The sequence below is a fragment of the Biomphalaria glabrata genome, chromosome 4 (assembly GCF_947242115.1).
Source record: "Biomphalaria glabrata chromosome 4, xgBioGlab47.1, whole genome shotgun sequence".
Classification (NCBI taxonomy): Eukaryota; Metazoa; Mollusca; class Gastropoda; family Planorbidae; genus Biomphalaria; species Biomphalaria glabrata.
Genome location: NC_074714.1, coordinates 5,562,967 through 5,635,055, shown reverse-complemented (window position 1 = coordinate 5,635,055; position 72,089 = coordinate 5,562,967). Strand labels below are relative to the sequence as shown.

Here is a 72,089-nt window from a genome sequence, read left to right as displayed (position 1 = left end):
TGTGCATTTGAAGAATTATTCGTTTTGGTTTTGTACTTTTAAAAGGCTTCATCTTTTTAAATTAGTGTTATATTTTTTTGTCTGTATCAAATATGTCAATTGGACTTCACATTTATAGAAATACATTTGTAGATTATTGTAGAATGATCTAATAACACATCATTTTTAATATGAATGTTAATTTCATATTTAATTGCATTGATCATTACACATTATTGAAAGTGTTACTGCCTCAATGTCTGTGCCTTTACTTTTTCGTTTAGAATCTATGCTTTTATTCTGTTCCTCGTACCCTGGCTTCGGTTACCTTGAAATATCCGTTACTCCAGGGGTTCTCAACCTGTGGGTCGCGACCCCTTTGGGGGTCGATTGACGATTTGCCAGTGGTCGCCAAAGACCATCGACAAAATGAATTGTTATTGTCTATTCTTCTATTGCTGTATGTGTGAGCGGGGGGGGGGGGTCTCAGAAGAGTGGGGGATTGTATTAAGGGGTCGCCGAGCATAAAAGGTTGAGAACCGCTGCGTTACTCGGACATGAATAGTTTAGCGGATACAACAAAATTGTTTCGAGTCTATCTCGGCAATGGAGCAAAAGGTCACATCTTTGTTTAAAACAAAGCATAGGCTCCTACGGAACGAAACAGTATTTGTATTTATTTATTGTACATGATTACTTTAATTTCAAAATGAATAGGTGTGTTTCTTTTTCTTTCCAGTTTCAATACAAAGAAATCATGCAATAGATCAAATAACAAAAGAAACAGAACAAGATCAATCAACGCAAGTATATGTAGCTGTGACGCCAACCACTTGAAGTGTCGAATTAAGGAAAATACTATAAACAATAAAAGACAATGAAACTGAAAGTAGTTCAAAGCTCCAAGAAAACGTTAAGCTAACCAAACAAGACATAGATGACGTAAGTTCTCAATTTGATAATTCGCCAGCACAAAAGTCAAAGCTTTATGAAGAAATCTGTAGCTCCACATACTTTCGAATAAAACATCAAACAGATGTCTATCTAGTGACACAAAATGGAGACGATAGCATGCAAGCGAGATATTTATATAAAGAAGAAAACAGGCTGGGAACATTCGCCACATACCCAACATCAGCGGCCAAGTCGGCAGTGGTTCTGGCTCAGTCTGGGTTCGCCTACACTGGAACAGGCCGAGATGGGGACGATAGAGTCACCTGCGTATTTTGTCAGGCAGTGAGATCGTCCTGGAGACCAGAAGAAAATGTTGAGGAGGTTCACAGATCACTTTCACCGAATTGCTCCTTAGTGACTGGACAAAACTCTGGAAATGTCCCCATAGTGTACAGTTCTTCTCGATCATTCCAAGAATTACTTAATGCAGCAAGCTCTACACGTGGTAGGGAGTCCACACCAAATAGACGTGAAAACTGCCATACAGAACACAGAGAGAACGCGTTAGGAGCCACGAATTTGACAGAATCAGAGAATACCCAATCATCGTTACAGCAAGTAGAATCCTTATCACAAGGAAATCCAGAATTGCAGCATTCCATTGACAGTAGTCCCCAGTCTATTACAAATAACAATAGGACACATGAAGCAGGGCAAGCAGCTTCCTTAACTGGAGGTTCACAAGCTGATGTCAACATCACACCTTCCTCTAATGGAACATCTCAAAGAGAAGCATCACCAAGTGCAACCCGAAATACAACTACTAACAACAGCAGCACAGCCCAAAATACTAATAACAGCCATACAGCCCCAATTACAAGAAGTAATAACAGCACAAATGCACGTAATGATAACACTAGTGCCAACGGACCGACATACTCAGAGCTAGGCATTGTAACAGACAGACCAAAACGTCCTGAGTATGCTTTGAAATCGGAAAGATTAAAGACATTTACGAATTGGCCAAGGGATCATCGTCTACAGCCTTCAGAACTTGCTGATGCTGGGTTTTTCTATGCAGGTAATGTGTTTGTTTTAAAGAAATCCAAATTTTCAGTTCTCTATTCATAGCCATGCAAAGTCATTGATTATTTAGTTATTAAGTCTTTTTATAGAACATTGAAAGTCATGGGATTACATTTCCCAGAATATCTTTCACCTAATATTTAGCAAATTAAAGCCAAAAAGAAACTCGTAGAATGGAAAAATCTTAGCGTTGATCAGGATACAAAAATGTTTATGTGCATTTTATTTCACCAGGTTACGGAGACTGTGCCCGATGTTTTTACTGTGGTGGAGGTTTACGTAACTGGGACGATGAAGATGATGTCTGGGTGGAGCATGCCAGGTGGTTCTCTAAATGTTCTTTCATACGTCAACGTGTTGGACAAGTCTTTGTGGACACTGTCCAGGATCTGAACAAAACTTTAGACAAGGTACATGTTTCACTGGACTGTAGATGTTTGTTGTTGTTGTTCATGTCGTTGTTGATGATGTTATTGTTGATATTGTTGTTTATGATGTTATTGTTAATATTGTTGATGATGTTTTTGCTGTTGATGTTGTTAATGGAGTATATGATGATGTTTCTGATGATGTTATTGTTGACGTTGATCTTGTTGATTTTTTTGTTGTTGTTGATGTCGTCATTGATGTTGTTTATGTTGTCAATGTTGATGATTTTGTTATTGATGTTGCTGATGTTCTTGTTGCTGCTGTTGTTGTTGATGATGATGTTCTTGTCTTTCTAATATTTTGTATTTCTCAAATATGACAGATTCCCTATGAAGCAGTTGCTAACAAAATGGGAGTAGCTGCTCTATCAGCATATCAGCTTGGTGAGTTAATGTAACTCTATCTTATCTTATCTTATCTTATAGAATACAGACGTTAGTTCAAAAAAAGAAGATGATCTTCATACTAATAAATGTAAATATTAATTGGGTAACACTTGATTGTATGTAGATCTAGAAGCAACTCAAAATCACTTTAGAGTATTTCCGTTAAATAGGTGACAAGTATTTTGCTCATAATCGATTTAGGTGCTGTCTCGTAGTAAATGGTAATGAAACATTGAATGTTGTATATTTGCAAGAGTTATATTTAGCATTTCTACTTTTAGATATCAAAGAAGAAACATTGAGAAAGGACCCAGCAGTTAGAGCAGTCGCGGAACTTGGATTCCCTATGAATGCTGTCATAGAAATGGCTAAAATTGTTAAAGCCGAAGGTATGGGTCATCTTTTGTCTTATAGATGTATCTAGAATAAATAATTTAATAGAGGATATTTGGATATTTTAAAAATAATGTCTGGGTGAAGCTACCAGGTGGTTTTCTAATTTATTTAAAAATAAGGTAATTTGCTAGAAGCTACACTTAACTTTCAAAAGGCAGTACAAAATGAAAGCTTGAAATTTCAGTTCGTTTAGCCACAGAAGAGTAATCCAGAAAAATTGATGTGTTTCTTAAGTTGAAAATACCAAATACGTGTTATACAGAAGCACTTCAAATCTTGAAGTTTTTAAGTTTGGCTTTCTTTAGAATTGGAGGCACGGTGGCTGAGTTGGTAACTCGCTTGGCTTCCGAACCTCAGGTCCCTGACTGGGGTTTTGAATTTCGGCATGTTTTTGGCAACTTTGAGTACAACCAGCTCAAATGGATACGTGATATTAGTTGGGGGAAAAGTCAAGTCGGTTTGTCACTGTGATGGCCACATGACACCCTATTTAACCGTGGGGCATAGAAACAAATGAGCTTTACATCATCCGCCCTATAAATCACATTTATCTGAAAAGGGAACTTTTCTTTACTTCTTTATGATTTGTTTTCGTATGTGTCTAAGACTTGAAAATATCTTCTGTCACCAGACTCCAGCTTGTCTGCTGACAGACTTTTGGCTCGACTCAAAGAAGAAAGGGGGGACCAAGTTCCTGCTCCTAGACCTCAAGTGAATCACATCGCCTCTAATGGCGCCTCTAATGACTCCGGTAAGTTCTGATTTAACCGATGAGCAAGATTCTGAAAAAAAAAAATCGCTTGATTATCATTTAAGACAGACTATTGGTTTAGATTTTCTGTGATAGTTCATTTTGAGATTTTTTTTTTCAAAACCATGATTACAAATAGCGTATGTTTTTCCTAAGTGCAACAGTACTATTAACAGAAATTACTACATAAGTTTCTAGGTATAGTTTAAAAATAATATCACTGGAGGTAGATGAATATTAAAGCGCTTGGCTTCTAAACTGGGGTATCCAGGGTTCGAATACTGGTGAAGACTGGGCTATTAATTTCGGGATCTTTATGGCGCCTTGGAGTTCAGCTCTAATTGGTACTTACTTAGAATATCACTAGTTGAGTATTATTTTTACAAAGCTTCTATCAACTTAATCTGTCTGTTAGGTGAAATTTTTGTAAGCGTCTCTTCTCCCATTGCACCTTCTCGGACCCTGGCAAAATTTTGCACAATTATTTATTGTCGGTAACAAATCATGTATCAGTCAGAAAATAGGCAATTAAATAATTAATAAGCAGTATTTATTGATTATTTTGATATTGATTAAGGAAATGTATCTTACAGTATTGATAGATATCGCTATAAATTTACAGTTTTTTCCCTTTTATTATTATTATAGCTTTTATATAGCGCTACTTTTTCATGCTTATAGCATACTCAGAGCGCTTTGGTCCAATCTCATTTGTGGACCAGTTGGGGGGGGGGGGGGAAGGGGATATCTAGGAGTTGGTTTTCCTTGCTGCCCTTAGGCGCTCAGTAAACGCAACTCTGCCCAAGTCAGGTGTCTAACCTCGAGCCCCCTTCTAGGTAGCCGAGACAAGTTCAAGCGCACTTGGCCTCTCGACCACGCTTTTAGATTTACTTATGTTTTTAATAAAAGTATTTTTTTAAATGTTTGTTTGTTTGTGTATCACAGAGACCATGCGGAGACTGAAAGAAAACAACAACGTATTACGTCAGCAGACCACGTGTAAGATATGCATGGACAGAGAGGTGGACATTGTCTTCCTGCCTTGTGGTCACCTGGTGTCCTGCACTGAGTGTGCTGTGGCCATGAAGGACTGCCCAGTGTGTCGAGCACATGTTAAAGGGACAGTCCGAGCTTTCATGAGTTGAGCAAAACTGTGATATAGGTCTACGTGTAGAAGCTAGTGTGGTGCATATGTGTAAAGACTTTGAAAATGTATTACGAAACTGGCTTAGAATCAAAATATTTGTAACAAATGCCTGGTTGGGACATTTGTTAAGGTCAATTATGATTTCATTTTTTCTCATGTTAGTATATTTGATTTTGGCGCTTTTAATTCTAAATTAATGAACATCGTATGTTACAAATAGCTAAACATATCAGCTAAAAATTCTTTTGTTTCATATATACAATTCATTATGATATTTTATTAAAGAAAACGTATACAAGATACTGTACAAACTTTGAGGTTTAGTCGAGGCTTTAGAGCATTTGAAATATTTCTACCTGAAGTATCCTTTTCATGTAATACTCTAAAACTGTACTGATGTTTTTTTTTATCTTTATATGCACAAACATATTTACTTTATCATAGATGAACTCTGAAAGCTTTATAAAATTTTATACGAATGTTTAGCAACCTAACCTACATATACATAAATCTTTGTTTTCGATTTTTCAAAGTACTTTTGATGGCCCCTTTTGGTCATTGGCTTTTGTCTCAATAAATCCCTGCGCCCCCCTGGTTACTATGTCACTGGTTTTAACACCTTGGATACAAGAATAATCATTCGTCAAACTATTGTTGTACTGAACTATTTTAATATTATAATATATTCTTTCTTATCTTAAATGTATACAAATGATTTATGTTGATACTGATTTGTTTAGAGATCTTACAATACTCCTGAATGGTGATATACCAAACAATACCACATAAATGTTCAAATAGATTAGTATCTAAATATTAGTTATACAAATATGAAACAAATATCTTGGTATGATTTATTATACTGATAGGTAACTATATTTGATTTACATTTAGACAAGCACTTCGAGGCTTATTTGTTCATACAGTCTGTCATGCAATAAGTGGAACACTGTTAAATCTATAAAAGTGTAATCACTTCTCTCATCTATGTCCACTATAGCTGACACTATATACACGATGTAGGAACACTTCTCTCATCTATGTCCACTATAGCTGACACTATATACACGATGTAGGAACACTTCTCTCATCTATGTCCACTATAGCTGACACTATATACACAATGTAGGATCACTTCTCTCATCTATGTCCACTATAGCTGACACTATATACACAATGTAGGATCACTTCTCTCATCTATGTCCACTATAGCTGACACTATATACACAATGTAGGATCACTTCTCTCATCTATGTCCACTATAGCTGACACTATATACACGATGTAGGATCACTTCTCTCATCTATGTCCACTATAGCTGACACTATATACACGATGTAGGATCACTTCTCTCATCTATGTCCACTATAGCTGACACTATATACACGATGTAGGATCACTTCTCTCATCTATGTCCATTATAGCTGACACTATATACACGATGTAGGATCACTTCTCTCATCTATGTCCACTATAGCTGACACTATATACACAATGTAGGATCACTTCTCTCATCTATGTCCACTATAGCTGACACTATATACACAATGTAGGATCACTTCTCTCATCTATGTCCACTATAGCTGACACTATATACACGATGTAGGATCACCTCTCTCATCTATGTCCACTATAGCTGACACTATATACACGATGTAGGATCACCTCTCTCATCTATGTCCACTATAGCTGACACTATATACACGATGTAGGATCACTTCTCTCATCTATGTCCACTATAGCTGACACTATATACACGATGTAGGATCACTTCTCTCATCTATGTCCACTATAGCTGACACTATATACACAATGTAGGATCACTTCTCTAATCTATGTCCACTATAGCTGACACTATATACACGATGTAGGATCACTTCTCTCATCTATGTCCACTAAAGCTGACACTATATACACGATGTAGGATCACTTCTCTCATCTATGTCCACTATAGCTGACATTATATACACAATGTAGGATCACTTCTCTCATCTATGTCCACTATAGCTGACACTATATACACAATGTAGGATCACTTCTCTCATCTATGTCCACTAAAGCTGACACTATATACATGATGTAGGATCACTTCTCTCATCTATGTGCACTATAGCTGACACTATATTTACGATGTAGGATCACTTCGCTCATCTATGTCCACTATAGCTGACACTATATACACAATGTAGGATCACTTCTCTCATCTATGTCCACTATAGCTGACACTATATACACGATGTAGGATCACTTCTCTCATCTATGTCCACTATAGCTGACACTATATACACAATGTAGGATCACTTCTCTCATCTATGTCCACTATAGCTGACACTATATACACAATGTAGGATCACTTCTCTCATCTATGTCCACTATAGCTGACACTATATACACAATGTAGGATCACTTCTCTCATCTATGTCCACTATAGCTGACACTATATACACAATGTAGGATCACTTCTCTCATCTATGTCCACTATAGCTGACACTATATACACAATGTAGGATCACTTCTCTCATCTATGTCCACTATAGCTGACACTATATACACAATGTAGGATCACTTCTCTCATCTATGTCCACTATAGCTGACACTATATACACAATGTAGGATCACTTCTCTCATCTATGTCCACTATAGCTGACACTATATACACGATGTTGTTTTAAATAGTCTCGCCCATTCTCTTTTAATGTACACCTCTCTAGATCATTCAAACTGTGTCAAATGTGCATTATTTTATCTACTTTCCTGATGCTTGATGCATTCCAATACCTTTCAATGTTTAAAGAATACATCTAACATAGTTGGCTGTGATTTGTTTAACTCGATACTTACTTCTGTACACTTTTGTTGCCAATTTTGATTTTCTGTGATATTTGTCATTTTATTTTCAATAGCGTTTATCTTGTTAACATTTGTTTTTCTTATTCTATAATTTTATTTGCATATTTATTATAAAGCTTTGGTTCTAACCAAAATAAAATTCTTTACCAACGTAATTTTCTAATTGATTTAAAGCTCATGGCATTACTGAGTCATGAATTGATATCAAAGATACAAACTTTCGATTTTACACTATTAGCATTCATACTGAGCAATGGACTGGCAGAATTTGTGTTTATAGTTGGCATCGTATTACTTTTTTCTATATCTATTATATAAAGATCATATCTAGTTTTACACTCGCAATTACTGCAATACGCAAATTAATTTCCAAAAACTAAAATATCATCTCGCGTTTCTGTAAAGAATACTAATAAAATAATGTTTAAAATGTACTTGTTGAATCACAATGTTGCGTGATATAGCATTTACATGGATGATTCGGGTATCTAGTTTAAATCATTTTCCATAGATTATGATGTAACTTCCCATGTCAGATCATAGGTTAACTTACAAAACTGGAATTTGTGACATCATAGGTTAACTTACAAAACTGGAATTTGTGACATCATAGGTTAACTTACAAAAGTGGAATTTGTAGCCACTATGGACTACCTCACAACTCTATCTCTCCGTAATTATTTTCCACGTTCCGACGGAATTCTTCATTTCGCTCATTAGTATTTCACTACTCTGTTTTGATTACGCTTCCATTACTTTTTTATTTGTTATCAGAGAATGTTTTATTTGGTCTAGAGTTAAAGAGGAATGCGTACTCTTTTAATAGAAAAACCAAGTAAAGTTTATAAAATAAAACTTCTTCATTTAATGAGGTCAAATCAACGATGGTACCGCCAATTAAGAGAAAAAGTGGCCTACCAATTACCTGTTATTTACCATCTGGTCAATGTTAATATAATCTTTCAACGTTCTAAAAACCATGGCAATATTCCTTACTGCTATTCACGTGCAATCTGCATTAAAAAAATATTTTTTTTTTACAAACTAGATCTGGATCTATATTTCGTTACAAGCGTTTTGCAAAGAAACATTCCCAGATTTTGTTGTTTCTTTTTTTATGCTGGCCATAAAATGCAGATACAATTATTTGATTTTATAATCAAATGTCATTGTACATATTTTTACATTCATTTAGTTTATTGCCATACAATCTTTATAATTTAATTCTACTTATCTATTTTATTTAACTTACCTTCATACCAATGTGGTAATTAATTGAATGCATAGACTGACTGTTTTATTTTTTTATTATTATTTGTAACTCCCTCGTCTTTCAAAGAATTTGTTATTGTGAATCAACACATGATTTGTAACAAACATTATTATGCTCTTATATTTATACCTGTTTCTCAAATAAAATATTGTCACTTATAAACAAAGAGTTCATTACTAGCAATATCACCATAGGCATTAGGGTATATTTGCATAGTCTATGTTATTCATTATCTATAAACACGACATCAGGCATGTAAGATATAATAATAGCAGCACTTAAGTACTAGGTTTTTAAGAGAAAAAAATGAAGAAAGTATAGCGAAACATAGAGTCAACACATGATGAAGCCCGAAGTTTCTTGCAAAGACAAATACCGTAATTTTTTAAAAAACATTTCGCATCTATCTTTCTCTAGCAATGCAAGACGACACTTATACATATAACATAAACATAGCCTCCAAGTGGTAGTAATTATAGAAATATAATATGTGTTGACCCTAGATATAGAAATATTTGTGGGCACCATTATGTGGAGGAATATGTGCGGGCTTTGTGTGGTGGTGCGGGACCCAAATAACTCTTTTTAAAAGAGCGGGATGCCGGAAGTGGACGTTAGTTTAATCGAGACCAAATGTGATAGATGGCCTGAACGCTGACCTGCAGCGTCACAACCTGTGGGCCGTTTAGACCAATAGCTCGTTACCACGTCACAGGTTTGTGTTGAGGCCTTCTATAACAAGTGGTCTTGGTTTAATCCCATGGTCGCTGCTAGGCGATGGCGCCGTGTCGTGGTCATTGATTCGAGTCCTCGTCTAGACTTGTCTAAGTTTCGCCATATTTTCTTGACCTACTTCTCTTAATAACCTTGGTATCTTGTTTCTGTTATTATTATGTGTTACATGCCATGAAAATTACTAATTTGTTTCGTCTCTAAAACCTTCAAACTCCATGTTTATTCCTTGTCTATGGTACCTTTATACTGTATTGCACTGTGAGTAGATATTGTGGAAAACGACCGTGACAGTAATGATGATGTTGTCAGTGCAACTTTATTCCCCCCACCATAAATCCTTCACATTCCTATGAAATAAATATTGCATACAATAAAACAAAAGCTATACAATAAAAGAGCAGAGATCATACCAATTTCTAAAGCAATGTGTAAACAGCGTAACTTCCTATATGAACCAGATATATGGGATATTTTTAAAAAGGGCAATTTACATTCGGGTTGTTTGTAGAACGTTTTATATGTTTCGAAAGTTCCTTCAAAGCTGAAGAACATCTATATTCTAGTCCGAACCTCCCCGCAGTACGATTGGGGATTGGAGCGGACACGGTATGAACCCGGTACCACTCGACAAGAATGCTAGTTAATTAGCTTTAATCTTAAAAACTCTGCACCACAATAAGATCAGATGGAATTCCCTAAACAGTTATCCGAAACCGAAATACGTTGGTCATAGGCAAAGGAGTTTCTTTATCAAAATAGATTCTGAAATCGAAGATATAATTCCATTTTTGTTTAGGTTGCAACTTTACTAGAATATTATCAACTTGCTTATCTTATCTTATCTTATATAATACAGACGTTACTTCAAAAAAGAAGATGATTACGTCCTACGCGTCATGCATTTAGTCATGCATATTAACCGATGACTTAAGTTCTGCCAAGTCACTGGTTTTCCTGGCTACCTCAGGCAACCCATTCCATGCTCTAATAGCACTTGGGAAGAAGGAGTATTTGTACAAATTTGTCCTAGCATATGGGACGAGGAAATTCAGTGTTTGATGTATAATTGCTACTTTACTTTTGAGTCTTCTGTCCTGAAGGCTTTCTAAATTTAGTGATTTTACTTTACAGACGAGGTCAAGGGTCCTCACACACAATGACATAGAAAAGAAAAACTGCTTGATAAAGATACTTTACCGGAATGATTACAATGGCCTGTGGATAAATATTTGAGAACCAAAGGAGAAAGTTTTCTTAAAGTTAATGTGTCGCTGCTAAAACGAGGATCCTTTAATTGCCTTATTCTAGTTTGTTGTTTGTTTTACTTCGCGGATCACTTTCACAATCACTGAATGTAGGTCAACCTTTTTCGACACCCAAAAGTTTGACTTTAAACGAATAGGGTGTTTTCCCGTGTATTTAAAAATAGCGAGCCAATGAAATCCAACTGTGTTAACATATAAATGTAATACATCTACAAACGTTACGGCATACGTTGTCAATCTCTGTTTCCCTGTGTGAGCCTCGAGTAGGAGAAATGTTAGCCTTCATATTTAAAACTTTAATAATAAAACCTGTTTACATGTCAATTGGTTACCTATCAGAGAATAGTATTTTGAGGGAGATTAACATGATGATTTAAAGTCTAAGTGGAAAGTTTAGATAAGGCTAGCATAATAATGCTAAAGCCATATAAATAAGTTTGATATTAATATGTTGAGAACAATTAACCTGAAGCTAGTTTATATCAACAGTTTATTAAGAATCCATCACTTTTCTTTTTATCAGTGATTTATTTATTTTTTTTTTGAATAAAATATTATGTCCTTATCAGTATAAGTATACTGTACATTTTGAGTTAGCTAATTATCAGTGCAAATCGTTAGAAAGAATTACATATACCTAATCTACCAGTGGAGTAGCAAGGGTAGTGCGTTTTGGTGCGGGCCGTACCAAGCATGAGACTAAATGTAGTTATAAAGGTTATCAAATTCATTGATTTTTCTGTTATTTACAACCAATTTGATACTAATATAAATAACAAAGCTTCCTTAAAAAAAAATAAATAAATAAATAAATAAAACAAGAATATAAGGAAATAAAAGGAACAAGCACTCTGTAGTGTCAGCTTATTACTATATTCCTTTCAAGCATATCAGATTAAGAGCATACAAAAATTGTGCTAAATATTTGCCTGACATGCAGAATATTGTATTGTTTTATTTAGTATCAGGCTGTCTCTCTCTCTCTCTCTCTCTCTCTCTGATGTTGTTGTTATTCTGTTCAAAGATAAATACGCAGGAAAATTGCAGCATTGACTGTAGTATGCTCGCTGGCTGAGTGGTAAAACGCTTGGCTTCTGAACAGGGGGTCCTGGGGTTCGAATCCTTTTGAAGACTGGGATTTTTAATTTCAGGATCTGAGACCATCCAGCTCTAATGGGTACCTGACATTAGTTGGGTGATGGTCAAAGCTAAAAGCGTAGGTGGTTGGTCGTTGTGGTGGCCACCCTCGTTAAACCGTAGGCCACACTGAAACTGAAAACCTGTACATCATCTGCCTTGTAGATGGCAAAGTCTGACAGGAGACATTACTACTGTAGTATGCACTTTGATGTTTAGTCAAAAATGGTTTCAACATACTATAAGTATCATTGCATTTTCAAAAAACAGCATTTAAAAAAAAAGCAGGTGATGACTAAGACTGCGAACTACTCTAAGAAGTCTTCTTGGTAAAATGTTTAATAAAATCATGTTCCAATTACATCGATATTTGGCATCCAGTTAATGTATACCTACATCGGCTAATGTGATGTTGTTGTTTTTCACTAATCATAATACACCATTCTTATATAGATAAGTTGCTTTGAGTTATTTTTAGAACGGTTGTTATATTACGTGGCTTTATAAATAGACTGAGATGGAGTGATGAAGCATTTCATGGAAAGAGGGGAAAAAATACCCTGACTAGATCTAGTCATTAACAAACTTGAGTCATTTTTCGGTACTATCAATCGATGCCATTGCTTACATACGATTATAGAGAAGTATTGGCCAATGATAGAACATAGGTATAGAGCAACATACGAAGGTGAGATGAATATTAATGCATCAAAGATCTATTTTATTGTTTCGTTAGTTCAAATCTTCGTAAAGGAGAGGGGCTTTTAATATTTTTCGGCTCCCCACATTGTTGCTCACCAATCTCCGAAAATAAAAAAAAAACATTCCCATTTTTTTTTTCGCGTATAGTCCTATGCCACTTGGTTAGAAAGTTAATGTGGGGCAGTATATACAGAATCATTACAATGACACCACAATCTCACTTAGAAAACAATTTATTCTACTAGATCTATTTGACATATATAAAGATTTGTCTATTCGTAGCCTTATGTGTCGAGAAATCCAACTAATTCAGCTCAATAGTTAAAATCAATGCATTTAAAATGTTCCAGCATATTTTGTTCAATCTTTACTATTAGCTCTACAAATAGGCCAATACTAAACATACAATATATAGCCATTTTGGTTTGCGTTTCGTAACAGATAGCACACATTTTGATCAACATTTTATATGTGAAATCTGAATGACAAAGTACTCCGAGCTGTTAGTTTTGTTATGCAAGTTTGGAATGTTCCTTTCGAAATGAAGATTTACATCCTCACGCAGGGACTGCGGAGGAAATACAGTGGGCAGGATTCAAACCCGGGACCACCGAGACGACAGTCCAGGGCATATACCACACAATCTATAAGTAAAGACAGGTGGAGAAATTTGCTTTCACGAAATCCCCAATAGCTGGGTTAAAAATAGTGCTACATCATTTCGGTTTCCTTCATCTACTCTGGTTGTCATTGAGTGAATACCCATTGTCGTGTTGGAACTATGTTAATGAGAAAGATAACAACCAAGCCAGTTGTTGAACAGTTTCTTGAATAGTTACTCTATCATTATCATGGTTTGTGGATTAAAAACTGATGGAATACGGAATAAGTGTTAACTATTTAAGAAACACTCAAATAAACCATAGAATTTCAAGGCCAATAGGAAATTTCTTCAAAAAAAAGGAATATAGTTGGCGTGTACATTTTCTTGGCTTTTCCATGGACTAGTATTACATGTCTATAAATAAAACACAGGCCGTGTATAAAACCTGGCGATATAGGAAAATGTCATTTTATAAATACAAAAAGTTTAGCTTAAATAATATTGCAAACAGAAATGAAGATCGTTTAGAGAGTAAGTATTTATTGAAATGTGTATAACAAAAATGTCAAGGTAAAATGTTTTTTTTTATGTTCCATTGTATGCTGTGTATAGCTTTAGCCCTGCTAGATATAAATGTGAGGCTCATTCCTTAAACAGCTACAAGCAAAACAAATATAGTCTACTTAAATTTTTTTTTGTATTAAATATCACTGGCGGGTTGTGGTGGAAAGTGGCGTTGCTAGGGTGGGGGCAGGGGAGGGGGGGGTCTCAATTTGAAAATCCCCCTGGGTCCCCCACTTGAGGGGGGTGGGCCAAAATGAGTGCCCGAAATTTTTTTTTTTTTAAATTAAATTGTAAATATTGCACCATTATCTCATGTCATGAAGTCGAATGTCAAAATTCAGGGGCCCATATAGAGGTCAAGCTTAATTGTTTTTACCTCTTTCACAAATCACTGGCACAAGAGTTGGATCATTCTTCAGAATTTTATTTTATTTACAAAATCGTAAAACATTATTACCATTTTCTTTCAACAGCAATGAAAAGACACAACTTTGTTTTAATGAAAACAACCCAACTGTCTGCGTCGTTTGTTAAATGTGTCAACAAGTCTACACAAAGAGAGGAAATACAATAACTCTTTAATTAAAAACATAGACTCAAGAAAAGAATCTGAAATCTATCAAGAAATTTAGGTCAGCAAGTGGAAGAGGACTCAGTTCATCTTTTTTAAATTAATCAGAAGATTGCTGCCACACTAAAAATAGAAATAGGATCATACACAAATAATGTAGACAATAAATGCAGTCCTCTCCCTTTCACAAAGAAAAAAACAGACTTCGGACATTTGCAAACTATCCATATTCAGCGATCAAATCGGCTTTGGTTCTAGCCCAATCTGGTTTTGTTTATACCGGAAACGGTCAAGAGGTCACGTGTGTATTTTGTCAAGCTGTGAAAAAATCATGGCGGTGTGACGAAGATGTGGAAGAAGTTCACCGGACTCTATCCCCTAGTTGCCCTCTTGTGACTGGACAGCATTGTGGAAATATTCCCCTGACCCGAACGAGTTCTACAAGTTTTTCAGAAATTCTTAATGAGCAGCTTCGCTCATCCCAAGATCATCAAGTTTCAGCTAATACTAACTTATCACAGCAAATAGAGACCCATTCTGGAGCTGCAAGATTAGGAAATAGGGAATCAAGCACATCAACAGGCGTCCAGAATATACAAGAACCCAATGGGGGTTTTACTGCAAATCAAGATATCACTTCAAATTCAATCAATGTTGTAGACGAAACTTCCAATGGCACAGTACAAAACCAAGTAGGTCCTAACCAAGAAGTGTCTGCAGCTCCCACATTTAACGCTGTATCACAAAGCAACTCTGCAAGACAAACGGTAGAAGCTTCCCCTCATCAACATGATCGAAATCAACATACTAACTCAAACGCTAACGGACCGACATACTCTGAGCTCGGAATAATTACAGACAGACCGAAACGTGTTGAATACGCCCTGAAGTCTGAAAGATTAAAGACCTATTCTACCTGGCCAAGAGGACATCGTCTGCAACCTTCAGACCTTGCTGATGCTGGTTTCTATTTTGCAGGTAAATCAGCACGAGAGCTCAATCTAACTAAAACTATTGGAGGCGCTAGACTTCCAAACCGGGATTCAGGGTTAAAATCTTGGTAATGACTGTGATTTTTACTTTCGAGATTCTTTGGGCGCCTCTGAGTCCATCCAACTCTAATGGGTACTTGACATTAGTTGGGGAAAAGAAAAGGCGGTGGGTCGTTGTGCTGGGCACATGACGCCCTCGTTAACCGTGACCACAGAGATAGCTGACCTTTATAGCATCTGCCCCATAGAACACAAGGTCTGAGAGGGCAACTTTAATTGATCAAATATTGTTATATAATAATAATTATTATTAATATAATAATTATAGCAATAATCATAATAATAATAATTTATATTGCGATGTTAATAAATATAGAGTAAACCTAAGGCGCTTTGATAGTGTAACAATCACAGACTTTAGATTTAAATATGCAAAGAAATCTATAAAAGGTTTTTGAACAGTTAGGTTTTTAAGTTCTTCTTGAATGTAGTGAAACATGTGGTTTTTATAATCAAAATGGGGAGCGAGTTTCAAACCTTTGACCCATGCACTAAAAAAAGCCCGTAACTTTTGAGGAGGGGGGGGGATAGGGACACAACTAAAAGCGTTTAATTCTTTTTTTTTTTTTTTTTTAAATTATTGTCGTCAAACTTAGGTTTTACATTGTTCCACCAGGTTACGGAGACTGTGCCCGATGCTTCTACTGTGGTGGAGGTTTAAGGAACTGGGACGATGAAGATGATGTCTGGGTGGAGCATGCCAGGTGGTTCCCCAAGTGTTCTTTCATACGTCAGCGAATGGGACAAGTCTTTGTGGACACTGTCCAGGAAATGCATAAAACATTTGACAAGGTAGTGTTCTTAAATATAGGGCCTATTGATCTATACCAGCGGTTCTCAACTTTTTAAGCTCGGCGACCCCTTTTTACAATCTCCCACTCCTGCCCCCCCCCCCGCACACACACACAACAATAGAAATAGACAAAAACAATAAACTTTTTCGATGGTCTTTGGCGACCCCTATCAAATCGTCAATCGACCCACAGGTTGAGAACCCCTGATCTATACTAATAATACATGTGACCTTAGAATATTCTTTAATTCTATAAAGCAAGTTAGTTTAAAAATATATTTTACTATTGCCATTAGAACACGGAATGGGTTGCCTGAATCAGCCAGGAAAACCTAAATAGTTTAGGTCTCTAATTAACATGTATACGATAAGATTTTTTTTTTAAACCTAACGATTAATTATAGAAATGGGATGCTACGATAATCTAACGTCTGTTCGTTTTTTTTTACAGGTATCATTTGATGCAGTCACAAACAAGATGGGAATCGAAAGATTGGCAGCTTATCCATTAGGTAAGTGACGGACCTGATACATTAGGTAAGTGACGGACCTGATACATTAGGTAAGTGACGGACCTGATACATTAGGTAAGTGACGGACCTGATACATTAGGTAAGTGACGGACCTGATACATTAGGTAAGTGACGGACCTGATACATTAGGTACGTGACGGACCTGATACATTAGGTAAGTGACGGACCTGATACATTAGGTAAGTGACGGACCTGATACATTAGGTAAGTGACGGACCTGATACATTAGGTAAGTGACGGACCTGATACATTAGGTAAGTGACGGACCTGATACATTAGGTAAGTGACGCACCTGATACATTAGGTAAGTGACGGACCTGATACATTAGGTAAGTGACGCACCTTATCCATTAGGTAAGTGACGGACCTTATCCATTAGGTAAGTGACGGACCTGATACATTAGGTAAGTGACGGACCTGATACATTAGGTAAGTGACGGACCTGATACATTAGGTAAGTGACGGACCTGATACATTAGGTAAGTGACGGACCTGATACATTAGGTAAGTGACGGACCTGATACATTAGGTAAGTGACGGACCTGATACATTAGGTAAGTGACGGACCTGATACATTAGGTAAGTGACGGACCTGATACATTAGGTAAGTGACGGACCTGATACATTAGGTAAGTGACGGACCTGATACATTAGGTAAGTGACGGACCTGATACATTAGGTAAGTGACGGACCTGATACATTAGGTAAGTGACGGACCTGATACATTAGGTAAGTGACGGACCTGATACATTAGGTAAGTGACGGACCTGATACATTAGGTAAGTGACGGACCTGATACATTAGGTAAGTGACGGACCTGATACATTAGGTAAGTGACGGACCTGATACATTAGGTAAGTGACGCACCTGATACATTAGGTAAGTGACGGACCTGATACATTAGGTAAGTGACGCACCTTATCCATTAGGTAAGTGACGGACCTTATCCATTAGGTAAGTGACGGACCTGATACATTAGGTAAGTGACGGACCTGATACATTAGGTAAGTGACGGACCTGATACATTAGGTAAGTGACGGACCTGATACATTAGGTAAGTGACGGACCTGATACATTAGGTAAGTGACGGACCTGATACATTAGGTAAGTGACGGACCTGATACATTAGGTAAGTGACGGACCTGATACATTAGGTAAGTGACGGACCTGATACATTAGGTAAGTGACGGACCTGATACATTAGGTAAGTGACGGACCTGATACATTAGGTACGTGACGGACCTGATACATTAGGTAAGTGACGGACCTGATACATTAGGTAAGTGACGGACCTGATACATTAGGTAAGTGACGGACCTGATACATTAGGTAAGTGACGGACCTGATACATTAGGTAAGTGACGGACCTGATACATTAGGTAAGTGACGGACCTGATACATTAGGTAAGTGACGGACCTGATACATTAGGTAAGTGACGGACCTGATACATTAGGTAAGTGACGGACCTGATACATTAGGTACGTGACGGACCTGATACATTAGGTAAGTGACGGACCTGATACATTAGGTAAGTGACGGACCTGATACATTAGGTAAGTGACGGACCTGATACATTAGGTAAGTGACGGACCTGATACATTTCAGAATGATACTAATAACAATAATAATGACAATGTCTTCGATTTTGAAGATTAAAGGTATGTGCGGTGCATTGTTCCACGTGAATAGCAAACCAATTACCGACCTTGATATTTTTTCCCATCTGATGCAGACAAAGCTGTTGTAGGCCGTGGGAGGAATCTATTTAAGCTTCTTATAATTACAATTTTTTTTGGGGGGTAGCTTAAAATGTGTATTACGCTGCCTCTTTCAAAGGCCATCTGCTGCCAGCTACTTTATTATACGCCACTCAAGTAAAACAAAAGTACCAGAGTTTATCTTTATAGCGCTATAGGGCATGTCCGTCAGAAAGCTTATTTTCAACATAATAAATAGATATTTTAATAGCATTTTAATTGAAACATCAGTAGGTTACAGTTGAATGCATCTGTTTTCCACCTTTTATTCTAGATCGGGGAGAAGAGACGTTAAGACGAGACCCTGCAGTGAGAGCTGTCTCCGAGCTTGGAATTCCTCAAAACTTTGTCATTGAAATGGCCAAATGCATTAAAGCTGAAGGTATTTTCACACTCCCATAAAGACTGTTCAAAGCAATATGGAATTTTTTTTATGCGTGGATCTTGAGAATTGATTATTATGTTGTTCGTATCAATACATAAATAATAAGGGTCTAAAATGTACTGTAATGGCGTAACGGAAAGACGCGTAGAAGTTGGGTTACATTTTGAATTTCCCTAGTGACGCGACTGTCCTACATTAAAAAGTAAGAACGGAAAAAGATTAGGGCGAGACTAACGGACGAAGAGACAGCTTATCTTATCTTATCTTATATAATACAGTGAATTTGTAGTGTGCTTGTGATGAATTTGACGACGTGGGATGTGCCTTTCTTTATGTCATAAAGTTTTATAAGTTTATAAGGCCGAATTATCTTATTCTATACTATTCGTTCTGTTGTTTGGTTTGGACATTTAAGGACTCGCGGATATCATTTCAAGTAAACAGTTTGTTCAAGTTGTGACTCGACTAGATTAACTACCAACCAACAACAGTACCAACTTTCTTATTAGTGTTCTATATTTCAACAGATTCAAATTTATCTGCTGATAAAATTTTGGCAAAGATAAATGCAGAAAAAAAGGAAGTAGCTGAAAGCCCTGTTGAGAATAGACTTCAGAATGTGTCTCCTGCGTTTGCCAATGAAATAGGTAAAAATTATAACTCAAAAAATTTAAAGTAGGCTTTACAGGAAATATAACATCTTCCTACTAATATTTACTGACATCTGTATTCGAAGTATGTGTATTTAATATGACCTGTCAATGCAATTAATAATTATATGATAGCTACAAATATGAAAAGCCTACTCACAATAGGAGAATTTAATTAAACGAAATTGTATTTTAATGAGTATAATTTATAAATGTATTATGGCTTCTATATAGTGGAGAAGGCTATGTGAATATACATAGGAAGAGAATGCCAAGTTTTTATACCTAGCCCTTGGATTGTATTTTTATATCTTCAGAGATTATTAGGAGACTAAAAGAAAACAACAACATATTACGTCAGCAGACCACGTGTAAGATATGTATGGACAGAGAGGTGGACATCGTCTTCCTGCCTTGTGGTCATCTGGTGTCCTGCACTGAGTGTGCTGTGGCCATGAAGGACTGCCCAGTGTGTCGAGCACATGTTAAAGGGACAGTCCGAGCTTTCATGAGTTGAGCGACACAATGAATGGAATGAATAGAGCAATCAGGAGATGTGTCGAGTGTCTTCCTTTTACAGTAGAATGTTTCGTTTCAACTTTGTATCCAGCCAACATGTAGATACCATAACCTTGCGTCTTATTTATCTAAATACATCGCCTATTGTCATTTCAGCTCTTTAGTATGTAGAGTTAATCAATAAGAATAATATTCATCAGGCCGTTAAAAAAGGGGACTTTCAAAATATAAAAGTAGGGTCTAAAATTTGATGAAAACGATTTTTTGAAAGTCATTTTTGTTGTTGTTGTTGTTTTTTCTTTTGCTTCATTATAAAGAACTCCATTAAATAAAATGTTACAGTAAACCACTTTATATGGATGAATGTTGTATATGACTGTTTTTAAACCTACATTTTCGTTGATTATATATTTAATATTTTAACTTTTAATCAGATCTACACAATCTTGAATATAATCTTTGATGTGCAATCAAAAATGATTGTATTTATTGATGCTACCGAATTGTTCTGTAATACAATGTCATACATGAGTGCAACTTGAATGTCAATGGGGTGCAATAAATGTTGCAATTTGGTTGTTTGTTCAATTTTATTTTTACTTCAACTGCCAGTAATAGTTCAAACAATAATTACATCCCACTTGAATTGTTTTTTGTTACTCTAATGTAAAAATATATATATATTATTTTTTAATTTATTATTATTATTGATACTCTAATGTAAACAGGGTCTACCTTGTCTTTCAAAGTTACGTTGTAGATCTATTTGGTGGTTGAATTTGTTTTACACTTGATAGTCTAATAGCTGCATTTCTCACTTTGAAGATTTGTGTGAATAATTTGAAAAAATGAAAATTTTAATTTAAGTAATTTAACTTTAATTTCATTTTGAAATCGATTATATCTGTTCCCTAGTCATTTATTACTATAGTTGTTCTGTTTTGTATGTTGATTTTATTTATATTAAAGAAATACTTAATACATATTGTGTTATATCGTTTTAACTCTTTGCTAGTATGTTTGATTTTCTACATCTATTTAGACATAGATTAAATAGACTAATTAAAAAAGCATCGTATATCCCTCGAACACAGCTACCATCTCTTGAAGAGCTTTTTCACGAAAGATGCCTTACCAAAACACTCATGATTCATACAGATAACCTGCACCCATTGAACCACTGTTATATCAGATCTGAACGAAGCGGTCGTCTCCTTTCCATTAGGACCAAAACATAAAGATTTTTTAAAAACTTATTTATCCCACTTTCCCACTTTAGGTCAGAGTGTTACCAGGTCATCTGTCGTCATCGAGAAGTACATAGAAGTCTAATTCATAAAGCGCTGGTTGTGAGTGTGTATGTGTTTCGTGTGTGAATGTTGTTCGTATTTGCATCTATATTGTTATTGTACAGTAGTTACGCTGAGGTGGTCAATTGTAGTCAAACTGAATTTCCATTTTATTGGAGCAATAAAAATTATCTAATCTTATCTTATCTAGGTACTGAATCAGTTGGCAGGGTTAAACTTTTTGTATCTCCCCATATGAGGCCTATAGTACTACCCAGAGTCAACTGAAATAAAAAAACAGCAGAAAACATTTTTAAAATACATTTAAAAAAAAACAATACCTCTATTATACAACTTCAAGTAATCTAAAATATTAAATAAAAAAATTAAAAAAAATATTTGGTTCTAACCGGTTATCGAACCCGTGATTATAATACCGTCAGTTGCGTAAAGGTGTGCATTTATCAAATGAGCCACCGGGACTTCTAACATCAGCGATTATTTATTCATATATGGACATTAAAACCAGTGGCGTAACAAGATATCCGTGGGCCCAGGTTCAAGAATATCTTCGTGGGCCCCAATCCTCGAAATATTAGACAAATGTAGTGTGTGACTAAACAGTTGAGTATTCTGAATGTATGGGTACATTCACCAAAATTCATTCCACTACTTTCTGCTTGATGTGGAGCTCGCTGCTCACTTTCTAACACTGCAAAGACAACTCTACCTGCGCTTATAATTGTGTATTCGACAATAAGCAGAACTATATTATCGAATGTTTCCAATTTCCGTCTAAGTGCTGCAGGCTTCCAGACTTTTTTTTACTTAGAGGAACTGTGTTAACAGCTTTGGTACATCAAAGATTCAAAATATAAAAATCTCATTGCTGTTAGAGCATCATTCCTTGATGACCACCTTGTGGGCAAACGTATTTGAATGTACTATAAACTATGGTCTTCCTATTGGATCCAAGACGCACCCATCTTGAGATGCTGTGAGCAAAAAAACACATACCAAGTCCTAGATATGTGCAACGTCTTGAACACAGCTGACGGGATCATTTAAGCCCAAGTTTAAGTCGTGGTTAGCACAATGAACATAATGCGCAAGCGGCTTCTTTTGATGAAGCAATATCCGAAGACCATTGTAGGCCCTACTATCCACTTATATTAGACTTAACATTATAGCTTTAGCCTAGCAGTTTATTCAAAGATAAATGGGGATTATTCATTACCTGGAGCATTTGTTCCGCCATTTCTGCAGACTCCTGGTTTTCATAAATACGAAATCCTATAAATAACTCTCTAATTGCTATTTTTTCGGGTATTCCGTCATCGGAGCTCACAAAACAGTTTTTTAAACAGTAGTGCTAACTTTAAATATGACTAAAGTGCTCTCACTAATGAAAGAGAAAAATAGTGCGGATTGACCTCGGTATGTTTGCCAGAACTGCATTGCCCAATAGGTCTATTATCTCGTTGTGAATCTGTTGGACTCTTGTTTTCCTGTCAAATTTCAATATTCATAACAATTTTAAATAAATCTGGTTATAGTCTTTTGTATAAATATAATGGTGTTAACTTTCTTTAAGAACTATGAACCAGATACTAAGTGTTGGTCAGAGAAAGACACTATTCCATGATTAACTTGTACATCTCTCTATCTTCTAGATCAGTGGTTCCCAAACTTTTTTATCTCGTAGACCCCTTGCCATGTTTTTTGCTTTTCGGTAGACCCCCTGCCAGTGGCGTAGCAAGGTACCCCCTCCAGCCAATAAGACAAATGTGTGACAAAAATGAGTAATCTAAATGCAAAGACATTCTAATGTAAAGATCGTAACTTTTTAAAAAAAATAAGTTATTCGAATGGATGGTTTTAAGGTCATGAGTGGGCATTGCTTCATATTGGTTTCAAAATCAACCACCGCAAGAAAACAAAGAAACAAACAAACTTCGAATGGATGGTTTTGAGGTCATACGATGAGAATGTATGGGCATTGGCATCGTATTGGTTTCAAAATCAACCACCGCTGGAATCCGCTATCGGAATAATTTAAATAGGCACTTGCTGAACCTCCAAGAAAACTTTTCACATCTATATTTCATTTAGTATGGGGATCCAACCCAGGACTTGTGTAACAGGCTCAAGCTAAATGGGAGATGGCATAAACACGGCTTGGTGTTGGACCGAATTGATGTTGGAAATCAAGTGCCAGTGCTTCTTGTGACTGAATTAAAGACAGTATTATAAGTGCACATTCTTAAAAGCACGGGATAAAACGATATTATTCATTAATATCTATTCGTTTTAAGACACATTAGGAAGTAATATGTAAGCATGTAGTTTAAATATTGGACTATTAGTGTTAAGTTAAATTTTAATTTAGGTGATGGCCAGATGTATACGACGTAACCACTACCTGCTACACAAGTAAATATCACACCAGTACTGCGAGGCCTATAGGACGTAACCACTACCTGCTACACAAGTAAATATCACTCCAGTACTGCGAGAACTATAGGACATAACCACTGCCTGCTACACAAGTAAATATCACACCAGTACTGCGAGGCCTATAGGACGTTACCATTGCCTGCTACACAAGCAAATATCACACTAGTACTCAGGGTTCAAGAACATCTTGATGGGCTCCTCTCTAGCCAATAAGACAAATTTAGTGTGTGACAAAAAAATGAGTAAAACTAAATGTAACTAAATGTTACACTAAACTAAATGTAAAGACATTCCAATGTAAAGATCGTACCTTTTTCTTTAAAAAAAAGTAATTATGTCATAACGTTTGATTCAGTTAGGACTGCATATAAGTAATAGTGTCTTAAAAGTCAATGTTTTTACAACTTCTTAACAAAGTTAAACTACTTAAAAGTGTTTCAAATGAACAAACAAATGTTCTTCCTAAGTTCTAATGTGGGCTCCAACTGGCCATGAGCCATGGGCCCAAGAGTAATGAGCTCCTTCGCGCCATGGTTGCTACGCCACAGCTGTGGGCCCCTATTGCTTGTGGGCCCGGGTTCATTGAACCCCTTCGCGCCATGGATGCTACGCCACTGCCCCCTGCTTAACTTATATTGCATTTTTGCAAATTCATCAACTCCATTTTTTAAACTAATTTCTAACTGTAGTGGGTGTAAGAATGAAAAATAGAGATTTATCTTTTTTTATTCATAAAATTCAAATTTAAACCAATTAAAATAACAATTAATATTTTTGACTGGAATCACCAAAACACACTGGAAATGTTGTCTGTTTTTCACGTCTATTATCCGTTGCTATGGATATTATGTTTCATATAGGAATTTGTTGTTCTATGATGTAATCATCAAACATTAAAAATTAATTAATCAATTAATAAATTTGCCTTATGTATCATTGTAAACGTTTTCGCAAAGCGCAGTTTCTCGTGTATTTCTTGATCTTTCACGTGTGGCTCAAATATTGGATATACAGAACTGTTTTCACTAACAGGAGAAGGGGCGAAGGTGAGTTACTGGCAACTAAAACAGTAAGTTTGAGCAGGAAGGGCTCATTAGCCTTGACTTGCTGCCCACCTAGCAGAAGGAAAACTGAATTCAAACCTTTGCTTCGTGCAACTTTACCCAAACACTGGAAACGTTTCGTGGGTCAACCCTGTTAAAAATAAGGATCTGGCGACCCTTAACCAGTTTGAAGCATACAGCATTACATTCTGTCAGAGCCTGTGATACCGCTGATCCAAAACACTGAATGTATGTCGTTTACAAAGAATTACATAAGAAGCCTTTAATTTTATAACTCATACCACCAGTGTGCCATTGAACTGTATTGTTGCTTAAAGAAATTGTTTTAATAATATCAGATGTAGGTTTGTGTAAAACAGTTTTTACAACTACAACGGCTGGTAAAATCAATGTTTTACCTATAGTGTTTTCTGGTTTTTGGTATAAGTAAAGAGATATTGTAAGTCGCCTACAAACCATCATCTTCTCTATATGATGTCAAAGAGGGATTTTGTGGGTCTATTATGAACTTTATCTTTGAGTGTTCGAAAGTTTTTCAAACCTTTATCTATTTTGTCAGGGTGGCATCGTCTCAAACAATCCTCCTGCGTAATTGGTTTCATATCGTCATAAAACCGCTTATTTGACAAGGAAAGAATTAATCCCAATTTTAAATAATCAACGCTGTACAGTCTTTCTTTTTGTTTAACATTAGTTACATGTAGACAAATTAAGCTAGTGAAATAAGTATTGAAATTAAATGCTACAATGCTACAATTTTTCGTTTGAATAGCATGTTTAATGGATTACCTAAGGTACAAACTAAGTTACTAATCATAGATTGGTTTAGTAAATAATTACATTAGTGGGATGTGAAAATTAAAGTCGCAACATGATTAAATGAAATTTATTATCGTAGACCCCCGTAGACATCTCATAGACCCCCAATTTATTTTTTCACTTTCATAGACCCCTTGGGGTCTATATAGACCACTTTGGGAATCACTGTTCTAGATCTGCTCCCCAATTGGGTTTCGCCATTCATTGTAACAAAAAAAAACATATTCACCTTTAACAGTACATATCAAACATACTATCGTGTTTCGTTTGCTTGCTAAATAGTATCATTGGCTCGGATACACAAATTTAGACATCACAACAGTTGAGACAGTTTGTTACTCATCAAACACCGTAGATAGTCAGTTAAGAATGCAGACTCTTTTTTGGTGATGATTAGTTGTCCCCGGGTTACCTCGGGGTGTGTAAAGGGGGGGGGGGGGAATTATCGCCAGACCAGACCTGCTTGTATTCATAAACTACATATTTAAATTCCTCATGACCACACTGTAATGCTGCCTGGTTTCAATGTTTTGGTTTGATGACAAGTTAACTTCTGGAAGCCGGTGCAGTTCAGCCTACAAAGTGTTTCTCCGATGGTTACGAGGAGAAACTGTCAGACTAATAAAATACTTTGGACCTGTATACAATGGCGCCGAGCTCACGTCTTATCCGCAACGTGAGGATGACTGATTGATGTCCAGGAACGTTGTTGATCAGCCCAGCTTTAAGTTTATAGTGTGGGACATACAAACATAAAAAAAAAATAGGAATTCAAGCTGACCTGTCAGCTGTTAACGCACCAACAAAACCTTTACTATGAACAAATTTTGGGTCTTCGCTCTTTGTAATGAACATGAAAAACCTTTGACCACTCGCTAATGCTCCTAGATCTGGGACTTAGAATCTATAATTGATGAACTCCAGCGAGTATATTACCATGAACAGTGTATTTGATCATGACTTATAGTCAATTTCTCAAAAACCTTGACTGCTCAACAGTATTATATGGTCTTGACGTGGATTTGTTAACCTGTTTGTCTTGTGTGTTGGTGTCCATGAAATTATAATCTGAGCAAAGAAAGAACGTAGGCCTACTTTTTAAATGAAAACCAAAATAAAAGAAGATTGCAGAGTTAGTTTTGAGACTTTAAATCTCTTCAAATGAACTAGGTATAATTGTTAATAGAGTTTGACTAGACTATGTATAATAGTTAATAGGCCTACAGTTTGACTAGACTGGGTGTAATAGTTAATAGGTCTACAGTTTGACTAGACTAGGTATAATAGTTAATATAGTTTTACTAGACTATGAACTAGGTATAATAGTTAATACAATTTTACTAGACTATGTGTAATAGTTAATAGGCCTACAGTTTGACTAGACTATGTGTAATAGTTAATAGGCCCACAGTTTGACTAGACTATGTGTAATAGTTAATAGGCCCACAGTTTGACTAGACTAGGTGTAATAGTTAATAAGGGTTTACTAGAGTGTGCGTAATAGTTACAAATAGAGTAAAGTTCTTATTGCAGTAAGTGGTAATGGATATAAGGCATAAGGCACCCCATTACTTATTAAATGCATCCAATGGCATGTGTCTCAAGTAGCCTCTGACAACCAGTCCAACTCCTGGCTCAGGTATTGGATCCGGTGCAACTGTTATTACTGACAGGAGAAGCAACTGGTGCATAGGCAGTAAACTTTGGGCAGGAGGGGCTTGGTAGGCAAGGAGAAGGAAAAGTCCTATCTTAATTCAATTAATTAAATTACCACCTGAACAAAATAAACTCCACACAACTACCCCTTTGCAGACACTGCGCCCACCCCTTGGAAACTGTAAACCATATCCTCTTTGAATGCCCCTCCCTAATCCACCTTAGGCAGACCCTACTTCCACTACAGCCCAACATAACCAACACCCTGTACGGCAGTGCTGAACAACTGAAGAAAACAGCACACTTTTTTTACTTGGCACAGTCTGCTAAAGGGCTCACAGCTCAGCAGCAATAAAGCTGGCTTGGCTAGAAGAAGAAGAAGAAGAAGAATCTTAATTCAAACCTCTGTTGCCTTGAAGCTACAACCAAACATGTGAAATGCTTCGAGAGTCAACCCTGAGGATAAACCAGGAGCTGGTGATCCTTAAAAAAGTTAGCAGCACTCACTCTGGCAGAACTGCAACGTATCTGATCCTAAAAAAATTCATCTGCTATAGTCGTTTTATTTGAACACGTTAGCAGTGGGGAGATGTGGGGGTGAGGGTGGAACTGTGGCGTGGAAGATGAAGCTCCGACCATAGCTATCACCCAGGCTTTCATTTCTATGAGATGAACTGTAGTGCTTGCGACTGAAGGGATGGGGGGGGGGGTCCAGCGTGCAATAGCTAAAGACGTATTTCTACGTGTCACAGCTGATTACAAATGTTGCCACACAAAAAGAAATGTTTTGTTGAATTAGGTTACGTCAGTTTATTTCATCGGATGTAATACATCTCTGTGGCATTTTACGTCTCGTGAGACGATCTTTTCCCTTTGCAACTTCTTGTGTGACTAAAGAGGCCAATCCTTGATACACAGCTGCGATCACAGGTTGGGCATATAAAATCACCAGGCGCCATTGCATTTTCACCCTTCTTTCTGCTTCTGTTGTGTATGACATCTGCAATCTGTGACCCTTCCTTTATGCTCTCTCTCCATGTGGATCTGTCCAGTGCCACCTCTTCCCAGTTGCCAGTGTCGATTTTGAAGAGCTTCATGTCGCGTTTGCATACATCCGTATAACGTAAAAGTGGGCGACCAGCGGCTCTCCTGCCTTCAATTAGATCGCCATACAGGATGTCCTGTGGAAGTCGACCTACTGGCATTCTACGAACGTGGCCAAGCCAGCCAAGGCGTCTGCTGCTGATAACAGAGCGGATGTCCTGGCATCCTGCTCTATGTAGCACTTCCTCATTTGTTATCTTATCTTGCCACCTTATTTTAAAGATCCGCCTTAGGCATCGGAGGTGGAAGACATTCAGCTTTTTTTCCTGCCATGAGTAGGTTGACCATGTTTCACTTCCGTACAGCAAGGTGCTCAACACACAGGTCCGGTAGACTAGGGCTTTAGTACTGCTAGTCAGCAATATGTTGTCCCAGACTCTTTTCTGCAACCGTGACATGGTGGCCATTGCCTTGGCTATCCTGTTGTTTATGTCTTTATCCAGTAGAGTGTTGTTGGATATGATGGAGCCAAGGTAACAAAAGTGATCAACAATTTCTAGTGGTTGGCCATTAATGCTTACTTGAGGTGCAGTGTTTGTGTTTTGGACAATACATACATAAAGACAATAAAGTGATAAAATAAAGGAAAGGCACACACAAAAAAAATCATTTTCAAAAATACTTTCATTGTACATACAACATATAGAGCGGTTTTCAAACCGAATGTTACATTTAAATAAAAAATGCAAAATAAAAAATCCCCTTCCCATTTCGTACACAGAGAATCCTGGCTAAGTGAATGTGTAGATCTAAAAGATCTAAAATATTCCCATGTTAGGATTTAGATCTAGTCTTACAAGACAATGGAAACATTTTCCAGATTTTTTTTTATTAAACTCTTTAAGGAATGCGAAACTACCAGCAGTATAGTCTGCTCAATAGCAGTATAGTCTGCTCAATAGCAGTATAGTCTGCTCAACATCAGTATAGTCTGCTCAATAGCATTATAGTTTGCTCAATAGCAGTATAGTCTGCTCAATAGCAGTATAGTCTGCTCAATACCCTATTCTCTCGTTCTCAATCTAGCCAGATTATTTATTTATTTTTTTTATTAATTATGACTCAAACTTTTTCTAGTCTCTGGCCAACGAGTTAGTAATTTTTTTTTTCAGAACGATACACTTGCTGTCAAATTTTTATGAAAATCGTTAGAGCCGTGCTTGAGATCCGTGTCCAGGTTCCATGAAGTTATGAGTTGAATAGAGGTATTGTAAACAAAAAAAGGTTTTATAGTGTCAAACAAAGTGCGTTATGCACTTTTTTCATTTTTTTCTAGCTTAATATTTTTTTTTTTACAATACCTGTATTCAACTCATAACTTCATGGAACCTGGAACCTTGGTAAACCTGGACACGGATATCGAAAACGGCTCTAACGATTTTTTTAGAAATTTAACAGTTGATTTATATCGCTGAGAAAAGAAGTACTAGCTATTTGACACACTGGGAAAACTCTGGCTTAACCCTTATCATTTTTGTAGTAAGAGTTAAAGTTAAGTTCCCCTTTCAGACCTTATGGTCTATATGGCAGATGATGTAAATGCCATCTGTTCCTGTGGCCCACTGTTAACGAGGGTGTCAGATGGCCAGCACAACGACCAAACGCCTTTATTTTTTCCTAACTAATGTCAGGTACCCATTAGATCAGGGTGGGTATCCTCTAACACAAATACATAAAGTGTTTTCTGTCATTATAACAGTAAAGACGGCTACAAATATTAATCTATTAACGAACGAAAAGTGAATAAGCTGCTTTGACTGGCAGAAAACGTGAAGAGTATGCCTCAAGGTTTGAGTCAATCTGGTTCAGCGCGTGCCTGAAGTTCTCTTCTATCTATGTATTCAGCCTTAATAGCAGTCAGATAATGTGGAAAAAACAACAAAAATAGACATTTTATAGACAAGTTTACAAGTCATGTTAAAAGAATGGATCTGAAGCTGTACATTTTCGATTTTTTTTCAAAACTGTGTTCAATGAATTTCTTGCCTTGACTGATGTGGACGGTTGTTGACTTGTAGATACAATCTGCTGGTACACAACTAAACCGCTTTGTAGGCTAAATGTGTCTCTTTACTAGTAAAACTTGAAATACATGTAAAACATGAAATACATAAACTTTGTCACATGTAAATTATGAGTGAGTATGGTGTGAATGTACACTTTGGTTTCTTATAGTTATAATGTTTTTTGTTTGGTGTAATGCACAAACTGTAAGACAAATTTCCTTACGGATAATAAAGATTATTATTATTATTATTATTATTATTATTATTATTATTATTATTATTATTATTAAATAGGTTTTTTATGAACAAGAGTCAATATAATTATAATATAGAGTCAATATAGAGAAAATCAACTTTGAGATCAAATAACATAAAAGTAGTAGATGTATAAAATTGTATTTTTTAAAATGTAGCTTACAACAAAAACACGTCTTTTCACTCTGGCAATTTGGAGTCGTCTGTTCTACCTAAGACCGCTTAGGACAATGCCGCTTTTCTTTCATCATTCACACTACATAGGTAGCCTCTTCTCAGCGTCGCCATAGAAACACACAGCGTAGAAATAGTGTGACACTTCGATTTATACCTTGTAGGGCGATGCGTATTACTTGATACCCGTAGGTCGGGGCAGACACAGAAGGTTTAGTAGCGTTAGTTTAGGCGTGGGCTAGAGACTCATCCCATATAGAGTAGAGTCTTGAGACAGACACAGCGTGTGTCGTGTGCTAGTCGTTTTTCTGGCGAACGACACAGACCGAAAGGATGAGTGGCGGCAACTTAATCGTGCGGAGCAGGGCGTCCTAGCCCAGTTCCGTGTCGGTCACTCGAGCCGTCCTAGCCCAGTTCCGTGTCGGTCACTCGGGCCGTCCTAGCCCAGTTCCGTGTCGGTCACTCGGGCCGTCCTAGCCCAGTTCCGTGTCGGTCACTCGAGCTCGAGCCCTCCTAGCCCAGTTCCGTGTCGGTCACTTTGGCCGTCCTAGCCCAGTTCCGTGTCGGTCACTCGGTCCGTCCTAGCCCAGTTCCGTGTCGGTCACTCGGGCCGTCCTAACACAGTTCCGTGTCGGTCACTCGAGCCCTCCTAGCCCAGTTCCGTGTCGGTCACTCGGGCCGTCCTAGCCCAGTTCCGTGTCGGTCACTCGAGCCGTCCTAGCCCAGTTCCGTGTCGGTCACTCGAGCCGTCCTAGCCCAGTTCCGTGTCGGTCACTTGGGCCGTCCTAGCCCAGTTCCGTGTCGGTCACTCGGGCCGTCCTAGCCCAGTTCCGTGTCGGTCACTCGGGCCGTCCTAAGATAGTTTCGTGTCAGTCACTCGGGCCGTCCTAGCACAGTTTCATGTCGGTCACTCGGGCCGTCCTAACCCAGTTCCGTGTCGGTCACTCGGGCCGTCCTAAGACAGTTTCGTGTCAGTCACTCGGGCCGTCCTAGCACAGTTTCTTGTCGGTCACTCGGGCCGTCCTAGCCCAGTTCCGTGTCGGTCACTGTCCAATTGGTGTTTACTTCGGATGTTTTTGAGACCATTACGACACACGGTGCCGCCACTGCATGGAGGACGTAGAAACAGTAGACCCCATTCTCTATGAGTGTCACGTTTTTGTCTGAAGGGCGATTGGGACAAGGTGATGAGAGAGAAAGACAGAGAACTGGTCCATGTGCTGCGATGGGTCTGTCCATGTACGGAGACAAGGCGACTTTAAAACTCACTGCCCGCTTTTTATCCCGTGTTTTAAGGGAATAATCTCAGAAAGTTCGTTTACAGGCTTTGAGAGCAAGTTGCTGAGACCTGCTCGCGATCTTGGCTCCAGGAGGTGTGAGTTGTTTGACAGAGACAATTAGCAACATGTAGGAAGTTTTTTCTAAGGTACCAGGGTAAGAAAATATTTTTTTTATTAGTTATAACATTAGTTGATAGTTAATTTGGAAAAAATAGAATTTCGCTATAGCTAGTAGCTAAGATGTCTAGGCTATTTGTTTAGAGTCACAGTCCGAATCGGTGAGGTCTAATTGTGTGCAGTCTGAGTCTATAATGATCAGTTTGTAGAGTGACATCCAGTAGAGTTAGCCAGAGTCCATAAGTCGGACAAGAATCCGAAAAGACTTTTGCTTTGTTACAAAAAAACAAAGAAAGTACTTGTAGATACTTGAGCACCCGTTCTATTTAGCCAATAAAAGCGCGGACAGTTCCTTTCACAATTTTCCTGCAGACTGGACAATCTTTCAAAGCCCCCGCACATTCGGCGCATGAGACAAGATGACCACAGGGCAGAAACACTACCTCAACATCTTTGTCCATACAGATTTTGCATATCGTCTGCTGGCGTAGATTGTTGTTCTTTTCTTTTATTTCTCTGATAGTTTCTATTTAAAAAAAAAAAAAAAGATTCTGTAACTTCCGAATTATTAAATATATGATAAGAATAATAAAACCAGTAGCGTAGCAACCAGTGAGTAAATGGGAACTTTTTCCCCTGAGCCCAAGACAATTAGCGCCCATAAAGGCCTTTGAAAGAACAAAAACAACAACAAAAAAAATTGAATATAAATGGAAAATATACCAAGTTTATGTCACGTATAATTACTAAGTTAGTAAGTCAAAGGACCTAAATTAGGATGTTTTGTAAATGTACTAAAAGATGTAGGAGGGACTTCATTGGTTTTTGGTGTACTCAAAATAAAGGAAAGGGGAAGAGATGCACCAGTATATAGTGTTCATTATTATTCATACATTAGTGTTAGGACAGAATGCGTCTTACTTCCATTCTAGACTAGATAATTGAAATGTATCTGCTATTCTATCAACTGCTGTCCTAGATAACAGAAATGTATCTGCTATTCTATCAACTGCGGTCGTAGATAACAGAAATGTATCTGCTATTCTATCAACTGTTGTCCTAGATAACAGAAATGTATCTGCTATTCTATCAACTGCTGTCCTAGATAACAGAAATGTATCTGCTATTCTATCAACTGCTGTCCTAGATAACAGAAATGTATCTGCTATTCTATCAACTGTTGTAGTAGATAACAGAAATGTATCTGCTATTCTATCAACTGTTGTAGTAGATAACAGAAATGTATCTGCTATTCTATCAACTGCTGTCCTAGATAACAGAAATGTATCTGCTATTCTATCAACTGCTGTCCTAGATAACAGAAATGTATCTGCTATTCTATCAACTGCTGTCCTAGATAACAGAAATGTATCTGCTATTCTATCAACTGCTGTCCTAGATAACAGAAATGTATCTGCTATTCTATCAACTGCTGTCCTAGATAACAGAAATGTATCTGCTATTCTATCAACTGCTGTCCTAGATAACAGAAATGTATCTGCTATTCTATCAACTGCTGTCCTAGATAACAGAAATGTATCTGCTATTCTATCAACTGCTGTAGTAGATAACAGAAATGTATCTGCTATTCTATCAACTGCTGTCCTAGATAACAGAAATGTATCTGCTATTCTATCAACTGCTGTCCTAGATAACAGAAATGTATCTGCTATTCTATCAACTGCTGTCCTAGATAACAGAAATGTATCTGCTATTCTATCAACTGCTGTAGTAGATAACAGAAATGTATCTGCTATTCTATCAACTGCTGTCCTAGATAACAGAAATGTATCTGCTATTCTATCAACTGCTGTCCTAGATAACAGAAATGTATCTGCTATTCTATCAACTGTTGTAGTAGATAACAGAAATGTATCTGCTATTCTATCAACTGTTGTAGTAGATAACAGAAATGTATCTGCTATTCTATCAACTGCTGTCCTAGATAACAGAAATGTATCTGCTATTCTATCAACTGCTGTAGTAGATAACAGAAATGTATCTGCTATTCTATCAACTGTTGTAGTAGATAACAGAAATGTATCTGCTATTCTATCAACTGCTGTCCTAGATAACAGAAATGTATCTGCTATTCTATCAACTGTTGTAGTAGATAACAGAAATGTATCTGCTATTCTATCAACTGCTGTCCTAGATAACAGAAATGTATCTGCTATTCTATCAACTGCTGTAGTAGATAACAGAAATGTATCTGCTATTCTATCAACTGCTGTCCTAGATAACAGAAATGTATCTGCTATTCTATCAACTGCTGTAGTAGATAACAGAAATTTCATCTTTCATCACATCGACTGTTGATGTAGATAATATATTTATAATTATAATTAATTGTAGATAACAGAAACTTTTCTGTTCAAATGTTATTTTAAATAACAGACACTTGATTGGTTATTATATCAACAGTTGTTGTAGGTAGTAGAAACGAATATGATAATATATCAACAGTTGTTGTAGAATCAAAACTTGTTATCACACCAACTTTTGTTATTGATAATGTAATCAAAATTATTTATCATATCAACTTTTGTTGTAGAATCAAAATGTATTATCACATGTACTATTGTTTTAGATAACAGAAACTTGATCTATTATCACATAAACTGTTGTTTTAGATAACAGAAACTTGATCTATTATCACATAAACTGTTGTTTTAGATAACAGAAACTTGATCTATTATCACATAAACTGTTGTTTTAGATAACAGAAACTTGATCTATTATCACATCAACTGTTGTTTTTGATAACAGAAACTTGATCTATTATCACATGTACTATTGTTTTAGATAACAGAAACTTGATCTATTATCACATCAACTGTTGTTTTTGATAACAGAAACTTGATCTATTATCACAGGTACTATTGTTTTAGATAACAGAAACTTGATCTATTATCACATAAACTGTTGTTTTAGATAACAGAAACTTGATCTATTATCACATTAACTGTTGTTTTAGATAACAGTAACTACATATATCATTATGTCTACATTGTAGATATTAGGGCCTTGATCTTTTATGATAATTACAGTTTTTGTAGATAAAAGAAACTTGATCCGTTATATCAACCCCTGTAGGTAACAGAAACCTGATATGTTATTATATCAGTTCTTATTGTTGGTAACTAAAACTGGATCTGTTGTTACATCATCAACTTATATTGTAGATGACTTGATGTCTGATGAGACAGAGACAGTTCTTAGACACATTTCTTCTATTTAATTCCTTTATCTTTTAAAACATGATATACAAATCCCGATTTATTTGTAAGTCAGAGTTCCTTATGCTAAAAAGACTTCTTTTATTATTATCGTCATCATCATAATCATCATATTATTATTATTATTAAATTGGCAGCTACTATATACTTCACAGGTAGATCTAGTAGACTAATAGTTAGATCAACTTGGCCTGATATCATCTCATAGACCCATTAATATTTCCGGCAATGAAATGCCTACATTAGCTTGTTTTTTGATAACTAATCGATGGAAAAAAATTGACATCTAAAAATGTTGTGATTTTCTTACCATCGTCTTGAACTGGTGCTGATGTGCCCGTGTTCCTGGCATGCATTTTGTTGATGTACTCGGTCTCTTTCTCGCGCTCCTTACATTTCTTAAGCAACAGATCAGCTGATATCGGGATATCTAAATTAATGAACCAAACACCTTTAGTTTGATACAATCACAGAGAAATACAAATATTACGGGCAATAGGAAAATTGTATCAAAGTTGTTTATTTTATGAATGCTTTTATTGGGCCCGCCACTGACAGCAAGAAGATGAAGAATTTACGCTGGGTTTTTTTCAGGGACTTATGATAGGACACAAAGACGGAAAATACAAAGAAGTTTATAAACTGGCTGTCTGTCTGGTCAGGTGGAGTGCGATTTCTTAAGTCAGATGCCCATTATTGTTGATGGGACTCAGGGGCGTCCTTAAAATCCCGAAATAAAAAATTCCAGTCTTCACCAAGAATCGAACCCAAGAACTTTCGGTTCGGAAGCCAATCACTTTTCCAGTCAGCCACCATGCCAATTAGCTTGTATTTTATTTTCCTAAAGATATACATAAACTGTCGACTTTCTAGGAAAACCAATACCGCCGTTTCCGAAATACCCAGTTTCCAGCCAGATTAAGCCCATGAAGAGTTTGCAGATCTAACAGAAGGAACTGTCAACAACAAAACGAAAAGAACTACCTTGTGTTTTTAACTGACTTGCAATCTCCAGGACTGTATTCTCAGGAAACCCAAACTCCAGCATCGCTTTGACTGCTGGATCACGTTTCAGTGGCATGTTTCTATTGTCTGTTGAGCAAAGTTTAAACGGGCATTAGAAAACTTGGATTAAGTGTTTTTATCTTATCTTATCTTATCTCATATAATACAGACGTTACTTCAAAAAAGAAGATGATTACGTCCTACGCGTCATGCATTTAGTCATGCATATTAACCAATGACTTAAATTCTGCCAAGTCACTGGTTTTCCTGGCTAGCTCAGGCAACCCATTCCATGCTCTAATAGCACTAGGGAAGAAGGAATATTTGTACAAATTTGTCCTAGCATATGGGATGAGGAATGTTTTTCAATATAAGTACATAGTCAAATTCATTATGAATTACTATTATAACAATGCCTGTACATACCAAGCTGGAAGGCTGAAGCTGATGCTCCTAAATGTTCTACTACCATCGTGAAAGAGATCTGAAGATAATAAACCTTTATGCTAATTATGCTAACCTAATGTTAAACAGTCATCAAACTATATTTAAAAGGTCTTCTCAATGAAATAAGGACACGCACGGTGAACATTGTACTTAGACTTACAAAAGACGTAGAATTTAACAAGATTTCTTTGAAATGCAATAATCACCTTGTCCTTGGTTTTGTTAAGCTCCTGCACCGTGTCAACGAAATTTTGTCCCATGAGTTGTCTGATGAAAGCACACTTGGGGAACCACCTGGCATGTTCTACCCAGACGTCATCTTCATCTTCCCAGTTTCTTAATCCACCACCACAGAAGAAACACCTGGCACAGTCTCCGTAACCTAAAAATAGAGAATTGCACATAACGCCTGGCACAGTCTCCGTAACTTGGAATTAGAGAATTGTACATAACACCTATCACAGTCTTCGTAACTTGGAAATAGAGAATTGTACATAACACCTGGTAGAGTCTCGGTAACCTGGAAATAGAGAATTGTACATAACACCTGTCACAGTCTCCATAACCTGGAAATAGAGAATTGTACATAACACCTGGCACAGTCTCCGTAACCTGGAAATAGAGAATTGTACATAAACACCTGGCACAGTCTCCGTAACCTGGAAATAGAGAATTGTACATAACACCTGGCACAGTCTCCGTAACCTGGAAATAGAGAATTGTACATAACACCTATCACAGTCTTCGTAACTTGGAAATAGAGAATTGTACATAACACCTGGCACAGTCTCGGTAACCTGGAAATAGAGAATTGTACATAACACCTGTCACAGTCTCCATAACCTGGAAATAGAGAATTGTAAAATAACACTTGCCAAAGTCTCCGTAACCTGGAAATAGAGAATTGTACATAACACCTGGCACAGTCTCCGTAACTTGGAAATAGAGAATTGTACATAACACCTGGCACAGTCTCCGTAACCTGGAAATAGAGAATTGTACATAACACCTGGCACAGTCTCCGTAACTTGGAAATAGAGAATTGTACATAACGCCTGGCACAGTCTCCGTAACTTGGAAATAGAGAATTGTACATAACACCTGGCACAGTCTCCGTAACCTGGAAATAGAGAATTGTACATAACACCTGGCACAGTCTCCGTAAGTTGGAAAAAGAGAATTGTACATAACACCTGGTACAGTCTCCCTAATATGGGAATAGAGAATTGTACATAACACCTGGTACAGTCTCCGTAACCTGGAAATAGAGAATTGTACATAACACCTGGCACAGTCTCCGTAAGTTGGAAAAAGAGAATTGTACATAACACCTGGTACAGTCTCCGTAACCTGGAAATAGAGAATTGTACATAACACCTGGCTTAGTCTCCGTAAGTTGGAAATAGAGAATTGTACATAAAACCTGGCACAGTCTTCGTAACTTGGAAATAGAGAATTGTACATAACACCTTGCACAGTCTCCGTAACTTGGAAATAGAGAATTGTACATAACACCTGGCTTAGTCTCCGTAACTTGGAAATAGAGAATTGTACATAACACCTGGCTTAGTCTCCGTAACTTGGAAATAGAGAATTGTACATAACGCCTGGCACAGTCTCCGTAAGTTTGAAATAGAGAATTGTACATAACACATGGCACAGTCTCCGTAACTTGGAAATAGAGAATTGTACATAACACCTGGCACAGTCTCCGTAACTTGAAAATAGAGAATTGTACATAACACCTGGCACAGTCTCTATAACTTGAAAATAGAGAATTGTACATAACACCTAGCACAGTCTCCATAACTTGGAAATAGAGAATTGTACATAACACCTGGCACAGTCTCCGTAACTTGGAAATAGAGAAGGCTCAACTCTACCTGACAGTTTCAAGAAGAAGAAGAAGAAGAAGAAGAAGTAGTTTTATAAGTCGTTTTGTTGTTGGATTTTACAGGGCACATGGGAAAAAATAATGAGACCATGTCTCTAAAAATGTAGAAGTTATTTCTTTAGGCATGTTTGTCTTTTATGAGCAAGGATTTTTTTTTTCTAACAATTGCTTACCAAGTCAGTTGAACTTTGAACCTTGAACCATTTCTCCTTGGAGACTTTTGACTCCTGACACGGCTACCACGGTCAAGTTCAACTAGACTGAATTGTTCTCTAATGTTATTTCTTTAAATCTAGACTGCACCACTGATTGCTCGGTACTTCCAAACAATTTACATGTGCATAGCTATACTAACAGTCGTTTCGTAAAGGTTTGTATAATGTTTTACATGTTTCGGATGTTCCTTCAGAGTTGAAGATTTTAGTGCACAACTGCATCACTGTTTGTTTGGTAGATAGATACAATTCAAACTTAGGTGCATAGCTGCAACAATGGCTGCTTAGTATATAGATGCAATTTTACACCACTGATTGCTTGGTACCGGTATTTAGATACAATTCATACTTAGGTGCATAGCTGCTACATTGATTGGTATACACCTCTTACTGCTTGGTACCTGAATATAATTCTTAGGTGCGAAGCAACACAAAAAGTATTTTAGTTCATATATACAATTCATACTTAGGAGCATAGATGCACCACTTATTGCTTGGTACTCAAATACATTTCATTGGTGAAAAACTAAATCTATTAAAATATTATTTTAATCCTATAAATTGGCAAGCTACAACATGAACTAAACTATTACTAGTAATAAAATATTTACAACAAAATCTATTTCTTAAATCTGATTACTAATTATTACTTTACTCAAAGATAATTTACCAGCGTAATAAAACCCAGCATCGGCAAGATCGTCTGAATGTATGTGATGAGACCTGGGCCAGTTGGTGAACGTTTTGGCGCGTTCTCCTTTCACTGCGTACTCTTGACGTTTGGGCCTCTCTGTGACTATACCTAGTTCTGAGTAGGTTGGGCCCTTGCCATCTTTGTTGCTTTTTGAGGCTGAGTTTTGTTCCACTTTGGCCGTGGATTCCCCTGACGCGCCCTGGAGAGAGTTTGAGTCTGAACGTGAAGATAAACCGCTGTTGTGTGATGTGGTGTCTCGTGCGCTGGAAGAAACTGAAGTGGCGTTTCTGTTGTGTGAGACGCGGTCATCATCGTTGGTGTCTTTCTTCGTCTCCGATCTTTGAACATCAAACTGGACATTGGACGGCGGAATGTCGTCAGTCACTAAAGAAGATTCTGATTGGGGTGTCGCTGTCAAAGAGGGTGGAGGATGGATGTTTTTCCCTTGATTCAACGTAGTGTATGGAACATATGAATTTCTTTCGCGCTGTATTTCTCTATCAGGCATGATATTATTATTCTGAAGATTGTAATTGGGTTCTGGGAAAGAATTAGAAGGCACTTGAGTGACATTATCTGATTGCAATGTAGAGGGAGTTCCTTTATTTAGTGCATAATTGCTTTTAATGTCATTTGTCGTACTTGCTTGGCTTATAATAGGGGCTGCATCATGTTCAATGTCTAATGTGTATGTGTTATTTCCTTTTGTTTTTATACTTTTTAATGCTTTTAATATCTCCTCGAAGTTGGCAGAGCCCGCCACAATCGGAACATTATCACTACCTCTTCCGGTCACCATAGCACAGCTTGGAGACAATGACTTGTGAACCTCTGACACAACTTCCTGTTCTAGCCATCTATTTTTAGAAACACAACACGTATAACACGTGACCATGTCAACTGAACCAGTACCAACGTAAACAAAACCTTCTCGAGCCAAAACTAAAGCAGATTGTGCAGCACTTATTGGGTAATCGCTGTATGTTTTTAATCTAAATGTTTCACATTTAAAGTCTGTCCACGCAATGCCTTTCAACTCTCTAGGGTGGCTCACTTGAGTAAGTAAATAGCACTGGAAAAAGACAGGTTTCAGTTTAAAATATTTTGTAGAACATAAATCTTCCATTAATGAAGAAACTGGGCTCCTCTCTTCCTCCCCATTTACCGTTTTTTTCCCTAATGACGCATCGAGTTTCACTTCATTTTTCTTGGTTTCGTGAGTAAAATCTGAAAGTCATGAAATATTATAAGTGAAAAATAAAATTGATGGATCTGATTGAAGATTTTAATACCAAAGTTCATGTACAGTACTATACACTTTGTTTACTAAATTGATTTTCAATCTCATTCTACAGTGCTTAAAAATGGTTCACAAATTATTAATTTGTTTTGAAATGAATAATTTATCAATACTTTTGTATTATAATTTATATACATAAAAAAACTTGCTACTTATATATTTGCCTCCATCAATAAAAATTCCCATATTAGGCCTAGCCTTTGTGTGTTTCATAATAAAAGTTCCTACTACCAAGCAATATATAGGCACAATATAGTTACCATTGTCTATTAATATTGAATATTCTATTAGTATTGAATATGCTTCTCCTCTATTCTGTCGATTGCGATTTCGCCTGTAAAAAAAATCATTACAATCAATAAGAGAAATCCATATAAAAGCACACAGAAATTTATATTGTTGCAAATAGAATTAAATCTGTTTAATAGGACTACCGGTTAATCAGATAGCCACTCATTTGGACCAAATCCTTAAGTATCGAAACATATCCTATTAGGCCTATATATACAATGGAATCCGGTTAATAGGACCAGACGGTTATAAGAAACGATTGTTTGAAGAGTTGGTCCGATTAACCGGTTTCGACTCCTGTAGGGTTTATAAAATCACTTACTAGCTATTGTAACTCATTATAGACTATAGTTTTAAAGTTTAAACCCCTATAGCTGTAAACACAAATCCTTGAAGTTGTTGTATTTCACTACGGCACGGCACGTGTCCTGATTGTTCGATACTCTGAACAAGTCTGATGGGATAAAGCCAACTTAACCAAGGCATTGCTTCCCGGCTTTAACGTGGCATCCGGGTGGAAATGGTCATTAGAGAAGACGATTAGACCAATTGAGCATCACAACAGAATCCCGTTTGGGTAGGACAGAGTCCATCGCCCTTGAGTCCATGTCACTATTCACACACCGTTCCTCAAAGGGCAGTTTTAAGGCAGACACCCTCACGGCTGATTTGGTGTAGAGAAAGAATATGGGGGAGTCCCCCGGTGTGCTTGGCCTTCAGTCTCACCTCTAACCCGGTCGTATTGAGATACGAGTCATCGGTAACACGGATGTAGCAAATACCTCCCAGACAGAACTGTTGTTCAGACAAGCCGCTGGAGGAGAGTTTCGATGAGCTCTAGAGTTCCAAGAGTCTTTGACTCAACTCTTTGGACAATTAAAAAAAAAGATGGATAATTTAGAGCACCCTTTTTATCATTCACTTCCTGTCGTTTGTTTATCAGGCATTGTATCCCACTGCGTCGATTTTGTTAAACTCGCCCGTATACTTTCAGCTTTTGACTCGGCTAATAGTCGTTTGTAAGCCCATGTATTACAACTCTTTACATATATATTCATGTATGTTCTGATTCGTGTTGAAATAACAAGCTACATTCGCGCACTTGTACGTATACTTTGTAAATGTTTAAATAAATGCAATACATAAAACACTGAACCATAATCTTCAAATACAAAAACAAAATCTAATAAAATACTCAGAAAGACACAAAGATAAAGGCACATTCCTCGTCCCATATGCTAGGACAAATTTGTACAAGTGCTCTTTCTTCCCTAGTGCTATTAGAGCATGGAATGGGTTGCCTGAGCTAGCCAGGAAAACCAGTGACTTGGCTGAATTTAAGTCATTGGTTAATATGCATGACTGAATGCATGACGCGTAGGACGTAATCATCTTCTTTTTTGAAGTAACGTCTGTATTATATAAGTTAAGAAGATAAGATAAGTGGGATGTAATTATTGTTTGAACTATTACTGGCAGTTGAAGTAAAAATTAAAAGTAACGTCTGTGTTGTATAAGATAAGAAGATGACGAGAAGTCTCGAGTTCGAGCGCCGTTTTGAACTTGAACACTTTTATGACGTCCTCTAGCTATCTAACACCCGTTGCGGCCCGCGGTTGGTCAGTACGCTGGACTGATGACACTCGAGTTAACCGTCGGTCAAAGAAACAGATAAGATTTATTTCTTAGTGAACAGTCTTAAACAGATTTATTGTGTATTAGTTTATAGAGTCTAGGCCTAGGCGATAAACAACGGAATATAGCTTTCCAGTGGTTACCGGATTATCTATCATATTTAAGACGGGAAAATAAACAACTAAACTCAACATCACTGAATAAAACAACTTTTTTTTTTCTAAACATATTTGTATCAAATGTATCAGTCATTTACTAAATACCTTCTTACCTATGTGGATAATGACTTTTTTTCTGACGTCGTCCTGTTGAACATGAGAGTATCTTCATCTGACCAACCCTTCGTCTCAATCTTGTCTCATACTTTACAGAGATCCCATCAAAATGGAAAAAACAATTCCGTTTTCTCTTTTTGATAAGTGTTTTTATTTTCGAGTTGAATTCAGAATTGAAGTACTGTACAAAATCATTATAGTTTTTCTTATTTCTCAATCGCCTCATTCTTCTGATATTTTTTTTTTTTGGGGGGGGGGGGTCGTTCTTGACAGGCAAATATATATATATATATTTATTAGAAAACGCCCGTTGAAGTCTTTCGTATTTAGAATGTTTTTAAATTATAGAAATGAACTTCTGAAGTAAAAAAGGTTTTTATCTTGAGTAAAGTGCAAGTATGTCTGGGTAGTAATGACACTGTCTTGCGACACCAATCATCAGTCGCGTGGTGGACATCGCTCATCATTCTTTGAGTTCGTAATCTTTCTGCGAAATATTATTTATTGTGTCATCAAGTGTAAACAAATAATTTGTAATAATATTGTTTTTTAATAATACATTTAAACGAAACCAAATCGCAAATGTTATAAATGTAGTTTACTGGAACTAATATAAATAAAATTTCTTACAGAGTATAAGAAAAAGTATAGAATAAAACTCCGTCATCAATGTATCTTACCCAGTGTTATGTGGAGACTCGCCGTTTTGGACCTTTGTCAGTAAGAAAATTATGCTGTAGAAAAAAATGAACATGTTTGTAATGTGAGAAATATGATAAAGAATGGAACAATAAAATCCACAATTTATATAGGTCATTTATTTTAAGTCTCAAAAGTTGTATATAAATCAAATGTAAACTCAGCGAAATTCATATCATCTGCTTTCGAGGTACTTAAGTCTCATTAGAAATCTTAATGTAGAATATAAGAGCACGCCTTTGGGACACGAGAATACTAATACTGATGAATACACTAACACCAGTAGTAAAATTACTAAACTAAGAGACGCTTCAGAATAGAAGAATATTAAGTAAAGTACCAATAATACGTACAACACTTATCTAATACACAAATACAAACTAAAAAAAAATAGGGGTACTCAGAAAGATACAAAGATGGATAATCTTATTCTTTTCTAGCGCCATTAAAGAGCAAGGAATGGGTCCGTCTGAATCAACCAGGAAAAGAAATGACTCAGCAGAGTTTTGGTCTCTAGGCAACCTTCACGACTGCAGCAACAAGGTGATACGCATAAGCCGTAATCATTGTTCGTACATGAACGTTTGTAAAATGCATATAAGACCTCATTTAGTATGGGGACAGATTATTAAATCAATGTATACAACTTTTTTTAACTGTAAAGTACAAGCTTCATAGTTTACTTTTATATGATTATATAAAATATATATATATTATATAATTTAATACAGATTATATTGTAGTAAGCAGGAAGTCCACTACTGCAATATTTAAATCTTTTTTCACCCCTTAATGTACGCCTGTTTCTGTAATAATGTCAAGCTTCTTTACCGAACTATTAATAACCACTATCTGGGTCGCCTGACTATTGTCACTCTCCTTCAACTATACGGGAGTGGAGAGGTGAACAGCCTCCCCCCCCCTCCCTCCACCCCCAAAAGGAGTACAGCCTTGGCATACCATACAGACGGAAGGAAATTCACCCTTACACAAACACACTTACCGCCACCCTCTCTTTCTCACGCTGAGCGCATTCCCATTGGCTGATCTTCTACACTGGTCGTGGTAACAAAAGTATATAATATCAGGAGAAGTTTGCTTAAAGGAAGCAGTTTTTATCTCAGTTTAAAAAAAAAAGAAAGGAATCTTCCACTTCTAAGCCTTAGGACAGAAAATCTTTTCATTCATCGTAGGGTCTTGGAGGTTGTCGTTTCAATTATTTTTAGTAACTCTGTCAGGTAAAATTTCTAAATCTTTAGTTATGAACAATAAAACTTCTTATGTGATGTTTACTGAGATTCCATAAGGCATTACCAAAGGTAAATCTATGTATTTAGACTTTGTTTGTTATTGTTTTTTATGTATAAATCCTAATATCCAATCATAGACATTGCAAAGTAGGCCCTATGTGTAATTAAAATTAATTAACGGTAATATACATATTGAATTGTTGACATGCAAAACAAAATATTAGGACTACTCGAGTGAAGAGTGTTTTAAAAGAATGTCCATAGCCTGTAATCTTTCCCCCTCCTCCTAAACCCTTGGTTCTTAAACTGTGGTCCGCGGATCCCCAGGAGTCAGGGAGACAACCGAAGTGAGTACGCAGTAAGATGAAAACTGTATACAATTAAAATAATTTCTACGCTGAAAGCTAGTTTATCTGATCGGACAATTTGAATTACAAACAACTACTGTTTAATAAGTCTATGAAAATCTAAACCAAAGATGTGAAAACTGCCTATTTAGCTGCATACTCCCGACTGAGGATTGAAGACTTATTGGAATATGCGCAAACATAATATGTATTTATATAGGTTTTTTCGCTTACGTCTGAGGGCAAGTTTTTACTACATAAGGGTTCTAAGGTTAAAAAAAGTTTAAGAACCTCTGCCCTAAACCATTCAAAAGAAAAATTTGCATAAATATATCTTCCAAACATTGGAGGCTTTTTCGTTTCTATTTAATATAATCTGATTCTATTTTAATTTCTACTAATACCATAGACGAAACCATTGTCTTCAGTTTTGAGTAATCACAAAGTCGGATATTAAAGCCTTCTGTCTTAATTTTACTTTGACAGGGAATTCTTGTATTAACTCATTCGTAGTAAATCCATGTATCATTTGATTCATGCCACATGCTGACCATTATGCTAACAAAAGTACTAAATGACTTATAGAATGGTCTGTAAAGCTTTCCTTTATTATATATTACAGACGTTACTTCAAAAAAAAAAAGAAGATAATTACGTCCTACCCATTTCATGTGTCAATCTAGTTATGCGTGTTTATCAACAGGGCCGGTCTTAGGCCACTGCAACCTATGCGGCCAATGTGGGGGAAAATTGTTTAATCCTCCCGGGCCCCCACTTGAGGGCGGGGGGCCCAAATGAGTGTTTTTTACAATAAAAAATAAATATTATGCAAAATGCAGGGGCCCACAAAGAGGCCAAGAACCCCCCGGGCACCAAACGAGGAAAAATTCCTATCTACGCCCCTGTTACTTTAATAGTCACTAGCATACAAATATAGATCTAAATCTATCTCGACCTCTTAGAAAACCAAAAAGAGCGATATTTTGCTTATCGATTTTAAATCTAAAAGGCAAATCTGAATGTTTATCGGCTTTTTGTTGGAAAACTACTATCTACTGTAGATGACTCGTAAAGTTCATTTGAAAGTGATTTTGTACTTAGTAAAGTATAAATAAAATGTAAAGACGAATTTATTTTCTAATACAAAATCTTAATTTTCACTTAAATTATCCTTATCACAACCCAAACTAGGCCCCGCGCAATCCGTTTCGCATAGGGCCCCGCAACCTGTCGGACCGGCCCTGTTTATCAATGACTTCAACTCTTGCTAAGCCGTTGGTTTTACTGTCTGTTTTAAGCAACCCATTACATTCTCTGATGGCACTAGAGAAGAAGGAGCATTTGTACGAATTTGTTCTAGCGTATGGGATATGAAATCTGCCTTATCTATGTGTCATTCTGAGTATTTCATTAGGTTTTGTTTTTCTATTTGTAAATTATGGTTCGGTGTTTTATAAAGTATAGTTACTTTACTTTTTATTTTTCTGTCCTGAAGTGGCTCAGGCGAATAATTTTTCTTGGCACAGATTTATTACCTATAACCCGAATCAAATAATTGTTAAATAGCCACCTTAACTACTAAGCTGTATATAGCCTGCAGTTTTGCGCTTCATTGAATGTCGACTTTTTTTTTTTTTTTTTTGCAATGAGAATAAGGACAAATAAGGGAAATACCCTTTTTCGGAAATTCCCATTGAAAATAATACCTAATAATACTTTTTTACGTGGCGCATGAAGTTTATTTTTAATCCGAGAGAAATCGGTATACCTCTTTTTTTTTTCTCTATTCACTTTAAACTTTAAATCGTGTTAATAAACTAAAGTATCTAAATAGGGTATAGATCTAATAGTGATGAAAATGTAATTTCACGTTACCTACGGTCCATTGTAAGTAATTTCCTACAATTCATTTTCCAAGAATAAGTGTGAGGAGTAGATTTGGTACATTGGTGTACATTTAGTCGACTCTGGCTTACTCGGCTAGTAGCCCAGTTTGCTGTGTGACGCTAACGCTGCTGTCGGATCGTGCGAAGACTCCGCATTTCTATTGGCTGTTTGCAATTGGTGTGGGGGGGGGGGGCAACTATACTATGTTAATACTTGAGAAGTTATGGTGTGGGTTTTTTTTTGTTTTTTTTTTTGTTGTTGGTTTAATTTTGTATACTAAAAAAAAAAACGAATACAAATGCGAAAGGGTTAATGGTATATAGAACTACCAAGATAGCAGAAATAAAAGGAAACTATTTTAAATGGTTTGTGATAAAGGCTTTTGTCAATTTAACACTTCATATCAATTATTTTTATTTTAAATAGGGCACTACACTCATGATTGGTTGATTTTGAAATGGTGACATCCTAAGTAATATAAGAAGTGATCAAAAAAAAAAAAATTAATAAAATTCAAACTTTACCCTACTCTTCCAGATGAAGTGCTGCTGCGGTCATTTTGTTATTCCCCTCCTCATTTAGTGACCACCACTCCTATGGTTTTAGTGGTCTTAACCTCACATTTCCAATAACTAACCATTTCGTTGAGCTGTCTTGTTTATTTATTTTTTATTTGTTGAAAGTAACCTTGAAGAAAAGAAACCCAATGTGAATTAAAAATTCCTTTGCAATGCATTAGGGTCCAAGCAAGAAAAAATATTTTGGGGAGCCAGTGAAAGCTATGAGCTAGCGCAATTTGGCAGGGCTACGTGTCAAGGAACTTAAATAAGCATGTGATTCCATGTCTCTTGAGCCAGAGCTATTTTAACACCTATAGCCCTATCATTTGACTTTTGCCGATATGGCTCGCTCGACACTGAATGCGCCTTAACGAATAATGGTCAGAGTCGCCTTTCACCAGAATCTCCTAAGTTAAGACACCTCTAAGTCCAACCAACTATAAGTGGTACCTGAAATATGTTGGATAAGTAAAGGCGGTTTATCATTGTGTTGCCACTTAACACCCTCGTTATCCGTTGGTTATAGAAAATATTATATATTAATAGTTCAACATCTGCCCCCATAGATCCCAATGTCTGAAATGGGTACCATTTACCTTTTCAAAGCCACACTGACACCCCAGACTAACAATCTTAAACCAATTTTAAAAAAAGCAGAAACATTCCCAGTTTGACTTTTTTTTTAATGACTTAATTATTTCAGCATTTGCTAAATCTTCAAAACGCATTCGGTCTATACTGTGATATTATCTCAATATTACTTAGGCCTGTTTGTTATTTGCATACACTACAGATAATATTCTCGAAATCACTTCGTGCGCCATGGCACAGTGCACACCGTATCTGACATTTATCGTTTACTTAACCTAAATAAAAAAATTGTAAAATTACAGGAATTCCCGCAATTATTTAGCATGTAATCTAGGCCAACTAAAATCCAGAGCAGAGACCTATTCTATCTAGATCTAGACCATAGGATATATATAGCCTGGATAGGTCTGTGGTCGACACTTTAGGATAAGAGCTTCGACATAGAAAAATAAAAAATAGTTTTGCACACGGAACTGTTTTTAAAAAAAAAAGGCGGGGGGGGGGGGCGGCGGGATTATTACGTCGCTCTTCATGCGTGCTACACACTCTGACCCAATTTACTAGACTGACAGGTTTGTAAAAGTTTCGTCATAAAAATCTAATTCGGGGATAGGATATTTGTTATATACAAATAATGGAATTTTTAACGAATCTTTCTATGTAACTGGTTGGCTTAAACTATTTAGTAGATGTAGAAATAAATGCATCAATGCTATAAGAATTTTATTAAATCATGATCGGTCGATTTATCTGAACGTTGAGAAATCTATCATACAAATCACAGACAGTACTTCGAAAGAGAAGAAAAAATTAATCGCGTATTCAATCTATTCATGCATGCTAATTAGAGACTTAAAGTCTGCTAAGTAGTTGCTTTTCATAATTGGGGAAACCCGTTACCTGCTTTAAGAACTCGACCTATTATATTGTTTGATATTCTGTTCATCTTAAACGATAAAACTTGATAAAATATGTCTTCACTCCATATTTTTCTAAACACGTTAAGAAAATGAATTGATGGATGCGTTTATAGAAATTATATGAATTAATTAATTTTAATTACCAGTAATAAATGTGAAGAAAAAAAATCAATCCTTAGATTCCTTTTGGGATAGTAGAAGCTCTATAAGCCGTAGATGAATAGTTGATATTGAAGTAATTTAAACCATAACTTAGTTATGTAGTAGCATAGGTGTGGGAAGGGGACGGTGTTTGAACTCATGACCATTGATAAGACAGTCCTGAGTGAATACAATATGATTTGGCGTCCATTTCTTGGCTTTCTACTATAGCATTCTGCTCTAAGCTTTAGACTAAGTATAAATAATCTTTCTATAAAGATAAGTTTTAAAAAAATGCATAGTTTGATAGTCAGACAGATTAGATAGATAGATAGATAGATAGATAGATAGATAGATAGATAGATAGATAGATAGATAGATAGATAGATAGATAGATAGATAGATAGATAGATAGATAGATAGATAGATAGATAGATAGATAGATAGATAGATAGATAGATAGATAGATAGATAGATAGATAGATAGATAGATAGATAGATAGATAGATAGATAGATAGATAGATAGATAGATAGATAGATAGATAGATAGATAGATAGATAGATAGATAGATAGATAGATAGATAGATAGATAGATAGATAGATAGATAGATAGATAGATAGATAGATAGATAGATAGATAGATAGATAGATAGATAGATAGATAGATAGATAGATAGATAGATAGATAGATAGATAGATAGATAGATAGATAGATAGATAGATAGATAGATAGATAGATAGATAGATAGATAGATAGATAGATAGATAGATAGATAGATAGATAGATAGATAGATAGATAGATAGATAGATAGATAGATAGATAGATAGATAGATAGATAGATAGATAGATAGATAGATAGATAGATAGATAGATAGATAGATAGATAGATAGATAGATAGATAGATAGATAGATAGATAGATAGATAGATAGATAGATAGATAGATAGATAGATAGATAGATAGATAGATAGATAGATAGATAGATAGATAGATAGATAGATAGATAGATAGATAGATAGATAGATAGATAGATAGATAGATAGATAGATAGATAGATAGATAGATAGATAGATAGATAGATAGATAGATAGATAGATAGATAGATAGATAGATAGATAGATAGATAGATAGATAGATAGATAGATAGATAGATAGATAGATAGATAGATAGATAGATAGATAGATAGATAGATAGATAGATAGATAGATAGATAGATAGATAGATAGATAGATAGATAGATAGATAGATAGATAGATAGATAGATAGATAGATAGATAGATAGATAGATAGATAGATAGATAGATAGATAGATAGATAGATAGATAGATAGATAGATAGATAGATAGATAGATAGATAGATAGATAGATAGATAGATAGATAGATAGATAGATAGATAGATAGATAGATAGATAGATAGATAGATAGATAGATAGATAGATAGATAGATAGATAGATAGATAGATAGATAGATAGATAGATAGATAGATAGATAGATAGATATGTTAGCTTAGTTAAATCGTTTTCTTATTTCCAGCTTTCAAATTCACGACATGTCAGAAGAAAGAAGACTCTAAAAATGCAAGAAGCAAACAAAAGTTATATCCTTCATTAAGCTATAACGAAAATCACATCCAAACTTTAGCTGAGAATAAGCGGAACATCAAAGCCACACAAGTATCTAAAGTTAGAGACACACCAGAAACTATCTTCAGGAAGACGCCAGAAATTGTCTTTAGAGGAACACCAGCATTCTCTGCCATGGGCACACCAGATTATTCAAATGCCATTAGTGGCACACCAATAATTGCTAATTTAGTCATCGGCACACCGGTAGACGCAAGCGCCACCTGCGAAACGTTAGTTGCTGCTACACTTGTCAGCGAAACGACAGATGCTGCTACACATGTCAGCGAAACGACATATGCTGCTACACTTGTCAGCGAAACGACAGATGCTGCTACATACGAACATGACGCTGAAAAAGCTCCTAGCGTCTTCAATGCAACTATAAATACTGCAAGAACAGTCCAATATTTTGTCAGTGTTCCTAAAGGTAGTAGCAGCCAAAACGTTTTGCCTGTTGAAGACACACTGACTGCAATAAACGTCTTGATTACTGTCATCTCTACACCCAATCCTGAAGACCTTGATAACAAACCAACAAGGTTTTACAGTAACACGGAAACAGTATTTGCTCAAAATGGTATCATAGCCGATAACAATATCTATGGCATAAACGTAAAGAAAGAGAAAGAACTTGACCATCGGGACCCTACTTTGGCTGATTTAAATATCATTGCAACGTCACCGAAGTATCAACAATTTGTGATTTTTTCTGAACGAAAGAAATCTTTTCAAAACTCCCCACAGATTTTCTATAAAAATCGCAAAGTATTTTCCAAAGCTGGCTTCTTTTATAATGGTAATTATTTAAAAGAGAAATAGTTTTGATAGTGTGTAAATACTAAATACTATAAGTGTAAAAATTATAATTCATCTCTCTCAAATATTTTCACTATAACAAACTTTTCATTCACCATTCTCATCATCGATTTTAAACCAGTGAACTAGCAAAGGCGTAATGAGCAAAACGTGCGCCCGGTCAAAGTACACTATTGGCACCCAACCCCCCCATTTTCCATGACCATCACATGAAAATATAGGCTGCTTGTGACGCCCCAAGATAGCCCCCGGGCCATCGAGCCCCCTTGGCCCGCCCCCCCCTCACTACGCCTCTGAGTGAAGCCCGAACTACGGCCCGTAGTACTATCCCGCATCTTCGAACAAGGCCCTTTGGGAATTAGAACGCAGTGCGTTATCACATGACCGTTGGGAAAGATTTTCCCGACAGAGATAGACAGGGAGCTCTTCACCCGACGTATTGTCTGAAGGTTCCAAAATGGCAGTAAGTATTTGACTGTCTTATAAGAAGCGCGGGTCTCGGTCATAGACCCTCTATAAGCGACCGAAGGCCGCGCAAACTACTAATTCGTGTTCTTGATAGCCGAGACTTCCTTTGCTCAATATGTCACTGTACTGCATAAAAAGTAAACAATGAAAATAGTTTCAAATGCGTGACAGTCGTCAGGCCTCTCTTTTATCCTAACCTCGCAACTCAACCGTGGTAACCTATAGGGGGGCTAGGTTCGCATCCCTTTTTTTTCCCTATCTGCTTCCAAGGCCGGTCCTACGCATAGGCAAACTAGGCAGCCGCCTAGGGCCTCTAATTTGTAGGGCCTCGCACGACTCAAACCAATTTTTAGAGAGGAAATAGCAATTAGTCATAATTAATTATTTAATTTTTTTTTTTTTTTTTGGAGACATTATTAAGCTAAGGGGGAAATACCCAATGTAGAGAATTAGATGTATTCGTTTCGAATTGTGAAAATAACAATAGATATCTACAAAAAAAAAAACACCTCTATTTCATAACTGCTTTGTGGCTAGCATCAGTGGCGTAGCATCCATGGCGCGAAGGGGCTCAATGAACCCGGGCCCACGACCACTGCGCTTGGGCCCATGACTCTTGACTAGTTGAAAACTTGGTGGGGTGACACCAAAGTGAAAAACTAAATTCACTTTTGTAAAAACCGATTAAAAAAAATAAAATTTAAAAAGCTTCCTCAAAATTTCATGACGTTGTATTTATTCAGTAGCAATAACTTCAAAACCAGTGTTTGAAGCTTTAATGTAAGGATTTGCTTTGCATCTGGTTTTGTAAATTGTAATGGTGGGCTAGCCCTAACCGTGCATTTAGGGTGACAATCGGTTTCATATCACCCCATTCTGTTTGTTTCCTTGTCAGTTCATAAAACCAGTAGTACAGGAATGGAGGGGGGATGGGGAGAGTTTGGTTAAGAAACAGGGTTAGTCCTTATTGTCACGAATTAAAATTTCGATACAGCTGCAAATTATTCAATTTTCTCAAAGTTCAAGATGTTTTTATTTTATTTTGTATTTAAAATATGTGTTATCAAATTTATTTTCTCTTTTGTAGAATTGTTTCTTCCCATCTAAGCGTTCAGGCTGATCCGTCAGCTGGTAAACGCACTAAGAAAATCATTAACTATGAACAATTTTGGATCTTCGCTCTTTGTAATAAACATGAAAATCTCATCTTGTTTTGACCACTCGCTAATGCTCCTATATCTGCGACTATGACTTTATAATTGATGAACTGCAGCGGGTATATTAGTTTGAACAGTGTAAATGATCAGGAACTATATACAACTTCTCCATTACCTTGACTGCTCAACATTGATGTGTTAACCTGTTTGTCTTGTGTGCTATTGTAACTGAAATTATAATCTGGTAGTCTGACCAAAAACAATTAGTCTGACATAAAAAAATTAGTCTGACATAAAAAAAAAACTATTGAATCCGAAGAAGTTTACATTGTGAAATAGTGTAAGACATTCAATCAAGACGATGCGTCCTAGAAAGTCTTCATCTCATTGTTTTGTTGTCTTCTGTATTGTATACAAAATGTGAATGTAATCATTATATCATAATAAAGAGGAGATGAAATCTAAACAAAATAAAAATAACATTAAACATTTAGCAAGCCAAAGAAACATCAGAGTGTTAACACATAGGAATCGTTAGAGATGAACATGTTTGTGCTATTGCAATGAATGAAGAAACCGACTTGGGGAGCAGGTTTATAACAAGATCTAGAAGATAGACAGGTAACTAAATGGATCATGAAATAGTGCCTTTCACTGATCAATGCTTAGTATTTGGTTGAAACTTGGTTCATTGCTCGTAAAGAAATTTAACGCCATACATTTATAAAAAAAAAAAAACATCAGAAAATTGCTATGAATATTCAAATTTAACAGGAAATCAAAGCCCAACAGATTCAAAACGAGATAATAGATCTGTTGGGCAATGCAGTTCTGGACAAAATACCGGTACTATAGGATATCAATTCTGTACCATATGTCTCTTTCATTGGTGGCAGCGCTCAAGGCAAATAAAAAGTTGATATCAAATTCGTATTATTTTTTTGATACTATTCAATGATCTTCGTTGACGGAACATCCAAAAGAAATAAGTTATCTCTAGGTTTTCACATATGTGAGAATCAGACGTTAGCAGAATTATCCGAACAAATGCTTCATGTAATTAAAAAAAAACAACATTTATCCCTAAATAAACTACTGGGCTAAAGCTATGATGGTGCTTCCAACATGATTGGATACTAGAATGGCTTTTGGGCATTGTTTCATCAGAAGAAGCCGCTCGCGCATTAAGAAATAGATGCACTGGTTTCTTACTTTGCTAAGGAGTAAGGGGGTACCGGTATCTGAGAGATGGTTTTCCATGCTGCCTGTAGGCGCACAGAAGATACACCCTCTTTGGGGGAGGGGGCCCACCACTATATTCTTGAACCCGGACCAACGGGTATCACGCTACGCCACTGGTTAGCATGTCGGCTTGCCTTCATGGGGGCCTGAGCCCTCAGGTTTAAATTCAGACTCAAGCAACTACATTTTTACATTTCTTTTGAAAAGCCAGCACAGAGACCTTCTCCTAGATACTTCCTTTCCCACCCCCGTCCCCTTATCGCCTAACTGCCTGACCACAAGTGATTGAGAATTCCAAAAGCACGAACATTGCGCTAAAAAAAATAATTGATAAACATATTTCCAATCGCACACATTTATTAATGTTAGTCCAGATCTATCAAAAATTAATTACATGATTGATTCAAAATAATTAATAATATTTCATTTTATGTAAGCTTTGTTGTTGTTTTTTTTTTGTATCAATTATATTTTACTTGTTGTTGTTGTTGTTTTCACGCTTTTTTTTTAAAATGAGTTTCGAATTTTAAAACTCGAGGGAAAGAAATTCTAATATTAGTATGTCTTGGAATGATTTGTTTACATTTTTAGTGTTTTTCAATCACACAATAACAGAAGCTCAAAATGCATCTTCATTATAGGCTCAATATTATCGGAACCTGGAGTAAATGTATCAGATAAACTCCCTGGAGTTGTTTGCTTCTGTTGTGGATTAATGCTCTATGAACCAAGCCCCGACATTTGGTCTCTGCATGCTGCACTAGCTACCAATTGTCCATACGTGCTTTTACAAAAGGGGAGGGCAGATGTGGAGGACACCTCATGTCACGGCTCTAAAGAGGCAAGATACAAACTAATAATACACTGAACTGCCTTTGCATGCAGTTTATTATTTTCAACAAACTAACACTTTTATCATTGGTGCCTTGGTAAGGTGTATGTGCTACTGGCAATTTTTACACCAAAAGTCTATCACACTAATCTGCTGTTTGTCTATACTTTGATGTGTTAACTCTTTCTCTCCTAACTGACGATACCAGCGTTGATTCCACCAGAATGTGGTAAATAATTACGGAGAGAAAGAGTTAAAGATCTCTTTACGTTCTTAAGCAGTAAAATTCACTAAGAGAAAAAAAAAAAAAAGAAAACAAGTATTCATTGTCGATGACAACGCGTGAATCAATCAAAAAATTAACCAATTAGTTAATCAGTTACTTAATTTCAATGATATAGAAAAGGGGGAAATGTATCTTCTATGTTCTCGTGATGTGGCAGCAATGGAACGGCACTCTTAATATAAGCTTTGTTTGTTCTTTTTTTGGTTTAAGTATTTTGTTTTATTTTGCTTGCTGATTAAATAACCTTAATGGCTTTGCCTATGGCGACCAACACTGTAAAAACTGCCGCTATTGTCGTGCTCAAAAGTCCTTTTCTGAACAGGCGTAGTCGTTGGGATCAAATAATTCAGTGAATCGTCGAGAAAAGCTATACAGCCTAAGAAAAAATTAAAGCCTAGCCCCCTCCCTCCAATAAAAACACAAAACAAAAGCAAAACTACAATTACCTAATTCATGTGCATAGCCATTTTTTTTAGGTTCACCCCTCCCCCCCCCCCAATAAAATTAAAGCAAAACTACCCTTTTTCCCGAATCAAATAAAACATCCACCCCAGACCTTAATGGTCAAATTAACAGCGCTTCTCTAGACCCCCTAGCTGGCAAGGGAGAACTATCTACTACTATCTATCTACTATCATTCCACAAATTCCAAAAAGAACTTATTCTAGTGTAAAAAGAGTTACCCCCAAAATCGAAATGAACGGACTAGCAGTAATGAATTCCACTACGTAAATTTAAAGTTTGTATATATCATTCCACTAACTCAAAGAAAAAAAAAACATTTTAGGGTACGAAAGAACTAACTACGAAAATAAAAAAAAAAAGAAAGGATTCGCTGTAAAGAAAATTCATTATTTAAATTCAGTGTCTATATACCGGGGTATGCATATATTTTAACCTCGATGGAATACTCAGGTGTGTGTCTACGGGTCTGTTATCTAATGTTCACAAAAGTGATTAATAATTTTGTGTCCCTGTTTCAGATGCTTTCCGGTCTATTTATTTTTCTTCTGAATACAATCAGCACATTATCTTATGAGTGTTACGTGGTTGATAGAATTGTAGAATAATAGCGTGTATATTAATTCTAATAAACTATATGAATGTTAAGGGTAATAAACAGGGTTAAAGTGCGTAGCGAAATTGGTAAACAAAGGTTATTTCCTTTAACGAATATTTCAATTGAAAATAACAACAAAAAAAAAAGTTTTTTTGAATGTTGATTTGTATCTTATTCTCAAGAATGTGTGACTTTTGCAGGAGAAACAGAATACCAAGACAGGAACATCAAGTTACAACAAAGGTAATGGTGAAATCAAAATATTAATTATTGCATCAGATGCCAGATTCTTTATAACGTATTATTTAGTTTATTTAGAAACCGACTATCCACTTCATTGAATAGCCTTAAATACACCAATATGCATTACTTTCATATAATAAATAACATATGTATTTATAAGCAAAAAAGCAACAGCATTGTAATAAGCCAGTGTTATTATTATTATTATTATTGTTTTGCGTTTTGTTTTTCGTTGGTAGTGCAGATTCAATGGTGAAATAAAGAACATTAATGGCCAATGTTAAAACGCAGTAGGCCTACTCGTTTTAAGATGAGTGCATTTTGTGCATTAATTTGGGTGATTGGTGCCAGTTCGTGGCTATAAATTTCATACAACTAAACCGCTGTACGCGTATTAAATCGTAATGTTGAACTTAAAATAAACTTAAATAGATTTCTTTTTTAAAATAAACAGAATATCTTTTCTTTATAAATATACACAGATTCTACTTCATAGTAGATGCATATAGAAACAGAAATAAATAATAAATTAAACAAGATGTACCTCACCTATTCATGTTTCTGACACACGTCTCGCTAGTCTCCCCCTCTTCAACTTCCACACCAGTATTTATAAACTTGAATTACGCCAAACCACCTTGTGGTTTCATCAGAAACTCATCAGCCTACACAACCAAAACATCCGCTCAACTTTTCTTATGGTTACATCACAACACGCACACACTCTAAAACAATTGTTACAGCATATTTGCTTAATGGAAACACTATTTAGCTCATGTATTTCAATATATCGTTCTAACTCCAGGTTTGGAGGAGGATGTTGCTGTGAAGTTACTAGTTCAAGAAGGTTATGATCTCCAAAAAGTTATAGAAGCAGCAGACCAACTGAAACAAGAAGGTATAGACATGTTTTCTATATGATTGCTCTGTTTATTTTTTTTTTTAAGTGAAGATTATCATGAAACCGAATTTAGTTTAAATGTTTTTAAAATGATGAGCGAGACATATTTTAAATTCTTAGTATGCATTTTTCTCTGACTCTGAAATTCATCGATATCTTATTAATTTTATAGTGTTGATTACTTTACCAGAGATGTGGACCTATACTCTTTTAATATTCAAATAAAGAACAGAAAATGGGAGAGAATCACTAATAAGTTCGTCTACAGCTCATATTATTTCTACATTAGAGTTGTCTTTCCTGATGTCAAAGGTTTTTAAGAACTGTGATGGACAGTTCCCTCTCTCTAATTTCTGATCATTAATATAACGTTAGAACTAAATTGGGAAAACCAAATTTACATTTTTTTTAAATATATTTAGGAAAAACGTTTTCCTCTGACGATCTTCTGCTGAGACTAGACCCAGAAAAAGCAAGATGTCAGTTATCAGGTAAATTTTAAATGTTGGATTTATAATGTAAAATGTAAAACTTTTAATGTTAAAGACATATTTTAAAGTATTAAAACGGGATGTTATCAAATCAAAAGGTTGATATCTATATTGGTGTTTTTTTTAATAACATTTTTATAGTAGTACAGAAAAAACTTTTTTTTTTTTTTTTTAAATCCAAAGATGATGAGTAGGTCTGTTTAATAATTTATTTTAATACTTTAAACTCTTAGACAAATGTAGAAAACTTAAAGAAGAGATTGTTCTCATGAGGAAAATCCAAATTTGCCAGACTTGTCAAGAAAATCCAGTACAAGTGGTCTATCTTCCTTGTGGTCATTTCTTATCCTGTGCGGACTGTGCAATGATCGAGGGGCTTATCAAGAATGCCTGTAAGGCCTGCCAAAAACCAGTCATAGGTTTGGTTAGAGCGACACTTACAAAAATACCCAATAACAATGAATGTTGTATTTGAAGAAAAAATTGAACCTTCGTTTTAAAATTCTAGTGACTTTTAGAATTTTAGGTATTTCAAGATTTAACACATATTTAAGTAATTTTTTTGTATCCCTTTTTAAAAATAATTAAATTTCAAAAAAAAAATTTTTATCAGGTTTTCTTTTTTAAAATTATATTCATTTCATTGCCTATGAGTAATTTTTAGTTATGATTCACCTTATACAATGTATATTTTTATAATGTAGAAATATATACATAAATAATATGCAATTCAAATAAAAAAGTCTTTTCTTGGCTTAAAAGTGCACCAGCAATAAATAATAATAAGAAAAATAATAATAATAGCAATAATAATCTTTATTATCCTTAGAAAAATGTGTCTTACAATTTGTGCATTACACCAAACAAAACATTAATAACTATATATAGAAAACCATATTGTGTTTTTCAAACTTTATTTAAAAGTTCAAATTGCAAAAACCCATTAAGCTGTGTTCAGATTAATTTTAATATTTTATTTTTTTTAATGAATTTTTGGATTATCCAGCCCAGGTCCTCACTTTTCTTGTTAAAGCACAAAAACAATTAGTTCATATTAACATGAATAATGATATTCCCACACATTGTCACATATAAAGAAATTAAATTAAATTATTTTAAATGATCTAAGATGTGATATTTTTTCTAAGGCTAAAATTTCAAAACTTGTTTGTCTTCTAGACCCCTTATTTTATGGTATTAGGAAGACCCTCTGCTCATCTAATTTTTGCATTTTTGAAAATTCATCCAATTCAGACATGTTTTTTTTTATTGATATCTAACTGTAGTAATTTTGAGAGGGAACAAGTAATTAAGATAAAATTCAAATTAAAGCAAAGAAAAATAGCTTTTAATGTGTATTACATGTATTTTGTGAAAAAAAAACTTTTAAAAACTTGTTCAATAGCTGATAAAATACAATTTTCGAACGTTTGAATGTATTTCAAATCTTTATTGGAATCAACTCAAATAATGGTTTCATAATGTCATTTCTTTTAGCTTTTAAAATTGGTCATTTAAATATTAGTTACATCTATATATTATTAAGTCAATAAAATAAAAATTTAAAATTTTTCATTGGTACAGCAGGATTAAAATTTAAAGAATTGCTTAAGGTCATTCCATTAATAGGAAATTATTATTGTTAATATATATTATATAATATATATATATATAATATTAACCATTAACCACTCGTTAATTGATTAAATGAGAACCTCTATCATAGGCCCCCTGTTTACATCTCATAGACACCTAATTTATTGTTTCTCTTAAAGAGACCAATTAAAAGTTGTCCTAGACCCCTAGGGGCCAATATTGACCACTTTGGGAAATGCTGTTCTAAAGGAATCCTAAATCCTAAATAACCTTAGATCTTGTTATTTCTGTCATCACTTATGTACTTTGTCAATAAATGGACATCTGTATTTGTATCCACTGAGTGCCATTTTGTTATTTTGTATATATATATACTATGTTGCAATATAATATAATATATAAGGTAAACCAGTGACTTGGCAGAATTTAAGTCATTGGTTAATATGCTTGACTAAATGCATAACGCGTAGGACGTAATCATCTTCTATTTTGAAGTAACGTCTATATTATATAAGATAAGATAACATATAATATATTGCAATTCTAATTATTGTTATGAATGAAAACATTTGCAAAGATTATAATACTTATATATAAAATATATATATATTTATTTATTTATGATATATAAATTATTGTAAGGGCCTACTTCATTGATATGTATATATATATGTATATATATATATATATATATATATATATATATATATATATATATATATATATATATATATAATATATATATATTTGTCTATATGTGTTTTATGTCTATTTTGTCTTGCTTTGAGCACTAGGAACATTTACATGTCTGATTCATTCAGATATAAGTTACATTTTTATTGCATGTATATATCTTGTTTTGAATCTCTCTGATCTGGGGTTATGATGTCATTAGTAAATACCACTCTGGAATCACAATGATCAGTGGCAGATAATGCTAGAATTGGTATATTTATTTATAAATCCGTATATATCTATTATTGTGATACCAGTGGTATGCTCTCCTATTGAATCCCTCAGATCTCTGTATAATTATGATACAACAATACATTAACTCATGACTTACAAATCTGTGTGTAATTATGATAGCAGTAGTGCTTTCTACTCTTGAATCACTCAGATCTGTGTACAATTATGATAGCAGCAGTGCGTTCTATTCTTGAATCACTCAGATCTGTGTACAATTATGATAGCATTAGTGCGTACTACTCTTGAATCACTCAGATCTTTGTACAATTATGATAGCAGCAGTGCGTTCTACTCTTGAATCACTCAGATCTGTGTACAATTATGATAGCATTAGTGCGTACTACTCTTGAATCACTCAGATCTGTGTACAATTATGATAGCAGCAGTGCGTTCTATTCTTGAATCACTCAGATCTGTGTACAATTATGATAGCATTAGTGCGTACTACTCTTGAATCACTCAGATCTTTGTACAATCATGATAGCAGCAGTGCGTTCTACTCTTGAATCACTCAGATCTGTGTACAATTATGATAGCAGCAGTGCGTTCTATTCTTGAATCACTCAGATCTGTGTACAATTATGATAGCATTAGTGCGTACTACTCTTGAATCACTCAGATCTGTGTACAATTATGATAGCAGCAGTGCGTTCTATTCTTGAATCACTCAGATCTGTGTACAATTATGATAGCAGCAGTGCGTTCTACTCTTGAATCACTCAGATCTGTGTACAATTATGATAGCAGCAGTGCGTTCTATTCTTGAATCACTCAGATCTGTGTACAATTATGATAGCAGTAGTGCGTTCTACTCTTGAATCACTCAGATCTGTGTACAATTATGATAGCAGCAGTGCGTTCTATTCTTGAATCACTCAGATCTGTGTGTAATCATGATAGCAGCAGTGCGTACTACTTTTGAATCACTCAGATTTGTGTACAATTATGATAGCAGTAGTGCGTTCTACTTTTGAATCACTCAGATTTGTGTACAATTATGATAGCAGTAGTGCGTTCTACTTTTGAATCACTCAGATTTGTGTACAATTATGATAGCAGTAGTGCGTTCTACTTTTGAATCACTCAGATTTGTGTACAATTATGATAGCAATAGTGCGTTCTACTTTTGAATCACTCAGATTTGTGTACAATTATGATAGCAGTAGTGCGTTCTACTTTTGAATCACTCAGATTTGTGTACAATTATGATAGCAGTAGTGCGTTCTACTCTTGAATCACTCGGATCTGTGTACAATTATGATAGCGGCAGTGCGTTCTATTCTTGAATCACTCAGATCTGTGTACAATTATGATAGCAGCAGTGCGTTCTATTCTTGAATCACTCAGATCTGTGTACAATTATGATAGCAGTAGTGCGTTCTACTCTTGAATCACTCAGATCTGTGTACAATTATGATAGCAGCAGTGCGTTCTATTCTTGAATCACTCAGATCTGTGTGTAATCATGATAGCAGCAGTGCGTACTACTCTTGAATCACTCAGATTTGTGTACAATTATGATAGCAGTAGTGCGTCGTACTTTTGAATCACTCAGATTTGTGTACAATTATGATAGCAGTAGTGCGTTCTACTTTTGAATCACTCAGATTTGTGTACAATTATGATAGCAGTAGTGCGTTCTACTTTTGAATCACTCAGATTTGTGTACAATTATGATAGCAGTAGTGCGTTCTACTTTTGAATCACTCAGATTTGTGTACAATTATGATAGCAATAGTGCGTTCTACTTTTGAATCACTCAGATTTGTGTACAATTATGATAGCAGTAGTGCGTTCTACTTTTGAATCACTCAGATTTGTGTACAATTATGATAGCAGTAGTGCGTTCTACTCTTGAATCACTCGGATCTGTGTACAATTATGATAGCAGTAGTTCGTTCGACTCTTGAATCACTCGGATCTGTGTACAATTATGATAGCAGTAGGGCGTTCTACTCTTGAATCTCGCAGATCTGTGTATAATTTTTTATAGTAATAGAATTTTGTCACTTATATGTGAGGACAATTTAAATGGTAGTATTATCCTTTTTTTTATTTGACAAAAAAAAAAAACAACCTATTATTCATATCTTTTACAAGTTTAACTCTTGAGCCGCATCAGTATCTAAATTGATAGAAGTTTGCTAACATGATATATAGGCATACACTGTTTGAATTGACCTCTGCTACTTGATGATAGACTGAGTGGCCCCTCTTTGCATAACACATGACAATTTTATTATTATTACAAAGCTTTTATCAACTTACTATGTTTGTCAGTGGAATAGATTGTAAACGTTATTTCTCCCACACCCAATCTCGGATCAAGCTGAAATTTTTGCACAATAATTAATTTTACTCGATAGCTCAAGATTCAATTTAAAAAAAAACAATTAGTTAATTTGGTATTGGAAATTAATAATTTATTTAATTTCTTGATCAAGGGAAAGAAATTGTACTTCACGGATGTGGTGGTATAAGTTGAATTAACCCAATTTATAATTTTGTAGCTTGCTGTTTTAGAGTTTGAAGGTAACAATAGATAACTATAAAACCTTCTATTTTCATAAGCGATTCGCTGGCTTAGTGGACAGTAACATATGAAGTGTAATTGCATCAATTAGTCTGTAATTAAATTATTAATAGATCTAGACCAACAACAATAAATCTGTGCGGTACTTATGACTAGACAACACTGTATAGTTAAATATTGTTTGTTTTTATCTAGAGTGGCGTCCTGTAAAGGTTAATTCAGCTAATAACACAACTTCAGTCAAGTGCAATTTCTTTCCCTTGTCCGAGATACAAAACAAAATAATTAATTACCAATACTTAATTAATTAATAACTTTATTTTTAACTTGATTCTGGTATTGTCAAGTAAAAGAAATAAGTGTGCTAAATTTCAGCTTGATCCGAGAGTGCGTGCCGGAGAAATAATGCGTAAAAACTTTTTACCAGACAGACATAGTGAGTAGATTTAAGCTTTTTTAAAAAATGAAATAGTCGTATGCCTCCTAATGGATTTTCAAATGTTTTACTTGTTTAAGCGTTCTTGTTAATTGATTTCAAAACGGTTATTTGAAATTATACATCTTGTGTATGTGACGTTTTAGCGCAGCTGTTTTGGTACGAGAGGTTCAGATGATAATTTAAAAAAAAACAAAAAAAAACTTCATAATAAAGTTTTGTTGTTTTTTCACCATACTATACCATATTGTCCCCCTCCCTACCCATCGGAATTTTTTTTTTTTTTTGACTATTTCATGAACGCATATTGCGAACTATGTATGGCTGCCTGGTCCTCTCATATGTGCCCCTCCATCCTTTTGGAAGTTTTAGGTTAGAATGAAGTAATCTTCAATTCTGAAGGGACATCCAAAACATAACAACTATGAAGGATCAGATTCCTTCAAGAGACCATAATAATGACTTGCTTCCCCCCCCCCTTTTTTTTTTTCCTAAATTATAGGCGAGATGACATCATTCGTAGTTCTCTTTTTTTTCAACTTGAAGATACTATACATTAAACAAATCATTTTCCAAATTTGCGCCAGTACGACAGTCGCGCCAAAACAGCTGCGCCAATACGACAATCGCGTCAAAACAGCTGCGCCAATACGACAGTCGCGTCAAAACAGCTGCGCCAATACGACAGTCGCGTCAAAACAGCTGCGCCAATACGACAGTCGCGTCAAAACAGCTGCGCCAATACGACAATCGCGTCAAAACAGCTGCGCCAATACGACAGTCGCGTCAAAACAGCTGCGCCAATACGACAATCGCGTCAAAACAGCTGCGCCAATAGGACAATCGCGTCAAAACAGCTGCGCCAATACGACAGTCGCGTCAAAACAGCTGCGCCAATACGACAGTCGCGTCAAAACAGCTGCGCCAATACGACAGTCGCGTCAAAACAGCTGCGCCAATACGACAATCGCGTCAAAACAGCTGCGCCAATAGGACAATCGCGTCAAAACAGCTGCGCCAATACGACAGTCGCGTCAAAACACCCTGATTCAGAACAGGCTAACATGTATGGATGATGCCTGTTCGTGCGGTTTGCGCGCTGGGCTATCGTGCGGCCTTATCCAGGGTTCCAACCCTGCCCGCTCCCATCCTACGTCGTCCTGAAGAAGGTTTGAACTAGGAAGTAAAGGAACATCCGAAACATTTTTTTTTTTTTTTTTACAAAAAGCCCATTTTTGATGTGGCCAAACTATTCCCCGAAGTGTGACTTGTGTTTACTTTTTTTTTTTTTAATTATTACTGGCAAAGTTTTATACAAGTGTTTGTTGGTAGGCTAAAGACCCATTAAAAATACAATTAAGCGTGTGTTTTTTTTTTAAATGATTTAAATATTGGCTACACTATACTATTAACGCCTTTATTGTAATTTTATATCCAAGAAGACATAGTTGTAACTGCTATAATCTTAAGAATTAAACATGAAGAATACTAACATCAAATATTTTTTGTGTGTTTGTGTCTTTTTTTTTTTTTTTTTTTGTTAGTTTTTTTTTTTATTTTTTATCATAAAATGTAAATTTTACAGCTGCTAATCGCGTGATTGTACAGAAAAAGCCACAACATCGATCTTGGCAACTGTTGGGACTCTAAAATGTTTTGACAAGTCTTTGGTTATTGTAACAATGAATTTGGTGGTTAACACGTATTGGTATTTTTCAAAACTCTGTATATATTTGTTTGCGTGAAAAAGTCCTCTATACGACATACACAAATAAATACTCCAAGGAGATATCATGAAAAGGTTGAACACACTCCCGGTATATTAACATTCGACCCACCGTATTCGTGGTCTCCCTCGGTCGCCGGCATTTTCCTTTTTGCCAGTATTCAATTTTTGTTACTCTATTTTTTTTTTTTTGGCATTTTTTCTATTTCACCTGTTATTATGCTTATAGCATGCTCAGAGCGTTTTTGGTCCAATCTCATTTGTGGACCAGTTGGGGGGGGGGGGGGGCATCTAGGAGTTGGTTTTCCGTGCTGCCTTTAGGCGCTCAGTAAACACAACTCTGCCCGAGTCAGGTGTCGAACCTCGAGCCCCCTTCTAGGTAGTCAAGCAAGGTTCAAGCGCACTTAGCCTCTCGACCACGCTTCCCACTGTGCCAAGTATATTCTTTTTTTTTTAATTCCTGTCACTATAGGTCACTATAGGTCACTATAGGACATAGATGACATACACTGTAACTAAATGTCAATTACAGACTCACAAAAGAAGACTTAAAATGAAGCTTGAGACTTTTTGACCCCGCTTTATATGTAGTAAAGTTCCCCTTTCAGATCTTGTGGTCTATAGGGCAGATGATGTAAAGGTCATCTGTTTCTGTGGCCTACGGTTAACGAGGGTGTCATGTGGCCATTACAACGACCAACCGCCTTTACTTTTCCCCAACTAATATCAGATACCCATTAGAGCTGTGTGGACTCAGAGGCGCGCTAAGATCCCGAAATTAAAAATCCCATTTTTTCTTCAGGATTTGAACCCAGGACCCTCGGTTCGGAAGCCAAGCGCTTTAACGCTCAGCCACCGCGCTTTATATGTAGGCCTACCTTCTTTAAAATTAGCTTCTTCAATATAGAAGCATGAGCAAGAACTCTATATTTAACTGTCACGTAGCATTAAGCAGCTGTTGCACAAAGTTTATTTTTAGTTTTCTGCATCCATCTTCAAAGCGGGGTCATAGTTAATTGTCAACGGGTTCTTGGAACAATCATGCTCTCTTGGAACAGAAGCGGGAAAGTTAATTCCATAAAAGGAGCGATGTTAATTAATAAAAAGGTTTTGAATGGACTGAGAAAGTCAATTATAGTCACGAGCTTGAACGAAGATAGTAAACAATAATTGCATTGTACAGTGTATATATTTTTAAAGTGATATAACTAATTCTTTTCGCTATTCATTTTTTGAAATATTCGCGCAGGGTTAGTATTAATCAATAATAATAACCACAAGGAATTTTTTCCCACGTAACATTCGAAAAGTAGACTATTTTGGTAAATGTCATAATTACAACTATCTTATAAAACGTATATGAATAAGTTCATACATGTAGGACTAGATCTATATGTTTCTGTTAGTAGGCTATCCATCCATTCCGGTGACGAAACAACCCATGGAGGGTTCTGGATCCTCTTCGACAATTCCTTCTATTAAGATGCCTTTAAAAAGGGTCTAATCGTGTTAGCCATTTGGTTCGTCGAGTATGTTTTCCAAAGCCACGTTGAACTACGTTAATCCAACGTAAATAATCCATTGTAAACGTAGGCGGAACGTTTTGGACTACAGCAGCGAGCTAGAGAGTGAATCTATCTCGCTGTCTATATGGTTCCCAACGGGTAAACAATTTGTCACTTTTTTTTAGCCACTCCTATGATAGGGTTTTCCCGATTTTCTTGACGTGTATTTTAAAAACCAGAATGACAACACGCAAAAAGAAAACAATATAAGAGGTCATTGCAACAAAATGTGATCCATTTCTATTAAGACTTCTGATCATACAGCCTGGCCGATAAATTTCCATGTAAGTTGATTAATTTTTAATGAGAATGAATTATTTCTATTAACAATCAATGGGTTATAGTTTAGTATGAAAACAAACTAGTGTGTTTATCACATTTAAAATAGTATAGGCCTACCTTATTATTAAAATTAGGTAACATAATTACTATTATATATAACGAATCTATTATGATAAATACGCCACACACATGTAAAGCACATTCATTTTTTTTTAAACGAAAAAAAAATGTTTTATTAATAATCACACAATCAGACTTACAATATATCTTCTTTCTTTTATGCAAGTATCTTCCTTATTACTTATGTTATTCCATTCTTTTATACGAATTATTTACTAAAGAAGAAGTCCATGCCATGGTGTTGGTTGTATGTAGACTTTAGGCCTCATTGGAGACTGGTATAAGTATTTAGACCTGCAAGCACTGTAACCAGCCATTTTTCTCTCAGGTATGATTGTCCACTATAAATAATCGCCTACGGTTCAAATCCTTAATAATTTAAAACTAACTTTAGGGTGTTTTACATTTGTAGAGATTTGAACGTGGTCTGTTCTTACAAGTAGATTCGTCGCTAGGGGTTGTTTTGATATGGTGGAATTAGCTAATAGTATCATTCTGGCATTTTTAAAAAGGCCGTTACGCAGAATTTAACTTTAGGCAACAGGTACTAGGAATGTTGTTGTTGTTTTTTTATGAATACCTGTTAATTTTTTTAATTAGATAAGGTTCTATGCTCAATAATAATTTTTTTTGTGTAGCTTATAATCAGAATGCTTAGACTATCGTTGCTCATAAAAGTAGATGTAACACTTTATGAATGGCGGGAGTAAAAAAGTAACAACAAGAATCTATTATTTTAATGTAGATTATGTAATCTTTGTAAACTTAAAGAGACTTTAAACTGTTAAAGCTGTTTGTCTGTCTGTCTGATAAAAAATGTGTACACGTTATTTCTGCGACACCCAATCTCGGATCAAGCTGAAATTTGGCACAATTATGTCTTTTTTACTTGACCAAACCAAAATAAAAAAAAAAAATAATAAACAATTAGTTAATTAATTATTGGTAATTTAATTGTTTTCATTTAGTATTGAACAAGGGAAGAAATTGTACTTGACTGATGTGATGGTAAAATTTGAATTAGCCTCCTTTGTTTGTCGCCGATTAAAAGTTTTAACTAACAATAGATAATTATAAACCTTTTGTTTTCATTAGCGACTCTCTGGATAGGAATTCGAATTCAGGTCGTTTAACTTTTTTAAAAATATAAATGTAGTTAAAAAGCGATATTTCACTCCCCCTTTCCCAACTGGTCCAGACAAGTGATAGGACCATAGCTTGTTGAGAAAGCTAAAAGCATGAAATATATATTTGGTAAACAAATTTCTAATCGCACAGATTTATTATCTTTAGTCTAGATCTGTAAAAAAAAAATTATTACATGACTGATCCAAACTAATTGATACAACTCTGCTTAATATACGCTTTATTTTTTAAGAAGTATTTTTTATACATTTTTGTTGATGTCAAGATATCTTTACGTATCAAAAGGAAAAAAAAGTGAAAGGCTATAGAATGATTCATCAAAATAAATGTGCTAACAACTGTCCCCAAGTTATAAAAGCAGCTATTGACACAGAGAAACTTATTTTTTGAGACAAAAAGAGAAGGAAAACGTCGAAACTAAGGATGAGAAATCAATGATATATATTCAAACGATTGTGTTACACTGTAAATAAAATTCTACTTTAGAAGATGGCATAGGTCAGAAACGCAAAACAAGTTCTTAGAACCCTGAAGACTGGAAATGTGTTTAATAATGAATTAAAGTGTGCAATAAAATTAAAAATCCTTTTTCAATAAGCAGAAGGCCAATTTTTTTTTTTAGTTTGACTAATTTGTTCCTTTTTGAACCAAAAAAAAATTAAACTGTTTTTGTTTTTCTTTCACATGACTCTAAATTAAAGGGGCGACAGTGGAGACACATCTACTGTTGTTGAAGAATACACTCTTGGATAATGCCAGTGGTAATTAAAGTCCAGCTTAACAAACAGTAATTTGATTTTTTTTTTCAAAGTCTGTACATTGTCCAAAACAAAACTGTACTGCTTGATTAAATAAACTATTTGAAATGTATTCCCAAGTTTTCATGTCTTCATTGTCTCGGTGTGAGTAATTCGTTTGTAAAATATACATGAAATATATTTTAAGAATAAACTTTGGCTCCTACAATACAGCAGTACTTTTTTAAAGTTTGAATCTTGGCTGGCAGCCACGTCTACCTTCAGCCTGGGCAGTTCATTTTAATGCAGATTTTTTTAGTTTGGTTATATTCATAAAGTTATCCATGATGCTGGCTTCTATTGTACCTACATTCCATGCGCCCAATTAAAAGTTTAGCTTTTTTTTTTCCTTCGTGTTAATTGCTACATTGGATTTGTGTCTGCTTTAGTGGTTGTGTCTGCTTTAGTGGTTTTGTCTGCTTTAGTGGTTTTGTCTGCTTTAGTGGTTTTGTCTGCTTTAGTGGTTTTGTCTGCTTTAGTGGTTTTGTCTGCTTTAGTGGTTTTGTCTGCTTTAGTGGTTTTGTCTGCTTTAGTGGTTTTGTCCCATTGTCATGTACCCAACGAGGAAGATAGACTTGACAGAACAGCTTCTTTTTGATTGGGGCCTGTCCAACTTAATGCGGCGATAGTTCTACAGTGGTGTCCGAAAATCCTTTCCACCGACGATTAAGACCCCAGGCTCTCTGCACTACATCAGTTGAGCATTGCAGCTTACAAAAGATGACCGCCTCTTTCCGTGTTTTGTCGATTCCAAAGGCGAAGCTGGAGTGTCCTCTCAAGCTTTAAAAGTTGGGGTTGGGTAAAGAGATGAATGCCTGGGCAATCAGCTATGGTTTGGGGCGATGTCGCTCACCAAAAAGGCATGGACTACTTGCGCAAAGCAAACGCATTAATTAAATTCATTTCATTTGTGTGTGTGTGTTTATATGTATATTTAGGGTTAAGGTTTATTTGGGGTTAGGGGAAAAAAAATGACCCCTCCACTCAAAAGTTCTGAATCCGCTAAAGCTTTCCACACTAGCATTCGCCAGAACGATTGTAGCGTGGTCTTGCCATCGTATGTCCATAACGGAGCGCAATGATTGCCTTGTGCTTAGCATTACAAAAATGGTTAGATTTAATGACATCTAAAATCTTCTATAACCTTGATGTCAGTGGCGGTTCGGGGAGGGAGTAAGCTGCAGTCCCCCCCCCCCCCCCCCCCCATCCACTCCCTAGGAGTTGGCCAGTATATCATAGGAGCGACAAAATAAAACAAAATGGGTTAAAGTCTCAATATACAGATATTTGCCTCATTTTGCTCACAAGCTGTGATTCCTGCACACAAAATAAATGCCCCTCAGTAGCCCCCACCCGAAAGATTATAAACATTTTTTTTACTTTTTTTTTCGGATGTTCCTTCAGAGTTGAAGATAGTTTACTTCCTAGTCCAAACCTCCCGCAGGACGACGGGGGATGGGAGCGGGCAGGGTTTGAACCCGGGACCATCGATAAATCCAAACTACAGTCCAGAGTGCAAACCGCACGACCAGGCAGCCATCCATTGTATTGAAAGGGACGTAACTCTTAAATTGTCAGTGCAGCGTTTTATTTAAACTCTAACGTGTTAGATTTTTTAAATAATAATAAAAGTTATTTGTACAAAATGTGAAAGATTTCTATAACATAAAGTTATGCTTTTTTTTTTTGTTTTCTTTTGTTTAATTGTTACTTTATTCTTA

The 72,089-nt window shown here is 35.8% G+C and overlaps 4 protein-coding genes and 2 long non-coding RNA genes across 12 annotated transcripts in view; 5 read left to right on the top strand and 1 right to left on the bottom strand.

The window, feature by feature from the left end:
* Window positions 1-5,136, top strand: part of LOC106061670 (death-associated inhibitor of apoptosis 1-like) — a 14,860-nt gene extending 9,724 nt beyond the window's left edge. For all 6 annotated transcript variants that reach the window (XM_056025977.1, XM_056025976.1, XM_056025973.1 and 3 more), the window contains 6 exons: window positions 719-1,954; window positions 2,194-2,369; window positions 2,711-2,771; window positions 3,056-3,163; window positions 3,802-3,921; window positions 4,867-5,136. In XM_056025977.1, the coding sequence (XP_055881952.1) occupies window positions 1,051-1,954; window positions 2,194-2,369; window positions 2,711-2,771; window positions 3,056-3,163; window positions 3,802-3,921; window positions 4,867-5,066 (1,569 nt within the window). In that variant the 5' untranslated portion in view covers window positions 719-1,050 and the 3' untranslated portion in view covers window positions 5,067-5,136. The remainder of the gene's footprint in view (window positions 1-718; window positions 1,955-2,193; window positions 2,370-2,710; window positions 2,772-3,055; window positions 3,164-3,801; window positions 3,922-4,866) is intronic.
* A 9,546-nt stretch (window positions 5,137-14,682) lies between these two features.
* LOC106061680 (death-associated inhibitor of apoptosis 2-like) lies at window positions 14,683-21,433 on the top strand. Its single transcript, XM_056026231.1, has 7 exons — window positions 14,683-15,747; window positions 16,438-16,654; window positions 16,851-16,875; window positions 17,066-17,126; window positions 19,180-19,287; window positions 19,818-19,937; window positions 20,258-21,433. The coding sequence occupies exons 1-7, from the start codon at window positions 14,937-14,939 to the stop codon at window positions 20,455-20,457; spliced, it is 1,542 nt and encodes a 513-aa protein (XP_055882206.1). The 5' UTR covers window positions 14,683-14,936; the 3' UTR covers window positions 20,458-21,433.
* Window positions 21,434-29,454: 8,021 nt separating this feature from the next.
* Window positions 29,455-48,000, bottom strand: LOC106051849 (death-associated inhibitor of apoptosis 1-like). 2 transcript variants are annotated; one of them, XM_056025969.1, is made up of 10 exons: window positions 47,847-48,000; window positions 44,356-44,409; window positions 43,672-44,162; window positions 41,735-41,808; window positions 40,151-41,401; window positions 37,578-37,753; window positions 37,351-37,408; window positions 36,904-37,011; window positions 36,230-36,349; window positions 29,455-33,206 (listed from the first exon to the last, which is right to left on the bottom strand). In XM_056025969.1, the coding sequence occupies exons 3-10, from the start codon at window positions 43,899-43,901 to the stop codon at window positions 33,007-33,009; spliced, it is 2,217 nt and encodes a 738-aa protein (XP_055881944.1). In that variant the 5' UTR covers window positions 43,902-44,162; window positions 44,356-44,409; window positions 47,847-48,000; the 3' UTR covers window positions 29,455-33,006. The 2 variants fall into 2 exon arrangements, with proteins under 2 accessions (XP_055881944.1, XP_055881945.1); XM_056025970.1 differs by lacking the exons at window positions 29,455-33,206; window positions 36,230-36,349; window positions 36,904-37,011; window positions 37,351-37,408; window positions 37,578-37,753 and adding an exon at window positions 38,155-38,491.
* Window positions 48,001-49,511: 1,511 nt separating this feature from the next.
* Window positions 49,512-61,435, top strand: LOC129925734 (E3 ubiquitin-protein ligase XIAP-like). The gene is made up of 7 exons (XM_056025979.1): window positions 49,512-49,581; window positions 51,611-52,498; window positions 56,027-56,226; window positions 57,764-57,806; window positions 58,612-58,704; window positions 59,130-59,198; window positions 59,432-61,435. Exons 2-7 carry the CDS (start codon window positions 51,835-51,837, stop codon window positions 59,671-59,673), a joined length of 1,311 nt encoding a protein of 436 aa, XP_055881954.1. The 5' UTR covers window positions 49,512-49,581; window positions 51,611-51,834; the 3' UTR covers window positions 59,674-61,435.
* Window positions 61,436-63,996: 2,561 nt separating this feature from the next.
* Window positions 63,997-66,233, top strand: LOC129926076 (uncharacterized). The gene is made up of 2 exons (XR_008777764.1): window positions 63,997-64,295; window positions 64,335-66,233. It is a non-coding gene; the product is annotated as an uncharacterized LOC129926076 (long non-coding RNA).
* Window positions 66,234-68,170: 1,937 nt separating this feature from the next.
* On the top strand, window positions 68,171-70,441 carry LOC129925621 (uncharacterized). Its single transcript, XR_008777310.1, has 3 exons — window positions 68,171-68,307; window positions 68,647-68,753; window positions 70,273-70,441. It is a non-coding gene; the product is annotated as an uncharacterized LOC129925621 (long non-coding RNA).
* Window positions 70,442-72,089: the final 1,648 nt, after the last annotated feature.

Excerpts from the sequence above, each read along its gene's own strand:
- LOC106061680 (XM_056026231.1), top strand. The coding sequence starts at position 14,937 with ATGCAGTCCTCTCCCTTTCACAAAGAAAAAAACAGACTTCGGACATTT. Across the intron at positions 15,748-16,437 it reads TGCTGGTTTCTATTTTGCAG|GTTACGGAGACTGTGCCCGA; the intron begins GTAAATCAGCAC and ends TTGTTCCACCAG. Across the intron at positions 16,655-16,850 it reads CCTATTGATCTATACCAGCG|AATATTCTTTAATTCTATAA; the intron begins GTTCTCAACTTT and ends ATGTGACCTTAG.
- LOC106051849 (XM_056025969.1), bottom strand. The coding sequence starts at position 43,901 with ATGAGGCGATTGAGAAATAAGAAAAACTATAATGATTTTGTACAGTAC. Across the intron at positions 37,754-40,150 it reads TGCTGGGTTTTATTACGCTG|GTTACGGAGACTGTGCCAGG; the intron begins GTAAATTATCTT and ends CTCTATTTTTAG. Across the intron at positions 37,409-37,577 it reads TTAACAAAACCAAGGACAAG|ATCTCTTTCACGATGGTAGT; the intron begins GTGATTATTGCA and ends TATTATCTTCAG.
- LOC129925734 (XM_056025979.1), top strand. The coding sequence starts at position 51,835 with ATGGGCACACCAGATTATTCAAATGCCATTAGTGGCACACCAATAATT. Across the intron at positions 52,499-56,026 it reads AGCTGGCTTCTTTTATAATG|GCTCAATATTATCGGAACCT; the intron begins GTAATTATTTAA and ends TCTTCATTATAG. Across the intron at positions 59,199-59,431 it reads AGCAAGATGTCAGTTATCAG|ACAAATGTAGAAAACTTAAA; the intron begins GTAAATTTTAAA and ends TTAAACTCTTAG.